This window comes from Pseudorca crassidens, chromosome 3 (genome assembly GCF_039906515.1).
Source record: "Pseudorca crassidens isolate mPseCra1 chromosome 3, mPseCra1.hap1, whole genome shotgun sequence".
NCBI classification, from domain to species: Eukaryota; Metazoa; Chordata; class Mammalia; order Artiodactyla; family Delphinidae; genus Pseudorca; species Pseudorca crassidens.
The window spans coordinates 136,585,588-136,657,676 of record NC_090298.1 but is presented as its reverse complement, the minus strand read 5'-3'; the positions used below and the strand labels follow the sequence as shown (position 1 = coordinate 136,657,676).

Here is a 72,089-nt window from a genome sequence, read left to right as displayed (position 1 = left end):
TCAGAGTAATTAGCTTTGTTTAGCTTTGTGAAGTACAAGTCTAGTTACAAGTGTTCATTAGTAGTAACAGCTAAAGAATAACCAAGATTGCTTAACTCTTTCAGGCCTGTTTATGCGGTTTTCCCAGCCTGTTCACTGTTGCTTGTTTTCCTTGTTTATCAGAAAAGTCTCATTTCTATTTTTGCTGCAACAAATTCCCCACTGCTAGTTCATTCCCTCCATATCAATGGAGGAAGGGAAACGGGCGCCCTTCTTGTCTGACTGAGGACAAAACTTCAGTTTTGCTCCATTTGACAAACACCAGCTGTCCAGCCCAGAGGCCAATCTATCTTCCATTTCAAATCCCCCCTGAGACATGAACCCCAAGAAATCTTTATTGGGAGGATGAGGGACTACGGTCTGTCTTCTGTAGCTTCATCAGGCTGGCAAGGGGCTCATAGACCCCACCTAGTCGGGGTCATGGAGCTCTTGCCCTGTTTTATAAAGGGGCCCCACAGTGACTTCTGCTGTTATTTTGGCAGGATCTGTTTTTAGAAATAGCTGGAATCTTTGCATCATCATTATCTTGATGTGAACCTGTTGTACTCTGGAGGAGACAGAATTTAACAAGTAGTTCAAAAAAAAAAAGAGGCCAAAGATTAGTAAAAGAATTATTGTAACCAGGGGCCCAAGCAAGCCTAAGAGCCACGTTTCGTTTGGTAGTAATTTTGATCCTAGTCCAGATAAAGTCAGCACTTGTGTTACCCTGTCCAAAGGAATGGAGCCATTTGGCATGGTCATGTACATTTTTTTTTTTTTTTTTTTTTTTTGCAGTACGCGGGCCTCTCACTGTTGTGGCCTCTCCCGTTGTGGAGCACAGGCTCCGGACGCGCAGGTTCAGCAGCCATGGCTCACGGGCCCAGCCGCTCCACGGCATGTGGGATCTTCCCGGACCGGGGCACGAACCCGTGTCCCCTGCATTGGCAGGTGGACTCTCAACCACTGCGCCACCAGGGAAGCCCTTGAGCGTTGTTTTAAGGTGATTTTGAGGTCAGCCATTCTCTCTGATAAGGGTCCTTTCATCCAGGTTGGAGATAGTCCTTTAAATTGTGTCTTTTCCAGTATGTCTTTTCCAGTATGTATAATCCCCTGGTTGTAAGTCATAGGGCATCCGATCTTCATCTAAAGACTACTGAGATAAGCTTTACAAACAAACTTAAGAGTTTCCTTTAATAATCTAATTAAACTTTTAGCAATATAACATAACAGCAAGGAACTATCTGGGAAGTGAGTCTTGGTAAACACAGACGTTAATTAACAAAACTAGAATTTAATATTTAGTGAAACATAATTTTTTTTCCATTGTGAGGGCATTAATCTTGTAGCCAGGGAAGGCTTTATTCTATCAAGTAAAATGAGATTTATCAGGGAGACAGAAAAAGCCAAGTGGCCATCTTGGATTTTCCATAGCCCTGACTGTTTAATTTACAGCTATTGTTTACCCATTTTAAACTTTCTGACTTAGGATAGACCGTTGCCATGCTACAAAGACATCAGGATAGCAAAAGTCTGACAATGAGGGGTTAATTTGTGTAGAAGCCAAATGAACTTTACGTGTGTCAAAATCTTCATAGATCATTGTGAAATAATACTTATTAACCAAAATAACGAGAGATTTTAAAAGCACATACAAATCACTTGAAGGCAAAGAAATTTACATAGTCTGTTATTAAAAGCAACACTCCAAGAAAACTTTGTTCTCTTAACAGAGAGAGAGAACCAAATTTCAGTCTGGTCTCAACAAACTTGGCCTGATGATTTATATAACTGTAATTGATCATATAGGCTTTTTTGCTTGCTGAAATTTTTATAAGGGGTCTCAGAGTGAACTTTTAAAAGATCTCTCAGGAAAGTCACACCAAGGGCTTGTCACAGATTTTGCTTACCAGATCTAGGTGAATTCCTCCCTTTTCAAGTTCTCCGAAATACCTTGAGGTTTCTGTACCTGTGAGATAGCTTTCCTAATTTATCTGATAAAGCTGCTGGGGACCTAAGAGTTTCCAATCTCTGGAGGGAGCAGATAGAGAGAAAAGATAAATGCTTTAATTTTACACACAGATGTAAATTACCAAATTATTGTAAATCATAAGTAGCTTGAGGAGAAGAGCTTCTTTATATCCAGTTTATCATTATGGTCTGAAAGTCAGAAACTTGTGTTTATGCAAAAGTCCTTTTTATAAATCTTCTTGAAGAGGAAGCATTTTTGCAAAGGCATCAGAGTAAAACCGTGTAAGTGTCTATAATGACAAAAGACTTAAGGCACGTTTAAAATCTGATTACAATGTAATTAACAAGGTAACTTGGTTACTGTTGAGACATATGACACTTAACGATAATAACTAGAATTATAACTGATAACATTTTACCACGACATATCAGAATTTTTTGAAATTCCATATATAATTTCTAGAATATCTGTATTAGTAACAATTACCATACAATATAACCTAAGAAGATTTATTACACATTTGACAATACTTCCCATGTACTTTTAAAATACCAAATGAACCTAATTAGTGTAATATCTCTCTTTGGGATGTTTCAGGGGCCCTTTGAAGCATCCCAAAGTTAGCTAGAGGTCAAAGAAACTCCACTACAGTTTGGTTTGGGAAGTTTTATCAAAAAAACAAAAGGGTTTAGAACACTCAGTCAGATAAGATCATATGTCACTGTGAAACAACAGTTATTCACTTAGCCAAAGTAACAGTAAAAGATTTTAAAGGTAAATATAGACCTGATCACTTAAAAGGTAAAGAATTAAAATCTGTCATCCAAGGCAGTTCAACATCTTAAGAAAACTTGTACCATGCACAAAACTCTTTTCTTGGGGTCCACTTTCCACAAACTTTTTAAATCACTTTCTGTATCCATCACTTTATTTTCCCATTCAGAAACAGCCACCTGTAAGTTAGTCCTACTTCCTTTTTCCTTAATAAAATGCAATTCCATTCCTCATACCTTTTTTAAAAATAAATTTATTTATTTTTGGCTACATTGGGTCTTCGCTGCTGCACTTGGGCTTTCTCTAGTTGTGGCGAACTGGAGGGTTGCAGTAAGCAGGCTTCTCATTGCGGTGGCTTCTCTTGTTGCAGAGCACGGGCTCTAGGTGCGCGGGCTTCAGTAGTTGTAGCTCGCTGGCTTCAGTAGTTGTAGCTCACGGGCTTCAGTAGTTGTGGATCGCGGGCTCCAGAGCGCAAGCTCAGTACTTGTGGCGCACGGGCTTAGTTGCTCCGCGGCATGTGGGATCTTCCCGAACCAGGGCTCGAACCCGTGTCACCTTCATTGGTAGCGGATTCTTAACCACTGTGCCACCAGGGAAGCCCCCTCATACCTTTTTTACTAAAAACATACATCCTACTTTCCTTAAGCAACCATGAACTATCCTTTATATCACCACTCTGTAGGTTGGTAAATATACATCCAAATAATAATTTTTGAAGAATGTGCTTTCTTATAGAAAACATCTCAGTGTGGCACCAAACACATTTTTTAATAGTTCTAAACCTTTTGTTTCTCTGTAAAAGGAAGCCAATGTTCAGTAATTACAGTTTCAGTATCTTATTTTATTTGGAAATGGACTAGTTATTTAATAAACTTCCATCCTTCAACTTAATTTAGCACAACTCTAAATGTTTTAAGTTGTCTTATATCTAGAGAGATTATTCTTAAGTAGACGTTCCTAAAGCATAATTATTCCTAAAAAGTTCACCCAAGGCTCTTATCTTATTTGCATTTTTTTGTCTTGGAAGTTTCTTCATATCGAGTTATTTTCATTGTTGACAAATTTGTAACAGATATAATAAGATCTTATTTAGTTTATATTAAACCTAGGCACAATAAAAGTATTATACTTAATGTTGCTGGCTCTAAAGACATGTCTATATTGATTAGATCAACAAACTTAAACATTAATACCAGGTATTAATTTAATATTGAATATTTCCCAGGTCACATGAACCTGAAATTTATTTAGCCTAATTTTTCTTGTATTTAGAATTGTTTACTTTTCTTTTAAGCCAATTAAATAGAGCTCATTTACAAATTAACCTCAGCAATATTATCCAAAGACAAAAACACATACTGAGACATACACATATATCCAGACAGAGAGAGCTCTCATAGTTTTCACTTGAGATTTAAAATGTCTCTTTGCCTCTTTTTTTTTTTTCTTCTTGGCTTGAAGTTCTACTAATTAACCCAAGGCTGAAGCCTCAGGTAAGTGGGCTGTGTTTGTAGCTCAAGGACATGATAAGAGTTAACTTCAAGCTTTGTCCTAGGTATATTTTTGTTCTCTCAGGGTCAGAATTTTGAAGAGAAGTAGTTTAACAAGGTAGCTTTTTCTAATTGCACATGCCAAAAGGACTAGTTTTTGAAATTTTAAGAAAAAATTTATTTTAACCAATTTTCTCTGGAGTCTAAACAATATTGTGGCCATACTGTCGAAAATCATCTTTCTCTTTCTGTGGTCATGGTTTCATAGCTAAAAGTTAAACCAGATAGTGCTCAAATTGGCTCTGATAACAGGGGCAGACTGGTTGATAAAATGTTGTCCCAGCAGGGATTTTCCCTCTGGGGAGGTGGGGTCTTAGTTTGATCAGAAGAATCTGAAGGAGTAAGGGAACTTGTAGGAGTGGGGGAAGCTTGGTTCCCCCATCCTGAGAATTGGGAGAAGTTAGAAGGGGATCATTTAGAATGTCAGGAGAGTTGGGGTTTTTTCCCTCAGGCTTTTGATTATGCAGCCACCCAGAGCAGGATTATAATAAAAGGAACATAAATTCCTGAACATAAGGGAAACTCAGTCCATTTTCCCATCCTGTGGCAATAGAGATTTAATTGTAGGAGACCCATTTTCAGGTCATTTTTCTTTGTCATTGGATCATAGCTATAGGTCGACCAGTCATTTAAAATTTTCCCCAAGCGTTCCCATGTTGGGGTGGAACCTTAGGGGAAGCGCTTCCTGTTTTGGCTCGAGCAGTTGGTAACAGACGTTAGATGTTAGCGCGCTCAAATCAAAACATAAACCTTCACCTCGTCAGCTGGAAGTCGCACATAAAACATAAACCGTAAAAGGAAACAGCAAAGGGATGCTCAAAAAGAAAAAGGAGAAACATATGGCGGAGACGCACCCAAACGTGACTTCCGAGTCCCACTCAACCTGGAGCGTTGCCCCAAAGCGGCGCCTTACATCAGAATCTCCCTTTGCAAGGAGAATTCCACATCAGAATTTTCCCTTTGCAGGGAGAATTCCACATCAGAATTTTCCCTTTGCAGGGAGAATTCCACATCAGAATTTTCCCTTTGCAGGGAGAATTCCACATAAGGATTTCCCCTTGCAGGGAAATTCCCAAATTGGAACCGAAGTTCCCGTACGGGGACAGTCAAAGGTCATGGAGTGCACTCCGGGAGACTCACCGTAGGTGCTGACAGGTGCGTCTCGACTTCCAAACGCCCTCTTTCTGATCCTCCAATATTTAGTGTGTTCTTGGAGTGGAAGTCCAGGCCGACGCGGGCATGAGAAGAGAAGGTGTCCTCAAGGCAAAAGGAGCCTCGGCAGCTGCTAGGTTAGCCTCTCCCCCATTCTACGCCGCAGCCTCGGAGTTCCACAGCCGAGTCGGCGGGCGGGGTGTGACCCGGGCACAGCCCTGTGGCAGGGAGTCCCTGGCAATCTGGACTCAGAGATATTCTCCGACCCTCTGCTCTCCGTGAAGGAGGCTGGCGTAGACAGAGATCCCCGAGCTTCCGATCAAGCCCAGCGGCCCTGTGGGGCAACCTGCCCGTGAGCAGATCCCCATGTTACCCTGTCCGAGCTCGCTCTGCTCGCTGCACGACAGGCCAATGAATCGGAGAGGAGGTGATGAGGCAAGGAATACGACTTTATGCGGAATGCCGGCAGACCGAGAAGATAGCAGAATACTGTCTCTGAAAAACCGTCTTCTCAGGGTTTGGATGCCAGTTTCTTTTATAGCACAGAGAAGGGGAGGAGATGAGGAAGTAAAGTAAAAAGGCCATAAGTTTTGCAAATATCTCCTGGATGGCCAGCCTCGGTGAGGGGATGTGTAAATTTCTTCTTTCTTGCAGCCATCCACAGGTGGGCGGGGTCAGATTGTCTTCCGGTGACCTGAACAGAGGCACTTTAGTTTAACATTCAGGCAGAGGGGCAGGGTTCCCTGAGGCCGGCCATTATGTATGATTATAATAACAAAAGCAACGAAAAGCAAAGGTTAAAGTGAAAGAAACAGATCACATAGAGTCCAATTTAGCTCTTCCTTGTTACAATTCCCCACAGTCAATGTCCAATCCACAATCTTGTGGAAAAAGGGGTGACAACGCTTTAACTGCTCAGTAAGATGGATCTTCCTGGGAGTGTTTGCCATCGGTGTCAGAGTTCCAAATGTTGAGATTTGTCTTTTGTTCCGCTTTGGAAGAGTCTACTTTACACCTGTAGACTTAAAAATATTTACAGCCTAAAAGTTGAGAGTTAACAGAAATTTTGAGGGCTTCTAGCTTAGGAGGCCACATCTCAAGTTAAGGAATTTAGCATTTTTCTATGTATGGGAAGATGCAAGAGTCTGGGCTCAATGAAATCATTCCTTTGATATATACCACAGCTATCTGGGACCTGTATCCTGTATTTTCATATCCTGAGTTTCCTCAGGACTCACCATAGGGAGTGGTTGCAGTCTGATGGCTGCTAGATGGCAGGTATTCTTCTCCTTCCTGAGTTTTCTCAGGCTTCACTGGCTCACGTTGGAGGGCTGCAATCCCTGATAATTGATCTTCTCCTCTTGGTCAGGAATTTGACCAATATTTGGGAGACATTTTATGACCAAATTTTGTCCCACAGTGCTGGGAGGCTTATCCGAGGTCAGGTGAAAATTCTTGATATGCTACTCCAGGTGCTAATTTTCGGATTAGGCCCTATTGATAATTAAAGAGTCTCTGGATCCTCTGTCTAATTATGATCCAGAAGACATTTTCCCTTGTTGCTTCTTCCCATACCTAGAATCACATTATTACAATTATTTTATGTTATAAATGTGATCTATTTCCTTAAGATGTTTAGCCATAGAAGAAGTTTTGTTGGAGGCCTGGTTACACACTAGGTACTACAAGAGGCAACAATCTTATAAAATAGACAGGATATAAGTAATGTAGCTAGTAATATTGACAAAGATATAGTGCAGCAGGGAGACACAAAGCACAAACAATTTGGAAACAAAGAACAAATTAAAACAATAATTAGCATAATATTAAGTCCACAGGAGAGCCAGCTAGAGACAACAAATTCTGGCAGGATCAAGTAGAGAGAAAAAAAAGGTTTCATCTTTGTTTACAAAGGCATACTTTATCAACTTGTAGGTCATAGCATAAGAGAAAAGGTTTTTCCGAAAAACAAAGATTAAAGCCAGTATATTTCCCAAAGTCATAAAGTTATAAATCATATTTACCAGTTCATTCAGTGCCATGTAATTAATTCCCATTGATCTGGATGAAATAATCAGGTTTCCCATTAGTCTTGTCATTTGTTACCCAGTCCAGTGATATTATCTAAAGGCTAACAGAAACTTATATTTGTTTAAAAGTTCATTTTTTATCAGCCTTCTTGAAAATCTTCATTTTGTAAAAGCATCAGGACAAAACTTAAAATAGCATAGTTAAAGATTGGAGTACAATGCAATTAGCAGGAAACTTGGGTATACCATTTTAGAATAACTAGTATTATGGTTGATAACATATCAGGATATATCAGATGTTAGGGATTCCATATAAATTTTGGAATATCTATATAAATGACATTTATCCATACACTATAACCTAAGATTCATCTCCAATCACTTGACAATGTTTTTGAAGTAGTTTAACATACCAAATAAACCTAGTTTGACATTTCTCTCTGAGATGTCTCAGAGATGTTCTTTCGAAGTATCCCATAGTCAGCTGGAGGCTAAAAAGCTTAGATTTGATATTTGGGAAGTTTGTTAAAAATATCAAAACAGTTTTAAAACACAACAGGTCACTGTGAAACAATACTTATTCATTTAACTAAAGTCACAAAACGATTAAAAGAAAACAAATACGCATCACCTAAGGGCACAGAAACTTACATAATCTGTTATCAAAAAGAGCACGTCTAACAGAGAGAAATCAAATTCCAGTCTTGTATTAGCTTACTTAAAAAAAAATCCACTTACTTAGTTAACTTCAATCTAAATTTAGTTAATCCTGACCAGGTACAAAACTTTCTCAGCAAAATGTAATTCCATTTCTCATACCATCTTAATGGAAAACACACATTCTACCATACTGAAATATTTTATTATTTTCAGTAGCTTTAATTATGTATTTAAATTAGAATCCCCTACTCTTAAAAACCTTGATTTCTAGTGACAACCAAGAGGCAAGTAATAGTTACTAAAATCTATGTCCATTGATTTTAGTGTTTTTCTAGATATGAGAAGATGCAAGAAATTGGGCTCATAAAATCTTCTCCTGAAAATATCTAACTATCTGAAGGCTTATTCTGCCGGTTTTTTCCCAGAGCACAGAGTGACTTATTCCTGATCTCCACCCTGAACTCTTTTCAGAGTGTATTGAAGGTCAGTGACTGCAGTGGCTAATGACCTAATTCTTGTAGAGGCAGATGGCAAGTGACAATTTTTAGTTGGCACCACCATGCGTTCAAATTAGAATTTTCTGTTTATCAAAAGATAGTTAAGGTAATTCAAATGCAAGACACACAATGGGAAGAGATATTTGTAGCACACTTAACTGACAAAGGACACATCCAGAATATATGAAAAGCTCCTAAAAATAAATGAGAAAAAAAGCAGAAAATCCAATTTAAAAAGAACAAGTAATTTGAACAGAAAGATATCAAAATGGCCAATAAACTTTTTTAATTATCAGGGAAATGCAAATTTAAATCACAACACAATATTACTACATCCCCAGCAGAATGGGAAACATTAAGACTGACAATATCTAGTGTTCATGAGGATGTGCAGTAGCTGGCTGGATACAAAATGTGTATTGTACAACTTCTTTGGAAAACTCTTTAGCTGTAACTACTCAAATTGAACATTTACATCCTTATGAGCCAGCAATTCCATTAAGATGTCCATAAGATTCTTTGATTTTTAATAGTTTGAGTCTGTCACCAAGGGTATGCTCATTTTTGTTTGCCCTCAGAAAGTCAGTTTGTGAATCTGAAAGAGAACTGGACTCAAATCTGGAAATGCAGTTAGAAGCTGCCTCTAAGAAGGGCCTTCAACAACAACTAGCATCCCTTCACCAGAAGTCCTCCAAAAGGTAACCTAATTAGTACTTGAGGAAGTGGGCAGACAACTAAGATAATGAGAGGCAGGCAGTTGAGTGGAGAAGATATTTGTAATACTTAAATATCTACAAAGGCTTGAATTCATGAAATATAAAGGACTCCTAGAAATCAGTAAAAAACAGACAACCCAATAGAAAGATGGGCATGAAACATGAATACACAAGAAGGATATCAAAATGGAAAAAAAAAGTAGGATATCCAAATAACCAATAAACATAGGGAAAGATGCTCAACTTGATTAGACACCAGGAAATCATAAAATAAAATCACAATGAGGTACCAATACACACCCACCAGATCCATTACAATAATAGATAGGCAACACCTTGTTTGCAATGATAAGGGAAATATAAATTGGTACAGTCACATTATAAAATTGTTTGGCAGTATTTATTAAATATTAAAGCTGACACATGTCTACCCTACTATTCAGCAATTTCACTCCTATTTCCAACAGATATGGATACCTATACTCTCCAAAACACATGCAGAAAAGTGTTTTGTAGATCTAGTCCTTTTATTTTCTAGGAGGATAGTAATTAATCCTCAGTTAACATCAATTGATATTGGGCTTTGATAAATACTAATGCATGTGGTGCATTTGTAGGCTAATCACTAGAATAAAAATGACAGAGTGAGTAACTTCTGCTTGGAAGAGAGAAAAAAGATAGAATGATTAAAAGTTATTAATCCAAAAGAATTCAAGGATGGGGCTTGCCTGGTGGCGCAGTGATTGAGAGTCTGCCTGCCAATGCAGGGGACACGGGTTCGTGCCCCGGTCCGGGAAGATCCCACATGCTGCGGAGTGCCTGGGCCCGTGAGCCATGGCCGCTGAGCCTGCGCGTCTGGAGCCTGTGCTCTGCAATGGGAGACGCCACAACAGTGAGGGGCCCGTGTACCGCAAAAAAAAAAAAAAAAAAAAAAAAGAATTCAAGGATAGAGAAAAGAGAGGGGACACAGAACAGATGGAACAAATGGAAAGCACAAAGTAATATGGCCTATTTAAATATAAACGTATCAGTACTTATGTTCAATGTAAGTGTGTAAGTGGACCAAATCTTCCAGTTAAATGACTTATTAGAGTGGAAAAAGTAAACAATATTTAATTATATGCATTTTATAAGCAAAACATCTAAAACAAGAAATAAAAGTTGAAGTTGAAAAGAGATTTGAGGGACTTCTCTGGTGGCAAAGCAGTTAAGTATCCGCCTGCCAATGCAGGGGACACGGGTTTGAGCCCTGGTCTGGGAAGATCTCACATCCCACGGAGCAACTAAGCCCGTGTGCCACAACTACAGAGCCTGTGCTCTAGAGCCCGCAAGCCACAACTACTGAGCCCGTGTGCCACAACTACTGAAGCCCACATGCCTAGAGCTCATGCTCCACAACAAGAGAAGCCACTGCAGTGAGAAGCCCGCATGCTGCAACAAAGAATAGCCACCGTTCATCACAACTAGAGAAAGCCCACATGCAACAACAAAAACCCAATGCAGTCAAAAATAAATAAATTAATTTTTTAAAAAAGAAAAGAGATTTGACTGAAACATTAACAACAACACATAAAGCTTGTGTATCTAAATGAATAGACTCGGAATACCAATTCTGGAACCAGCTGCCTTTGCTGGGTTCCCCAAAGCCAGCAGGAAGACAGCAGGAACATTGGATGTGTGCCCTGTGGCTGCAGGGGTTGCTGTGCCTAAGACCACTCTGGCCCTGACTCTGACACCAGTGTGGACTTTGAACTTTTAAGATTTCTGTCATATGCTCTTGCATTTGCCACCAGCTCTCCTAGCAGCCACTCTTCTCTACACAGTGGGGACCTATGCCCGAGTTGGAGCACAGTCTCTATAGGTGATGGCTTTGATGCTCATCAGCTGCAATTATTTGTGATTATAAAAAATAAAACCTTTAAACAACAAACAGTATCAATAACAAAAATTTCCACTAAGAGAACATTGCCTGTTCTCTGGGCAATAGAATAGGCCTTGAAGTTGCAGAGAAAAGAAATACAGACTGCTCTCCAGAATTTCAGTGTTAAGTGCAGCTGAAATCTCAGCAATAAAGGAGGTAAAATAGAGCTATCTACTTACTCTGCTTATGGCAGGTCACTGGCTTATGTGTCTTTCAGTTATTTCATATGTATTTATACAGCCCTGAAATATCTTCTATGTTTATAACAAATATTAAGTCACTTGTTTTCATAGAAACTTACAAGGAAGGTATTATTACAATCCCTATTTTCCAAAATAGAAAACTAAGGTCCAGCATGTTTTCCTCACTGGAGCAGGACTCCACAGTTGTAATTTTCAGAGCTGGGACTAGAACTTGCCACTTGGCCCTGGAGTGCATGACCTTAACCACTGTGCTATGCTACCATTCTAATTTTAATGAGAATGTGAAGGTGCTTTGATTTTTCAGCTCAGTTTATGTCTTTCACATCTCAGTTATTTATGTAATAGTTATTTTCAAGTCCTTGTCTACTAATTCTTTTATAAGTATCACTTATGGGTTTGTTTCTATTGACTGGTATCTCTCCTTGTCATGAATTGGACTTCTTGCATACCTTGTAATTTGGGCCTGGAGGCTAGACATCATTAATTTTATGTTGGTGGTTGGTAGACTGTATATATGTGTGTGTGTGTGTGTGTGTGTGTGTGTGTGTGTGTGTGTGTGTGTGTATTTGTATTAGTCAGGGTTTTCCAGAGGACCTATTATATGTAATATACATATATCCCATTGTTTCTGTAACCAATATTATATTATATATAAAAGGAGATTTGTTATAGGAATTGGCTCACACAGTTTTGGAGGCCAAGAAGTCTCATGATCTACTGTCTGCAAGCTGGAGAACCAGAAAAGCTGGTGGTATAATGCAGTCCAAGTCCAAAGGCCTGGGAAGCAGGAGCTTGGATGTTCAAGGGCAGGAGAAGATGAATGTCCCAGGTCAAGGAGGGAGAAAGAAAATTCACACTTCCTCCACATTTTTTGGTGATATTTCGGCCCTCAACAGATTGAATGATGCTCGCCCACATTGGTGAGGGTGGATCTTCTTCACTGAGTCTACCATACAAATGCTAATCTCTTCTGGAAGCATCCTCACAGAGACACCCAGAAATAATGTTTGACCAGCTATCTGCGCATCACTTCATCCAAACAAGTTGACACATAAAATTAACCATCACAGAATTATTTTAAATATTTTTAGACTTTTTAAAATGATGCAGTTGCTTTAAAGAGCTTGGTCTTTTGAGGATACTATAAAAGCTTTGTAAGGCAGGACCAGGATAGGCTAATGTGGCTTTGCTAGTGGGGCAATACATTTCTAAGGACTCTATAGCATGACCCACCAGGTAGGAGGTTTTACATTCTGACTTCTGCGGACACAGAATGACCCACTTGAGTGACCCCGGGGATTGTTCAGCTTGCTCCCCTATCCATGGTTCTTATCCAGCCTGGATAGTTTCCTCATGTGCATATACTCATTAGTGCCTGTGCAAAGAGTTCAGCAAACACCCATGAAGATCTCCAGAGTTCTCTCTGTGTGCAGGAACCTTCTCTTTATACTGTGGCCCTAGATTTATAGCTGCCTTTCCCTCCTCAAAATTTTATCCCTGTTTCCTTAACTTAATTCACTCTCTGCCTGGATCTCCTCATCACTGTATCCTGGAAGCTCTGCAGGCTCTGAGCTGGGGCAGCTTTGGGCCTCCCCTCACTTGCTACCTGCCTCTAGACCACTGTCCTGCACTCTTCTCATCCAGTGTCTGAAATATTTCCTTTACATAGTTCATCTGGCTTTTTACTCATTTGATGTTGGAAGGAAGTCTGGATCTTATTATTTCATTAAAGGCAGAAGGGGAGGCTCTGAAAGGATTTTGAAATAAATTCTTGATTATTAACTTGGGACTGAGAATCTTTGTTACTTTTTTTAAAAAAATAAATTTATTTATTTATTTTTGGCTGCACTGGGTCTTTGTTGCTGCATGCAGGATTTCTTTAGTTGTGGCAAGTGGGGGCTACTCTTTGTTGGGGTGCGTGGGCTTCTCATTGCTGTGGCTTCTCTTGTTGCAGAGCATGGGCTCTGAGCATGGGCTCAGTAGTTGTGGTTCGAGGGCTCTAGAGCACAGGCTCAGTAGTTGTGGTACATGGGCTCAGTTGCTTCATGGCATGTGGGATCTTCCCGGACCAGGGCTCGAACCCGTGTCCCCTGCACTGGCAGGTGGATTCTTAAACACTGCGCCACCAGGGAAGTCCTGTTACTTTTATATAATGTAATTCTAGCTTCTTAGTGTTAAGAATGTTAGATTTTTATTTTCAATAGTGTGATTTTCCATATTTTAACAGATTCACAAGCAAGGATTGTGAATTAATAGTGATTACCTCATGTTAAAATATCTTCATTTTTAAAAATTAGGTGATGACTGAAATATTAAAAATTTTAAGTCATTAAGAAAGAAAAGAAACTCAGGGACAAGAGAAGCTTTCTGGTTACAACATTCTATCAGTCACTTTTCTTTCTCTCTAAACTTTCTGTCTCAGCCTCAGGGCCTGCACCAGCTCTAAATTCCCCTCCCAGGCCCACAGGGGCATCTCTGAGGCTGACAGGGCCTGTGGCTTCCTGTACCTACAGCTCCATCTTTGTCTACAGAGTGGTAAGCAGAGGGTAATCAAGGCCCCTTCTGAGGATAGATTACATTCCTGAAACAAAGGATGAGCCCTTTCAGGCAGTGAAATACTTAGTCAAAGTCCTTGTGTTCTGTGAGTTTTCAGATTTCGTTATTCATTAGTGAACTTGAACAATACCCAGGCACACAGATGCTTCCTGACAAGCCCTTGAGTACAGGGATTGGACATTACTTTTCCCAATGATGCTGGGTTCTGACCTTCTTGTTAATGTTTTATCCTCTCCCGCTGACAGACACAAAGGCATGTGTGGGCCTTGTCAGTGTAGGGGGAGGGTCTCTGAAAACCACTCGAATATACAGAGTGAGTCATGCCAAGGTGCATCCACATTTCTCTGTCCCTTCCTGGCCAGTCCTTGCTGTAAGAATGGGGAGTCCTTTGGAAGTTTCATCTTGAGTCAAGGAAGAAGAATCATGTACAGCAAAGACAACTGCCCAGAGTCTCAAGCCCAGGGCCACAAAGAAGAACTGGAAACAATGTCCCCAGATTAGTTTGTAAGACTTGAATATTCAAGAGGCCAAGTGAACACTGGCCCGTCATTATGGAGAAGCCCTACAGCAGAACCTGGGCCAGATTGGGAGGAACATATCCCCTCAGGTGTATGTCTCTTCTATATTCCACTTCATGATCCTTAGGTGACCAACATGGGCTGGCCTAGCTCATCACACTGCCCGGAGCAGAGTAGAGAATTATGAGACCAGCCTCTGCCCATGGTCCTGTCTTCACAAGACTGGAAAGGACTTCACACACTGAGCTTGCCCTGCCTCTCTCTCCTAGCTGCTCCTCAACAACTGAGGCCCAAAGCAACAATGCTGAGGGAATCATCTGGGGATATTGTGTAGAATGTTCATGGCCCCTGAGAAAGGCAGGTTCAGAGGCAGAGAGCCAAGGAGTAGGTCTGGGCCACCTAACCCAGCCCTGATGGTGTTTGTTCCAGCCAGCTCTTTCCTGTGCACATGGCCACCTCCCACTTCCCAGGACCAGCTCCAGGCTTGGTCCATCCACATTTCTGAGGGTCAGAGCTCTGGATCTGCCCCCTCAAAAGTGAACTATATTGAGACACTCGAGTACTGTTATGGGTTCTGTGAACCTTGGGTCCTGTCTGGTAATCTCGACACCCATTTCCTGGTCTTCTGTTGACAGACCTCAGGCCCAGCAGCAGTGGTAAACTCCATCTGATTCTGAACCAGATCCTGGTCTTAAAGACAGGACTTAAAGTCACGTAAATCTGGATCCCAATTCTGTTTGAGAGACAAGTGTTGCATCCATTGAATTGTGTAATATCAGAAGGTTAACACTGTGAGTGGGGTGTGTGTGTGTGTGTGTATGTGTGTGTGTGTGGGGGTAGAGTTTGCTAAAATAATCCAGCCAGTCATTAACAGTATAAATATGAACATAAAAGTAATGATCTACAGGTATTAGAAATACTCCAAAAATACAACAAAAGATATTCCAAAATACAACAAAAGATATGAGACACACAAAAAAATAGAAAAGCATGGCCCATACGCTGGAAAATAAGCAGGTACCAGAAATTGCCTGTGAACAGATGTCAGATGAAACAGAAAAATACTTCAAAATAGCTGAAAAAGTACAATTGAGATGAAAAACTTGCTACAGTGTCTCAATAGATTTGAACTAGTAGAAGAAAGAATTAGCAAACTTGAATGTAGATAATAAAAATTATGTAATCTGAAAAAGAGAGAGAAGAGAGAATGAAGAAAAATGCAAGGAGACTCACATAAATGTTGGCCATGGTTAAGTACACCAATGAATGCATAATGGGAGTATCAGAAGGATAGGAGAGAAGGGAGCAGAAAATTATTTTGAGGAAACAATAACTGAAAAATAACACAAATTTATTTAAAAAACACAATAACCTACACATTCAGGAAACTCAACAAACTCCAAGTAAAATAAATGCAAAGAGAGCCACAATTATATACATCACACTAAAAATACTGAAAGCCAAAACAAAAACATAATCTTGAAGACAGCAAGAGAATAACCCCTTGTCACTTATAAGGGAAACCTAATAAGAATAACAGCTAACTTCTTATCAGAAACAATGGAGTCTAGAAAGCAGTGGGATATTCAAAAAGCTAAAGGAAAAAAAAAACAACCTGTCAACCAAGAATCATATATTCAGCAAAGCTGTCTTTTAAAAAATGATGACAAAATAAAGACATCCCCAGATAAACAAAAACAAAAATTTGTTTCTACCAGACCCACCTAGCAAGAAACTTAAAACTTAAAACAAAACTTAAAAGGAAATTCTTCAGATTGTAGTTCAAATCCAAATGAAAAAAACAAAGCACTGGAAAAGGTAATTATGTAATTCTAATAGATAATATATATACATATTTCTTATTTGTCTCAACTGATTTTAAAAAGTAGTTGAATAAAACAGTAATCATGTAATGTATTGTCAAGCCTAACATTTAGAAAGGTATTATATTTGTCAATTATAGTACAAAAAAGGTGGGTGGAAACAAAGCTGTATTGGGATAAGAAGATAATTCCAGATGGTAATCCACAGGAACAAATGATGAGAACCAGAAATGATAAATAATGAGGTTAATATAACAAAAGCTACAAACATTTACTTGTACTCCTTTCTTTTCTCAGCTTCTTAAAAGTCAAAACATTACATAAGATAATCATTATAACAATGTACTGTTGGGTTTGTTATATTTATAGATGTAATATGTATAACAATAATACTGCAAAAGGGGGGGAAGAGAATATAATTATATAGAAGTAATGTTTCTATACATCACTGGAATTAAGTTAAAATAAATTTGAAGCTTATTTTGATAAGTTAAGATGTGTAAGGTAAGCCCTAGAGGAAGCATGAAGGAAACAACTTTAAAAATTATAATGAAAAAATCATAGAAATTAAAATGCTATTATGGAAAATATCCACTTTAATGTAAAAGACAGCAGTGTAAGAGGAACAGAGGAACAAAAAATACCTGAGACACAGAAATCCAAAAGTAAAATGTAGTTTGTACATAAAATATTTTACATATGAGTAGATTACACAAAACATAATAAAAAGGCAGAGATCATCAGTCTAGATAAAAAAACAAGATCTATCTATATACTACCCATAGGAGACAAATGTTAGATTCAAAGATACAAAAAGATTAAAAGTAAAAGGATGCAAAATATATTTCATGCAAAGAATAAAGATAATTGCTGGAGTGGCTATACTAAAACCAGACAAGGTAAACTTCAAAACAATAAAGTTAGTAGAGATGAAGAGGACATTTATAGTGATAAAAGAGCCAATCCACTGAGAAGATAAAATAATTCAAGGTGCGTGAATCATTTTTAACCCCTCAGCTGTGTGAGTGTTCTATTGTACTATATCCTTGTCTGCACTTGGTATTATCAGTTTTTAACATTTAAGGCATTCTGGTGTGTGCGTGGTGGTGTCTCATTGTGGTTTTAATTTGCATTTCTCAAAACTTGCCTCCTTAGCAAAGTAGGCACTGTATCAGTCTCATAATTTTCATTTCTCCAATAACTATTTTTGAATAGCTTTTCATGTACTTAATTGACATTTATGTATCTTCTTTGGTAAAGGGTTCAAATAGTTTTTTAGGGGTTATTTGCCTTCTTATTTAACTGTGAATGTTCTTTATATATTCTGTGTTAAAGCCCTTAATCAGAGAAAAAGAAAATATAATAATTCAAAACATATATGAACCTAATAACAGAGCACGAGGCTCAGAGACCTCAGGGACAACATTAAGCACACCAACATCCGAATTATAGGCATCCAGAGGGAGAAGAAAAAAGAAATGGTCTCAGAAAATATGTGAAGAGATTACAGTTGAAAATTTCCCCAACATGGGAAAGGAAAGTGTCAACCAAGTCCAAGAAGTGCAGAGTCCCATACAGGATAAACCCAAGGAGAAACATGCCAAGACATAAATTAATCAAACTAACAAAAATTAAAATCAAAGAAAAAGATATTAAAAGCAGCAAGGGAAAAGCAACAAATAACATGAAAAGGAATCCACATAAAATTAACAGCTGATCTTTCAGCAGAAACTCTACATGCCAGAAGGGAGTGGCAAGATATATTTAAATGATGAAGGGGAAAACCTACAACCAAGACTACTCTACCCAGCAGGATCTCATTCAGATTCAATGCAGAAATCAAAAGGTTTGCAGACAAGCAAAAGTTAAGAGAATTCAGTAACACCAAACCAGCTTTACAATGAAGGTTAAAGGAATTTCTCTAGGCAGGAAACATAAGAGAAGGAAAAGACTTACAAAAACAAACCCAAAACAATTAAGAAAATGGTAATAGGAGCATATATATCAATAACTACCTGAAATGTAAATGGATTGAATGCCCCAACCAAAAGACACAGACTGGCTGAATGGATACAAAAACAAGACCCATATATATGCTGTCTACAAGAGACTCACTTCAGACCTAGGGACACATACCAACTGAAAGTGAGGGGATGGAAAAAGATATTCCATGAAAATGGAGATCAAAAGAAAGCTGGAGTAGTTATATCTTCTTCTTCAATCCAAGAAGAAGATATAACAATTGTAAATATCTATGCACCCAACACAGGAGCGCTTCAATACATAAGGCAAATGCTAACAGCCATGAAAGGGAAAATCAACAGTAACACAATAATAGTAGGTGACGTTAACATCCCACTTACACCAATGGAAAGATCATCCAAACAAAAAATAAATAAGGAAACACAAGCTTTAAATGACACATTAGGCCAGATGGACTTAATTGATATTTATAAGACAGTCCATCCAAAAACAACTGAATACACTTTCTTCTCAAGTGCACACGGAACATTTTCCAGGACAGATCAAATCTTCTGTCACAAATCAAACCTTGGTAAATTTAAGACAATTAAAATCGTATCAAGCATCTTTCCTGACAACAACTCTATGAGACTAGATATTGATTACAGGAAAAAAACTATAAAAAATACAAACACACGGAGGCTAAACAATATGCTACTAAACAAGCAAGAAACCATAGAAGAAATCAAAGAGGAAATCAAAACATACCTAGAAACAAATGACAATGAAAACACGACGACCCAAAACCTATGGGATGCAGCAAAAGCAGTTTTAAGAGGGAAGTTTATAGCAATACAATCCTGCCTCAAGACACAAGAAAAATTTCAAATAAACAACCTAACCTTACATCTAAAGCAATTACAGAAAGAAGAACAAAAAAAAACCCCAAAGTTAGCAGAAGGAAAGAAATCATAAAGATCAGATCAGAAATAAATGAAAAAGAAATGAAGGAAACAATTGTAAAGATCAAAAAAACTAAAAGCTGATTCTTTGAGAAGATAAACAAAATTGATAAACTATTAGCCAGATTCATCAAGAAAAAAAGGGAGAAGACTCAAATCAATAGAATTAGAAATGAAAAAGAAGTAACAACTGACACTGCAGAAATACAAAGGATCATGAGAGATTACTACAAGCAACTATATGCCAATAAAACATACAACCTCGAAGAAATGGACAAATTCTTAGAAAAGCACAATCTTCTGAGACTGGACCAGGAAGAAATAGAAAATATAAACAGACTAATCACAAGCACTGAAATTGAAACTGTGATTAAAAATCTTCCAGCAAAAAAAAGCCTAGAACCAGATGGCTTCATGGGCGAAATTCTATCAAACATTTAGAGAAGAGCTAACACCTATCTTTCTCAAACTTTTCCAAAATATAGCAGAGGGAGGAACACTCCCAAACTCATTCTACAAGGCCACCATCACCCTGATATCAAAAGGAGAAAAAGATGTCACAGAAAAAGAAAACTACAGGCCAATATCACTGATGAACATAGATGCAAATATCTTCAACAAAACACTAGCAAACAGAATCCAACAGCACATTAAAAGGATCATACACCATGATCAAGTGGGGTTAATCCAAGAAATGCAAGGATTCTTCAATATGTGCAAATCAATCAATGTGATAAACCATATTAACAAATTGAAGGAGAAAAACCATATGATCATCTCAATAGATGCAAAAAAAGCTTTCGACAAAATTCAACACCCATTTATGATAAAAACCCTGCAGAAAGTAGGCACAGAGGGAACTTTCCTCAACATAATAAAGGCCATATATGACAAACCCACAGCCAACATCATTCTCAATGGTGAAAAACTGAAACGATTTCCTCTAAGATCATGAACAAGACAAGGTTGTCCACTCTCACCAGTATTATTCAACATAATTTTGTAAGTTTTAGCCACAGCAATCAGAGAAGGAAAAGAAATAAAGGGAATCCAAACTGGAAAAGAAGAAGTAAACCTTTCACTGTTTGCAGATAACATGATACTATACACTGAACAGCCTAAAGATGCCACCTGGAAACTGCTAGAGCTAATCAATGAATTTGGTAAAGTAGCAGGATACAAAATTAATGTACAGAAATCTCTTGCATTCCTATACACTAACAACAAAAATCAGAAAGAGAAATTAAGGAAACACTCTCATTTACCACTGCAATAAAAAGAATAAAATACCTAGGAATAAACCAACTTAAGGAGGCAAAAGAACTGTATGCAGAAAACTATAAGGCACTGATGAAAGAAATCAAAGACGATATAAACAGATGGAAAGATATACCATGTTCTTGCATTGGAATAATCAACATTGTGAAAATGACTATGCTACCCAAAGCAAGCTACAGATTCAGTGCAATCCCTATCAAATTACCAATGGCATTTTTCAAAGAACTAGAACAAAGAATTTTACAATTTGTATGGAAACACAAAAGACCCCGAATAGCCAAAGCAATCTTGAGAAAGTAAAACGGAGCTTGAGGAATCATGCTCCCTGACTTCAGACTATACTACAAAGCTACAGTAATCAAGACAGTATGGTACTGGCACAAAAACAGAAATATACATCAATGGAACAGGATAGAAAACCCAGAGATAAACCCACGCACATATGGTCACCTTATCTTTGACAAAGGAAGCAAGAATACACAATGGAGAAAAGACAGCCTCTTCAATAAGTGGTGCTGGGAAAACTGGATAGCTACATGTAAAAGAATGAAATTAGAACAGTTCCTAACACCATACACAAAAATAAACTTAAAATGGATTAAAGACCTAAATGTAAGGCTAGACATTACAAAATTCTTAGAGGAAAACATAGGCACAACACTATATGACATAAATCACAGCAAGATCTTTTTTGACCCACCTCCTAGAGTGATGGAAGTAAAATCAAAAATAAACAAATGGAACCTTATGAAACTTAAAAGCTTTTGCACAGCAAAGGAAACCATAAAGGAGACGAAAAGGCAACCCTCAGAAATGGGAGCAAATATTGGCAAACCAAGAAACTGACAAAGGATTAATCTCCAAAATATACAAGGAGCTCATGCAGCTCAATATAAAAAACACAAACAACCCAGTCCAAAAATCGGCAGAAGACCTAAAGAGACATTTCTCCAAAGAAGACATACAGATTCCCAACAAACACAGGAAAAGATGCTCAACATCACTAATCATTAGAGAAATGCATATCAAAGCCACAATGAGTTATCACCTCACACAAGAGTAGCCATCATCAAAATATCTACAAACAATAAATGCTGGAGAAGGTGTGGAGAAATGGGAACCCTCCTGCACTGTTGGTGGGAATATAAATTGATATAGCCAATATGGAGAACAGTATGGAGGTTCCTTAAAAAACTAAAAATAGAACTACCATAATACTATGGTAGTTCTGATGGTGCATTATCTATGGTATAAAAATAGAACTACCATGAGCGGCCATAGCTCACAGGCCCAGCTGCTCTGCGGCATGTGGGATTTTCCCGGACCGGGGCACGAACCCATGTCCCCTGCATCGGCAGCTGGACTCTCAACCACTGTGTCACCAGGGAAGCCCTGTTTCAAACATTTTTGAAATTGCTCATCAAAGTATTTTTATGATGGCTGCTATAAAAATCTTTGTTATATTATTTTAACATCTCTGTCACCTAATTCTTGATGTTTACTAATTGTCTTTTTCATTCAAGTGATCTTCCTGGTTCTTGGTATGATGAAAGTCTTTTGTTGAATCCTGGAAAACTTGGGTATTATGTTATGAAACTCCAGATCTTATTTGAATCTTTTGCTTCAGCTGACTTGCTTTGATACTGCTACAGCAAATATGGCATTATGAAATTCCACCTCATAATGGCCATGTGGGGTAGAAGCTCAGCTTTCCTATTTGGCCTCCCTAGACACCCAAGGAGTTAAGGGATTCCTTTTTATTCCTTGATGAGGGTGGGATTTCTAGTTCCTCACTAAGCCTTCACTGATATCACTCTGGCTGAGACAGATAAGAGTGCCTTGTTTGCTCCCTAGTTGGCCTCCTATGGCACTATGGGGTGGGAGTGTGGCCTCATCACTGTTGGGCAGTGGTAAAAATTCTGTCCCTACACTAGGCCCCCTCTGATACCACCCCAGCAGGGAGAGGATGTGATGCTCTTAGTACTGAGTGGAAGGGAGGGTGGTGTCCCAGTTCCCCATGTAGTGTCCACTATTATTGCTGGGAAGAGAGGTTGTTTATTACCACCGGGCATGAATGAATGTCCTAGCTCTTGGCACTACACACACCAGCAAAGTTTTATGGCCCCTCTTTACAGCCTTATAAGGGTGGAAGTCTAGGCTCTCCATTCAGCCTTTGCTGGTGTGTGTAGTGATGGGACCAGTTTTTTCCGTGTTGTTTGGCTGGAGTAGAGTGTTATTACCTAAGAGTTTTCTGTCTTGCTAGGGCACCCTGTTCCTGGTCCTTTGGCTAATGAAAGTAGGCTTTGTTGGGGTTTTGTAAATTTTTTTGTGTCTATGTCTCTTGCTGTTTCTGGGTTCCTGCTTCTTCAGCTCTACACTTGGGATATATGAGGCAAAAAGAACTACCGTTATCACCGGTCCTGAGGTTCCTAGCTGGCCTATATGCTTCTCTCCATTCTTCAGAATCTTCTTAAGATTGTTTTAAATATAATATACAGGGGTTTAAAATGTACTTAGTGGGCAAATAGCAAAAAGTATATATCTGCCTACTCCATCTTCCTAGAACAATTTGATTTTTAGATTGAAAATTTTAGTTTGTAATCTATAACTTGATTATTTTATCCAACAATATATGCTAATATTGTTACTAATGATGTTTCTACCCCCAAAATACATAAGATGAACATTTAAAAATTTGTGTTAATCTATACCATTAGGAACCATGGAAAAACACAGTGGAATTTCTAGGGTTGAAAAGGCCAGGGACTATGTAACTTGAACCAGAATGGGGGCAGGAAAACACACGTCTCTTGACTTTTTGTCCAATGCTCTCATTGAAAGTTCTCTCTCTCAAAGAAAACAACAAAAAAAAACTTAAAAATAGTTCTTGAAAGTTGTATTCCTTAAACAACTGTTTTTATAACCTGAAGCATACTGACTTACAATACTAACTGAAATTATATGTTCTCATTTTGAAAGCATAACTGCACCTTAATTAAAAAGAAAATAACACTGTCAGCTTGAAGAATTTTAGCATCTGTGGTATGTCAGTTTGTGCAGGACAATTGTCAAGCACTAAGAGCAGAGCTAACCTCTGGTTTTGTTTTTGTTTTTTTATCTTCTCACTAAACATTTCTCACAGACTGTCCCAAACTAATATTCTCAAGAATCCATCCTTCAGCCAGTTTCTCAAGCCAGAAACTTTGAAACTTCTGTCCCATCAGTCTTCCTAAAACAGGTTTCAAATTGGCCATTTGCTCCTCAGAAATATACTGATTTAATATCTGAGGATCATATCCAAATTCCTGTACTCTCAGATAGCATTTAAAGTTTCTAATAACCTAACTCTAGTTTTCATTTCCAATATTATTTTTTCTTTTATCCTACCAGGAATCCTCCACATCAGCAAGGCTTGTTTACCTGCTGGTCTCTACAGATGCTACATACACTCTCCTTCTGAGCCTTTTGCTCCTGTGGTACTCTTGTCCTTGCCATCCCCTTCCTCTCTCTAGGTATTATGATTCCATTCATCCTTCAGATTTGGATGATAAAAAAATTTGCTCTGAGTTCTTAAACACATATTGGTCACTTCATCAAGCTTCTACTTATTAAGGAAGAAACCTGATCTTATAAACACATACAACGTAGATGATGATGTATCATGACCAGGTAGAATTTATTTCAGGAACACATCGGTTAGCATAAAAATTCAGTCCATATAATCACCTATTAAAAGTGTGAAGAGAGAAATTATGATTATTTCACTAAATGTAGAAAATAAATATGACAAAATACTACTCCCATTTATGATAAAAACTCACAGCACACTGGGAATACAGGGGTATGTTTCTATTTTGATAACAGATATCCATAGACAAATTAAAGGTAGCATCATTAAATGGTGAAAAATGAATGCCATCATTCATATTCAACATTGTACTGGCTTGTATATAGTACTATAATGTAAGAAGAAAATTTTAAATGTATTACAACTAGAAGAGAAAAATAAAATGGTCATTATTTACAGATGATCATTGTGTTTGCAGAAAATTCCAAAGAATCTACAAGCTATTAGAAAAAGTCAATTTAGCAAGGTTATTGGCTATACGGTCAATATATAAAAATCTATTTGTTTCTATGTACTAGTAACAAATAATTGGAAAATGAAGTTTAAAAAATACTACTTACAAGAGTACAGTGAGGACATCATGTCCTCTTATGCTTCCTTTCCATTGCACAAACCTTTCCCCTATGTGAATGTCTTTCCATCTATCTCCACACACTTGTTGAACTCCTATAATCCTTTCCAGTCTCTGTTCAGACTTATCACTCTTTTAAAGCATTCTTTCTTATCCTAAGTACTTTTTAAACTTTAATTTACCAGCAAATTCTTTTCTTAAAAAAAAAACACAAAAAGTAACACAGATATCAAACATATAGAATAAAAGTGGAGCTTTCTTACTGAAACATGAGTATAGAGTGAACTCAGAGCCATGACTTCCTAAAAAGTCTCCAGAACACAGATTGAAACTCATTAACATTTTTAAGCACCCAAAGATCCAAAAATTGCTACTATAGTCAACATCTTAAAAAAGTGAAATCCTTCTCCGGCTTTACAGAAAATAAGGTCGATAGAAATTCCTTCACCTTCAAATTAAACAGAAACTTATCTGCATTCCTATCTTTCTGTAGGCTACCTTTCTCTCCAGCCTAAGGTAAATTCTTCCACCTATGCTCTAATTCTTTCAGAATCTCTCAGAAAATATGTTCCACACAATGATCTCATTAGTTCATCTTCAACATGTGTATACATTGCCTCAATTATTAACACAGAAATGCTCCCTAAGTAATTTTGTCCCTTCTAAATGCAACCCTCTTTTCTTCCCTTCATTTAAACTTCTTGAAACATAGTGTAAAACAGCCCACTAGTTCTCATCTTCTAACCTAGAATAATGTGGCTTCTGTTCACCCTAATTAACAGAAATTGCTCTTGCCAAGGTCTCCAACATTCTAGCTACCAATTCCAATTTACTCTGTTATGTGATCTGTGGCACCTGACACTACAGAGATTCAGTTCTCCTTTGGGCTCAGTAACATCACTCTTCTGGCTTTTCTCCTACCTCTAGGGCCATTACATTTCATCTTAGTTAAATTCCTTTTCCTCTACCAACTCCTTATTTACTGATATTTTTTGTGGGGTTTATCCATGATCCCTGCTTCTCATTCTAATCTGTACACTCTGCTGGCCAAGTTCACATAGTGTGGTTTTGACTACCAACTGTGTATTTTAATTACTCTGAATTCTAGTCTTCTGGCTCTAGTCTTCTAGGTTTGTCTGTTCAGCTGTCTTCAACCTCCTAAATTCAGTCTCTACACCTTACTGCCAGAACAATTTCCCTTATATAAAATCTTTCATTGGTTCTAGAAATTTCAGAATCAAATTCAAGTTCTTTAGGATGGCAGTAAGACCTTCAGTTCTGCCTTCTTCTCAAGCTTCAACCTGTCATTCTCACAACTTAACAGATGTTCTACAAACATGTCATGCTGTCACCCACCTTTACCTTTGCTTATGTGGCTCCCTCCCCTTGAAGCACTCATCTCACTCTCTGGAGAATTCCCATTATTCTTCCAAAATTGGGCTCAGGAATCACTGTCCCTGCTCCTTTGGGGCTCCCTTCGTTAGGTCCATTCCTTCTTTCCGCATCCTGCACAAATCTCTACAGTATTTGTGTTCTGTAACATAGTATCATTGTATCATCTATTTCTCTGTGAAAACTACTCTAACACATGGTAATTTACTTACTTTGTTACCTCTTCAACCCCCTCCTTTCGCCCCTCAATTCATGACTTCTTGAAGGCCTGTTCTTTTCTCCTGAACAATTTCCAGTGCCTGGGATAATACCTGGCTCAGGGGTTAAAGAAACATTTACTGAGTAAACTGGCTTTTAAATGGTTTAGAATTCTTTCCCTTCTTTTATTTTCCTTTGGAGTCTGAGATTTTTAAAAATTAGAAAACCTCAAGTGGGGAAAACATGCTTTTATTTCATGAAGTTGATCCCTTTTTAAGACTTTGCTACAGGTGATAGGTTCTTAGGAATTCTTCTGCAGTGAACTAAAAAAATAGCTTTAACTTTAAAGTGATTACCTAATCAAAGTATATTTTTCCTACTTAAATTAGCATGCTGTATAGAACATAGCAAGTACAGTTATAGAATAAATATGACTTCAGTACAACAAAGAAAAATAATTCTAAAAACAAAATTAGAAATTGCATAAAAATTTGGGAAACAGGTGTAGTTTGGAAGTAACTAGAAAAATAAAGGAGGAAGAGAACAGAGGGTTTTGTTTTTGTTTTGCCTCTTTTTTGATGAAAACCATGTACAAAGTTTGACAACAGTTTAAGAAAAGGCAAGTTCCAGACTGAGGTAGTTTGCAGTTTATTTTTATCTATTATTTGGTCCTTGGCTCTATAAATGCATATATTTTAAGATTTTGTTTGCTATTAAAATGTTAGTTGTAATAAATATGCTATTAGCTTATACAGTTGGTTTCTAATGAGAAATCCAGCACCCCTGCACCCAAATTTTTCTGTTTATATGTTGCATAAAGTGTATAACGCTGTATAAGAGAAAAACCTTACCTTTTATCTTACAAATGGCCAAAATCAATATTTGGTGATTTGTCTCAGGATATTTAAAAAAGTGACTGACAGGTATGAAAGTGTCCCACGTATTTATTACACAGTTAAGGTTTATCCTTAGACTTTAATAACTGTGAGGACTAAATTAAAATAGAAATTTTATCATATTCATTATTTACTAAATCATTCTCTAGTATGTATACAGTTGTCCCTCAGTATCTATGGGGGACTGTTTCCAGGACCCCCCCCAACAGATACCAAAATCTGAGGATGATCAATTCGCTTATATAAAATGGTGTAGAATTTACATATAACCTATGCACATCCTCTCTAAATCATCTCTAAATTACTTGTAATACCTAATACAATGCAAATGCTATGAAAATAGTTGCCGGTGTGTGGTAAATTTAAATTTTTGGAACTTACTGGAATTTTTTTTCTGAATATTTAAAATTTGCAGTTATTTGAATCAGTGGATGTGGAGCCCAGAGATAAGCAAGGCCAACTGTATTCTAATAAGCTTTGGTTTAAGGATTTCACACATGCAAATCCACTTTGAAGGAGTTCTCTTCAATGTGAATTTTATAATGGTTAGTAAGAGACGACCTCTGGCTGAAGAGTTTCCCACATGCATTACATTCATAGGGTTTCTCTCCAGTATGAATTCTTTGATGCGCAATAAGTGATGAGCTCTGCCTAAAAGTTTTCCCACAGGTACTACATGCAAAGGGTTTTTCTCCTGTATGAATTCTTTGATGTTGAATAAGAGCTGCACTTTGGCCAAAGGATATCCCACATTCCAGACATTGATACGGTTTCTCTCCTGTATGAATTCTCTGGTGATTACTAAGGGATGAGTTACACCTGAATGTTTTCCCACACTCATTACATTTATAGGGTCTTTCTCCAGTATGCATTCTCTGATGTTGAATGAGAGCTGAACTTTGTCTGAAGGCTTTCCCACACACTTTACACTTACATGGTTTCTCTCCAGTATGAATTCGCTCATGAATAATGAGTGTCGAGTGGGAACTTAAGGCTTTACCACATTCATTACAATTATACAGTTTCTCTCCCGTATGAATTATTCGGTGTCTATTAAGTCGTGAAATAGAAGTGAAACCTTTTCCACATTCATTACATCTATAAGGCTTTTCTCCAGTGTGAATTCTTTCATGTTGAATAAGAGATGCACTCTGACTGAATGCTCTCCCACATTCACTACATTTAAAAGGTTTCTCTCCTGTGTGAATTCTCTGATGATAACGAAGAGATGAACTAGACTTAAAGGTATTGCCACATTCATTACATAAATAGGACTTCTTTCTGAGATGAATTCTCTGACATCCAGAAGGGGATGTGCTACAACTGGATGCCTTCCTTCCTGGGTTATATTTGTGGGGATTTTCTCGAGCGTGGATTTTTTGATGTATAAAAAGGGTAGACCTTTTGCTGAAGGATTTACCACATTCTTTACATCTATAGGATTTTTCCACAGTATGGGTTCTTAGGTGTTTACAAAGGGATGCACTATGGCTGAAGGCTTTTCCACATTCTTTACATATATAGGGTTTCTCTCCAGTATGAGTTCTTTGATGTTGAATAAGAGCTGAACTTTGGCTGAAGGCTTTCAAACATTCTTTACATTTAAATAATTTCTCTCCAGTATGGTTTTTCTGATGTTTACGAAGGGATGAATTGTGAATGAAGGCTTTTTCACAAATGTTACATTTATAGCGTTTTTCTGCTGTCTTGATTTTTGGTTGGTTAAGTAAATTTGAATCCTGCCTGAAGCTATTTCTTTGTATTTCATATTTTGAGGGTGTTTTTTCTCTAGCAGTCTTTTGTTGCTTAACAAACACTGATTTCAGGCTGAAATTCTGGCCAAAGTCATTATTTTTATGGCTTCTTTCTACAGTGAGGATCTTTGTATGGGTGACTGAAATTATTTGTAAACTTTCATTTTTGTCCTTCTGTTTCTTTATTCTGTCTTCATATAAGCAGGATTTTTCTGATATGAAGTTCCAGGGTTCATTTTTTTTGAGTCTTTTCCTTACTGGCCCCCAAAATGATGAGTCTTGAGTTTGAGTTGACTTTGTGGTTTTAGGACTGCTCTTACATCCTGAAGAAAACAAAAAAAGAAAGAAATTGCCAATGATCCACATGATTAGCTGAGACTAAATGTGTAGAAGGACTAAATATTAATGATATCTAAATAAGGCATTGCTTTCTGGCTAAAAGAAACTAGCAAGAGGAAAAAATAGGAAAGTAACAGTGTTACCGTATAAAATAATAATGGATGAGAGCTGGAGTACTAGAGTGAATAAAACAAAGATGCTCATTTAAAGAAGGTGAGAGTATACACATTACCAGGAGAATGGAGAGAAGGCATCAGAGGAGGAGTATGAATTGGGAAATGCAGTCTAGTATCCAAAGCCTATGACAGACTCATACATTATCTCCATGACATCACTCTCATTTCTGTAATTATTTCTAATCTTGAATGTCTTCCCTACTTTTCCTACATGTCAAACTTCTCTGTAGCCTTCAGATTCAGTTCCAGTGTTAAGCTCCTCTTTGCACCCTTTCCTGACTCTGAGCTCCAAAAATCTATTCCCCTTATTATACCACTTAACCACAGTATATTATAATATGTACCTAAGGGAAAAAATTATGAGTATAGAGATAATGAGAAAGCCTTAAAAAAATTCAGCACCACTGATAATAAAAATATTCAAGAAAAACAGGAATTGAGGGATGCTTCCTCAACAAGATAAATACATATACTTCAGTCCTAAAGCCAGTATCTTATTTAATGAAGAAACTCTAGAGACATTTCCACTATGATCAAGAACAAGGCAAGGATGCCCATTACTTTCACTTCTGTTCAACATTGTACTAGATGTATCAACCAATACAAGTACACAAGCAAAATCAATTAGAGGCATAAGCATGAGTAAAGAGGAAATAAAACTATCTCTATTTGCTGATGATATAATACTATAGCTGAAATTAAACCTCAGAGAATCAATGATAAACCTTGATCAGTGACATACCAAGATATAAAATTAACACACTAAAATCAATAATCTTCATTTATACAAAGATTTAGGGAAATGAATTCACAAGAAATATGAAAAACTTATATGGGAAAAAATTTTAAAGTCTTTAAAAATTTTTTTTAAGATTTTTTTTTATTGTTGTTGTGGACCATTTTTAAAGTCTTTATTGAGTTTGTTACAATATTGCTTCTGTTTTATGTTTTGGTCTTTTGGCCCCGAGGTATGTGGGATCTTAGCTCCCTGACCAGGGATCAAACATGCACCCCCTGCATTGGAAGGTGAAGTCTTAACCACTGGACTGCCAGGGAAGTCCCTAGAACAGTCTTGAATAACATTAAAGTCACCTGAAAAACCTCTCCTATTCTTGGATAAAACACTTCAATGTTATAAAAATATAAGGATTAAGAAATATATATATAAAGATATTTTAAATCCTGCTGTAATTAACAACATAACTTTACAACTTAAGGAACTAGAAAAAAAACCAAACTAAACCCAAAGCTAGCAAAAGGAAGAAATAATAAAGACAAGAACTTAGATACATAAAACAGAAAATAGAAAAACCGTAGAGAAAAAAATCAACAAATGCAAAATCAGTTATTTGAAAAGATCTACAAAATTGACAAACCTTTAGTGAGACTGACTAAAAATAAAAGAGAAGACACAAAGTACTAAAATCAGAAATGCAAGTTGGCAACATTACCACGGAGTCAAAAGAAATAAAAAGGATTATAAGGAAAAACCATGGATAACTGTATGACAAAAAATTGTATAGCCTAGATGATATGGACAAATTCCTAGAAACACAAAACTTACCCAAACTGAATTATGAAGTAGAAAATCTGAACAGACATATAACTAGTAAAACAATTGAACCAGTAATCAAAGCCTCCCAATAGTAAAAATGCTCTGTACCAGATAGTTTTATTGTCTATCAAATATTAAAGATGAACTAACACCACTCCTTCTGAAACTCTTCCAAAAAACTAAAGAGGAGGCAATATTTCCTAACTTATTCTATGGGGCCAGCATTGCCCTGATAATAAAGCCAGACAAAAACCCTATAAGAATAGAAAACTAAAGATCAATATTCCTTGTGAATATTGATTTTAAAATCCTCAATAAAGTACTAGGCAAAGAGAATTCAGAATATTAGAATGATTATACACTGTGAGATTTATCCTTGGAACGCAAGAATGGTTCAACATATGAAAACCAATTAAAGCAACACATCACATTAACAGAAAGAAGACACAAAATCACATGATCATCTCAAGTGATGTAGAAAAAAGCATCTGACAAAATTCAAAATTCAACACCTTTTCATGATTAAAAAAACCCCAAAACACTTAATAAACTGGGACTGGAAGGAAAATATCCCAACACAATAAAGACCATCCTTAAAGAACCCATAGTTAACATCATACTCAATGGTTAAAGACTATAATCTTTTCCTCTGAGATCAGGAACAAGATAAGGATGCCCACTTTTATCACTTCAACCCAACACAGTATTGGAATTTCTAGCCAGAGCAATCAGGCAAGAAAAATAAATAAAAGATATCTAAATTGGAAAGGAAAAAGTAAAATGATCTCAGTCACAGATGACATGATCTTTCTTAAAAATTTATTTTTTTGAAGTATAGTTGATTTACAATGTTGGGTTAATTTCTGTTGTACAGCAAAGTGATTTGAGTTACACATACATACATTCTTTTCATATTCTTTTCCATTATTTATGGTTTATCACAGGATATTGAATATAGTTCCCTGTGCTATATGGTAGGATCTTGTTTATCCATTATATATATAATAGTCTGCAACAGATGACAACAGATGATCTTATATGTAGAAAATGTAAAGGTTCCACAAAAAAATTGTTAGAATACACAAATTCAGCAAAGTAACAGGATAAAAAATCAACACAAAAACAGTTGTGTTTTTATCCTCTAACAATGAACAAGCCAAAACAGAAATACAGAAAAGGATTTCATTTACAATAGCATCAAAAAGAATAAACTACTTAGGAATTAACTCAAAGGAGGTAAAAGATTTGTACACTGAAAACTACAAACACTGCAGAAAGTAAAGAAGACATAGGTAAATGGAAAAACATCAGGTATTTACAGACTGTAAGATTTAATACTCATAAGATGGCAATACTACCTAAAGTGATCTAGAAATTAAATGCAAGCCCTTCAAAATTCCAATGTCGTTTTTTTTGCAGAAATAGTAAAACATCTTAAAATTTATATGGAATCTCAAGGGACCCTGAAAAGCCAAAATAATCTTGAAAAGAACAAATTTGGAGTACTCATACTTCCTGATTTCAAAACTTATACAAAGTTACAATAATCGAAGCATTGTGGTACTGGCATAAAGATGAACATATAGATCAATAGAATAGAATAGGAAGTCTAGAAATAAACCTTCACATATATGGGCAAATGAATTTTGCCCATAAAAAGGTGCCAAGGCTATTCAATGGGGAAAAGACAGTCTTTTCAACAAATAGTGCTGGGAAAGCTGGATATCCACTTGCAAAAAAAATGAAGCTGGACCCTTTACCTAACACCATACACAAAAATTAACTCAAAATGAATACATGACTTAAATGTAAGATCTAAAACTATAAAATTCTTAGACAAAAACATAGGGTAAAAGCTTCATGACCTAGGATTTAGCAATGATTTCTGGGATAGGATACCAAAAGCACAGGAAACAAAAGAAAAAAATAGACAAATAACTGGATTTCATCAAAATTAAAAGCTTCTGGGGGAATTCCCTGGCAGTCCAGTGGTTATGACTCAGCACTCTCACTGCCAGGGCCAGGGTTTTATCCCTGGTCAGGGAACTAAGATCCTGCAAGCCAAGCAGTGTGGCCAAAAAAAAAAGAAAAATTAAAAATAAATAAAAGCTTTGGTACATCAAAGAACACTATCAGCAGAATAAAAAGGCAACCTACAGAACAGGAAAAAATATTTTCTAATTATGTATCTGATAAAGGGTTAATATCCAGAATATATAAAGAATACCTACAACTCAACAATAAGAAAACAAACAATCCAATTCAAAAATAAGCAAAGAACTTGAATAGACATATCTCTATAGAAGACATACCAATGGCCAATAAGCACATGAAAAGATGTTCAACATGTCAGGAAATAAAAATTCAAACCACAATATTCCACTTCACGTCTGTTAATATGGCTAATATATATGTGTGTGTGTGTATTTTATATACATGTGTGTATGTGTGAGTGTATACACACAGAAAATAACAAATGTTGGCAAGGATGTGGAGAAACTGGAACCCTTGTGCACTGCTGTTGGGAATGTAAAATAATATAGCCACAGTGGACAACAGTATGGCAGTTCTTCAAAAAGTTAAGCAGAGAATTACCATGGGATTCAGTAATTCCATTCCTACAGATATACCCAAAAGAATTGAAAGCAAAGACTCAAAGAGATATTTGTATACCCATGCTCATAATAGCATTATTCACGGTAGCCAAAAGGTGGAAACAACCCAAATGTCCATTGACAGATGAATGGATAAACAAGAAGTAGTATATACATATAATGGATTATTATTCAGCTTTACAGAGAAATGAAATTGTGATAGATGCTACAACATGGATGAACCTTGAAGACATCATGCAGCATGATATAAGCCAGACACAAAATGACAAGTGTTATATGATTCCAATTCTGAGGATTCTAGAACAGTCAAATACAGAGACAGAAAGTAGAATAGTGATTACCAGAGGCTGGGGAGAAAAGCAGATGGAGAATTATTATTTAATGGGTAGAGAGTTCAGTAAGGGATTATAAAAAACTTCTCCAGATGGATAATGATAATGGTTACAACACTGTGAATGTACTTAATGGCATCAAAGTGTATACTTACAAATAGTTAAAATGGTAAATATTACATTATTTTTATTTTACCACAATAAAAAAAATAATTAGGGGACAATAAAATGTTTTGTTGAGAATTTGGGTAAACTGGAACCTACATACATAGCTGGTGGGGATGTAAAATAGTAAATACAACTGCTCTGGGAAACAGTTTGGTAGTTACTTAAAAAGTTAAACATAGCCTAAACATATGACTCAGTAATTTCATCCTAAGTATACACCCATGAGAAATGAAACATATGTCAAAATAAAAACTTTTACACAAATGGTCATAGCAGCATTATTTGTAATAACCAAAAATGGAAACTCAAATGTCCATCAACAGATGAATGGATAAACAAAAGGTGATATATCCATACAATGGAATATCAGTCATCCATAAAGAGGAATGAGGTACTGATACATATTACAACATGAATGAATCTTGAAAATATGCTAAGTAAAAGAAGCCAGATAGAAAGAGCTACATATTATATGATTCCACTTACATGAAATGTCCAGAATAGTCAAATCCACAAAGACAGAAAGTAGATTAGGAGTTCCCAGGGGTTAGGAGGATGCAGGAATGTGGAGTGATTGCTAATTGGTACAGGATTTCTTTCTGGGGTAATGAAAATGTTCTAAAATTAGTGGCAATAGTTGAAGATCTTTGTGAACATACTTAAAACCATTAAATTGTACACTTTAAAAGTATGAATTTTATAGTATGTGAATTATACCTCAACACAGTTGTTTAAAAGAGAGAGAGAGAAAAAGCAACAATTCCCAGCATCATAGCCCTGTATGCTCCTGATCCTCACTTCCCCAGGTAAAAGGCTCTGTGATGAGCAATGGTAGACTGAAAAAAAATGCCAGAGAAAGGAAGAACTCTAGCAAAGAGCCTGAAGAAGAGCTGAAGTGACCACCAGAAAGATTAATCCCACTTTGAATTGAAAAATATGAAAAAAATAACCAAGAAGATCGGAACAGGAGCACAGGAAACATAAAGTACAGCTTAATTTAAATTCCCAGCTCACAACACTAGAAAAACTAAGTAAATGGAAAGAAAGCCATGGAAGAAAAAAGTAAGGATAAAAACAGGAATTAATAATGAAGAGAACAGATATCTCTATTCAAATCTATGAAAACCTATATGAAACAGATAATTCTCTAGAGAAATGCAGGTTACCAAAATTGACCCCATTACAATTAGAAAGCTGGGACAGACCAACTATCATTGAAAAAATTAAGTTATTAAAGAGCAATCCTATAAAAAAGCACTGGAGAATTCTACCAAATCTTGAAGGACCAGATAGTCCCAAGGCTCTATAAATTATGCCAGTGCATTTAAAAGAAAGGAAAAGTTCCTAGTTCCTTTTATGAAGGAAATATAATATGAAAACAAACCAGATAATAATACAAAGAAAGAAAACTACATAACAGTATCAGTTATCAATATCAGTGCAAACATTCTAAGAAAATTATCTTTAGCAAACAGATTCCAACACTGCATTATTCCAGGAATGCAAGCAAAGTTGCTTCAATATTAGTATATCCATTAATATCATATAGTTTCCTCTTCTACCTTGTGGGTTATGACCAGAAATCATCTCCTACTCACTATAAATTCCTCAATATGACACTCAAATTACAATTTTTGTTTTACTAATCTTCTTTAAACACAGTTTTTTAATCTTTTTGAACAATGTCAAATACTCTTAGTTGATATACACACATTTTTTAAACTCATATTAGAAATTGTATTATAGAATAGTTGGGTTGTGGGGAGGTTTCAGGACCAATCCAAGCAGGGAAACAGGTAGGCATTATTGAGGTAGTGTATGGAAGTGTCAAAATATAAGATGAAGCCAAAAGTTGTGAGCTAGGAAAAGCCAGTATGTGCCTCAAGCAAGAGGCAATAATGAATTGCATGCAATACTGAAAAGTCAAGAGTCAGTAATATGGACAGCCAAGGACAGAAGGAGGTAAAGGAGGGCTAACATGGTAATAGTAAAAAACTGAATTCAACTAAAATTTTATTAAGGCCATAATTCAACGATTTCAGCTAGAATATTTATATGGTTCACTGAACTATAAAAGATAGCACAGGGTTTCCCTGGTGGTGCAGTGGTTGAGAGTCCGCCTGCCGATGCAGCGGACACGGGTTCGTGCCCCGGTCCAGGAAGATCCCGCATGCTGCGGAGCTGCTGGGCCCGTAAGCCATGGCCGTTGAGCCTGCATGTCCGGAGCCTGTGCTCCACAACGGGAGAGGCCACAACAGTGAGAGGCCCGTGTACCGCAAAAAAAAAAAAAAAAAAGATAGCACAGTTATAGTTTACAAAAAGTCAAATTTCAATAGGTAAGTTTTAAAGTAATGTTGGAACTAAAATGGAAAATAAAATATCCTGTAAATAAATCTCTGGCTCTGTTTTCTAAAGGAGCTCTAAACAATATCATCCCACCAGTACATGTGTGTTACAGTCTTCAAGATTTTGATCTCTAACACTAAAATGAGTGAGGACTCCTTAGAAGGATGGCTATTTCCTTTATGGCCTATGAGAGGTACAAAATATGTCTGAGATTTCTTTGTATGGGCTCTGGAAGGTGGTACACAGTGAGTGTGGGACATACTGATATTAATAGAAAGCAAGGATGCTAACAAAATTTATAAGGTTAGTAAGATACGCATTAAATTCATTAGCATGTTTGCCTATCGTGGTGTGGGGTGAGATAGGGAATAGGGAAGAGAATGGAGTAGAAATATAAGAATGAAAAAATGGGCCTTGTAGACATGAGTGTAAAAAATGTGCTACTAAACAGAGTATGGCTAACTCAATCCTCTGCCCTTGAGATTCAAAAACATATATACACAAACATATACGTGTGTGAGTGTGTGTGTCTAAGGGCTGTGTCAAGGGACATAGGACCTGCTTTAAAAGAGTTCCTGATGACTAAGTCAACAAGCTGTATCAAAAATACTACATCATAAAAAGCCATGAGTTCATAATGATAATAGAAAGAAAAAAATATAATTCTTAATTTAAAAAAAGAACTATAACTAGATTAATATTTTTGAGAAAATTATTGTTCAGTTTTAAATATGTTATCAAGATTGACAGATGACTACCCACACATAAAGACTTGTATATTCATCATTAATAAAAAGTTTGAAGGAAAAAAAAAGCTTCAAAAATCTAAAAGGAATAGTGTCAAGGACGCTCACTTTATATGCCAAATTATAAAGGTGTAGACTATTACAAAGCATTAAAAAACCATATCAAGACGTTCCATTCAGATAAGAGGCCCTATCAGTCGGCTTGGATGAAAAAAGGTCATGATCTGCAAGATAGGATGACAATCTTGTAAGCCTAGCTACAAGGTGCTGTATCAGTTCTACTCATCCCAACTACACCATCAAGTGCTAACACCAGAGTCCTAAATTCATGCAAAGAAGAGCCTTGGACCATGCCCCTGAAGCAAAGAAGAGCCTTGGACCATGGACCTCCTAAGTGTTCTTTATGACCAGCTTAGGGTTTTCTTCCTTTTATTTTGGTTTTAGCAAGGCCTACAAATCTATCTCCTGAAATGCAGATCAAACATTGGTCTATCTTAGACCAAGCCTGAGTTACCTCATGAACAAGTCAGAAATTTATAGATACCAAAATGATCTTGCTTATCTCTCCTCTGCCAGGGGGCAGAAAGTCTAACAAATGACAAACAGTTGTCATCTGTGCATGGTTACCACCCTGACTAGTTTCTGTCATTAGGTCTAGATTCTCTCTCCTTGGCTCTTAAGACTCTGAGATTCTATCTTCAACCTTCTTCTTTCCCTAGTTGATTTTATCCACTCTAAATCCCGCTGCATGAATGACTATCCCAACTTTCCTCAAAATACTTTAAGTGGTATTTCTAACTGCCTACCAGCATTTCCATTTTAGTATTTTTCTTATACTTCAAATTCAGTCTGTCCAAATCTGAACCTGGCACATGCTTTTTCAAACCTTTTTACTATTTTCCCTCGTTCAGAATGACATCATAACCTTACAGTTGCTCTGCCATAAGTTCTTAATCCCATCTCAAAACTTTCTGCCCCCCCCATTCCAAGCCTAGTCACCAAATGCTCTTAATTAAATTCCATCACTGAAATGTCTCTAACAGCCATCCCTAAAGTATGCCTAGGTTGAGGGTCTCATTACCCTATAATGGTTACTGCTACTGACTCTCACTATGTTCCTTTGATCCCAGTTCCTACCCATCCAGTATTATTTTCCACTGTTTTTATCCTTAGAGAACTCATCTTGTGTATTAGTTTCCTATGGCTGCTGTAACAGAGTATCACAAACTTGGTGGCTTAAAACAACGCATTTTATTCTCTTACTGTCTAGAGGTCAAAAGTCTGAAATCAGTTTCACTGGGCTGAAACCAAGGTGTTAGTAGAGCTCAAGGAGAGAATCCACTCCCTTTCTTTTTCCAACCACTAGAGCTGCGTTCTTTGGCTCATGGTCTCTTCCTCCACCTTGAAAGCCAACAGCATAGCATCTTATTTCTCTTTGCTTCCATCATTATACTACCTCCGCTTTCTTGTCAAATTTCCTTCTGCCTCTCTCATAAAAAGTCAACTGTGATTACACTTGGGCACCCCTAGATAATCCAGGATAACTTCACCATCTCAAAATCCCTAATTCAATCACATTAAGGTAACTTAAGGCGATATTAAGGTAACATCACAGGGACTTCCCTGGTGGCGCAGTCATTAAGAATCCACCTGCCAATGCAGGGGACACGGGTTCGAGCCCTGGTCCGGGAAGATCCCAAATGCCGCGGAGCAACTAAGCCCGTGCACCGCAACTAGTGAGCCTGTGCTCTGGAGCCCGTGAGCCTCAACTACTGAGGCCCACGCTCCTGGAGCCCATGCTCCGCAACAAGAGAAACCACCACAATGAGAAACCCATGCACCCCATCGAAGAGTAGCCCCTGCTCACCACAACTAGAGAAAGCCTTCGTGCAGCAAAGAAGACCCAACACAGCCAAAAATAAATAAATTAAAAAAACAAAACAAAACAAAAGGTAACACCACAGGGTCCCAGGTATCTTTAGGGGCCATTATTCAGCCTATCACATTCTGTTATTTAAAAGACACTGATTACTCTTTATTTTATTCATTCAACAAATATTTACTGTGTTGCTACAATGTGCCAGACTCTATTCTAGGCACTGGTGCTCTGTAAGACACCAGAGATCTAGTAATGAAAAGAAATAATTCCTTTCCTCCAGGAGCCTAATTTAACATTAGAAACGAATAATTCAACATGCAGTCACAACACAATGTGATCATTTCTACAACAAAAACAAAAGATAGAAACAGAAGCAAAATGTGAGCTTTGAATAGTATCCAAACTATCCTTAGATAGTGGAGGATGTAGGCAGGAAAGAGGTACAGGCAGTGGTTACAGTTTTCTAGGATTTTAGGGGATTGGCAGTTTGCTAGTGAAAACTTAAAAATTGAATGTTCCCTTTTGCCAAAAGGGAAAGATATGTGCCGCCACCCCTGCCCTTTTTCTTAGAATATTCTTTGAGAAAATTTGTATTTGTAAATACTTCCTCTATGCCTTTGATATGTATGTAAACTTGTAAAGCCTTTGTCAGCATTACAAACCAGGAATGTTTTTCTTGAGAGCCTGGGAGCCATCTCTTTGAAATGTAAACATCAAGAAAGATAGTGATTCTATCTCCCTGTCATTGTGGAAGTTTACCTAGTGCCGAACTCCAAACTGTTACCACCTGCTCATCATACTATACCAGTTTTCTTTTCACTAGCACAGATAGCCCAACTGCCAGGTGAATTTAGGATAAATATGAAAGAATGTATAGCTAACTGTGTTGTCAGTCCCCTTAAATGAGGACAAATTACAATTAACCTCGAGAACATGTATATAATTGCTCAGCTACATTACAAAAACAGAAAGAAAGCTTCCCTGGTGGCGCAGTGGTTGAGAGTCTGCCTGCCGATGCGGGGGGCACGGGTTCGTGCCCCGGTCCGGGAAGTTCCCACGTGCCGCGGAGCGGCTGGGCCCATGAGCCATGGCCGCTGAGCCTGTGCGTCCGGAGCCTGTGCTCCGCAATGGGAGAGGCCACAACAGTGAGAGGGCCGAGTACTGCAAAAAAAACCAGAAAGAAACCCCACCCTCTTTTAATCTCATCAGCAGGTTACCTATGATGCATGCGGAAATTTGGTTTAATGTTTATTCAATAGTAACTGTTTTCTGTCTTTTGGAGAGGTTTTTCTGAGTTGGCAGGAGATAAAAAAAAACTTTCCCCAATACTACATGAAGGAATACGGGTGAGGGTTGAAGGCAGAATATTTTTTTTACCCCAAATGGCTTTTTGGCCTTATTTCCTGAAGTATTTCCCTGATTTATCCAATAATCAGTCAGATTCAGTGTCATATCTCAATAAAAATGTGACTTTAATTGGTACTCTCACGGGGCTTTCTTGAGAACCAGAGGATTGAAAGACTTAAAATTGGTATGCTGGGAATTACACATAACAGTATAATTATAGATGGGTGCACATTTTGTGAACATCCTGTGTCTTACTGAAAAAAGGAGTGCTGGTCTAGACAATTTGTTTTTTGTAACTCCAATTTTTAAAACTTTTTATTATGGAAAAATTTCAATATATACAAAAACAGAGAGAATTGTACAATGCAACAACAACCACCAACACTTCATATATAAGCTCTTACTCCTCCTCCATCAGACTGGCTAAAGCAAATCCTAAACATCATATCATTTCATCTAATAATGTTTCCAAATGCATTTCTCAAGGATAAGATCTTAAAAAAAAACACAAAAAAAGCAAAACATCTCACAGCCAATGAACTTAACACTACTCACTAGTAGCATCTTATATACATGGAAGTGTTTGAACTTCCCTAATTGCTTCATAAATTTTTTCAATTAGGAAACAATCAAGGTTCACCCACTGTATTTGGTTGGTATGACTCTTAAATCTCTTAGTCACTATGTTATAAATGTAATCTGCTGAAGTGAAGGTCATTCGGCCTCCCAGAAAAATATCTTAACCTGATAAAGAGCATCTGCAGCAACCTAGAGCTAACAGTATACTTGATGGTGAAAGGCTAAATGCTTTACACTTAAGATTGGGAACAAGGCAAGAATGTCTGTTCTCACCACTCTTAATCAGTATAGTACTGAAAGTCTACTTAGTACAATATGGTAAGAAAAGGAAATAAAAATCATACAAATCAGAAAGGAAGAAATGAAACTATCCCTATCTTGAGATGATAGTACATTAAAAAAATCCCTAGGAATCTACAAAACATTTCCTAGAACTATTAGGAGTTTAGGAAGGTCACAGGATATAAGGATAAACATACAAAAATCAATATTATTTCCATATACTATGGACATGTGGACACTGAAATTATATTTATAATACCATTTATAATTACTCAAAAAATACTTAGGTGTAAATGTAACAAAATATGTACAGGACTTGTATTCTGTGAACTACAAAACACTGATGAAAGAAATTAAGTAAGAGCTAAATAGGGAATTCCCTGGTGGTCCAGTGGTTAGGACTCAGCGCTTTCACTGCTGAGGGCCTGAGGGCCCAGGTTCAATCCCTGGTCGGGGAACTAAGATCCCACAAGCTGCACATTGTGGCCAAAAACAAAAACAAAAAAGAGCTAAATACATGGTAAGATACACCATATTGATGGATTGGAAGATTCAGCATAGTAAAGATCTCAACTGTCTCCAAGTTTGGTTTACTGCAATATCTCAGCAAGATTTTTTCGTAGATATAAATGAGATTATTCTAAAATTTATATGGAAAAGCAAAGAAACTAGAATAGTTAAAGCAACTTTGAAAAAGAATAAAGAAATAATCAACCCATCCAATATTAAAGCCTATATATAGCTACAGTAATCAACACTGTGTGATGTGGGTGGAGGGATAAACACACAGATCAGTGAAACAGAACACCTAGAAACAGACTCACAAATGGGCTCAACAGCTTTTTGACAAAGGTGTAAAAGAACTGAGTGGAGGAAGATAGCTTATTCAACAAATAATGCTGGGACAACTGACTGTCCATAAGCAAAAAAAAAGAATCTTGACCGAATCCTACATCTAATACAAAAATTAGATGCAAAAGAATCACAGAAATAAATGTACAGTGTAAAACTACAGCATTTTTAGAAAAAACACAGAAGAAAATCTATAAGATCTGAGGATAGGCAAAGAGTTCTTAGACTTGACAACGAAAGGACAATCCATAAAAGGAAACACTGATGAACCAGACCTCTCAAAATTAAACCTTTGTTCCTCAGAGACACAATTAAGAGGATGAAAGGAAACTAAAGACTAGGAAAAAATATTTGCAAACCACATATCCATCAAATGACTACCATCTAGAATATATAAAAAACTCTCAAATCTCAACAGCAAAAAACCAAACAATTAGAAAATGGACAAAAGACACGAACAGACATTTCATCAAAGAAGATATACAGATGGCAAAAAAGCACATGGAAATAACATCATTAGAACTTAGGAAGATGCAAATTAAAATCACAGTGTATATCACCATATACCTATCAGAATGGCTAAAATAAAAGTATTGACAACACAAAATGTTGGCAAGGATGCACAGAAACTGAATCACTCATATGCTGCTGCGTTGCTGGTGGAATGTAAATTGGTACAGCCACTCTGGAACACAATTTAGCTGTCTTTCAAACTAAACATGCAACTACAACATGACCCAGTAATTGCACTCCTCCACATTTATCACAGAGAAATAAAAACTTACTTTTGCACAAAAACCTGTACACAAATGTTTATAGCAATGTTACTTGTAATTGTCAGAAACTGGAGACAATCCATATGTCCTTCAACAGTGAATGGTTATGTAACTGTGGTATATGTGTTTTACAAAAAACTATTCAGCAATCAAAAGGAATGAAATATTGATAAGTAACAAGGAAATACTGACAAGGAACTACTTGAATAAATTTCCAGAGAATTATGCTAAGTGAAAAAAAAAACAGTCCTAAAAGGTTGCATACTGTATGACTCCATTTAAATAACATTCCTGAAATGACAAAATTATAGAAATGGACTAGTGGTTACAAAGGGTTAAGAATAAGAGGAGGTGAGGAACAGGGACAAGGAACAAGATGAAAGTGGGTGTCTAAAAATGAGTAACAGGAAGGATCCTTATGGTGGCAGAAGGAATTCTTCCATATCTTTGCTGTATCAACATCAATATCTTGTTTGCAGTCTTGAACTATAGTTTTGGAACTGGGTAAAGGACCAATGGGATCTCTCTGTACTACTTCTTATGTGAATCTAAAATTATCTTAAAATCAAAAAAAATTTTTTAAAAGTAAAATTCCCTCTAAAGTAAAAAATCAAATTGGTATCATTCCTCCAAATCTGATCTCCTACTACCACTATCTCAGGAATTATATCATTATCCATCCCTGAACAAGTCACAAACCAAGCAACCATCCTTGACAACTCAATCTCCTTTATCTTCCATATCCAATTCATCTTTAAGTCCTGCTGCATTTATCTCCTGAATGTCTCTGAAACTGGTTCTCTTCTTTCTGTGTCCATCACCACTAACCTAGCCAAGTCATTCATGCATTCATTAACTGGAAGCCAACTCTGACCGAGCACTATTTTAGGTACTGGAGAAATGGGTACAAATGAAACAGACAACCCAGCACAAGAGAGTTTATAATTCAGAGGAAGAGCAGATTATAAATAAATATGTACTATTTTGCAGTGATAAGTACTCTGAGCGAAAATAACACATGGTGAGGGCATAAAGACTGTGGAAGAATGCTGGAGAGGGTGTGGAGAAAAGGGAACCCTCTTACACTGTTGGTGGGAATGTAAATTGGTGCAGTCACAATGGAAAACAGTATGGAGGTTCCTCAAAAACTAAAAATAGAGTTGCCATATGATCCAGTAATCCCACTCCTGGGCATATATCCAGAAAAAACTATAATTTGAAAACATACATGCACCCCTAGTGCCCACTCTTGCCATTAATATTCAACATAGTTTTGGAACTCCTAGACATGGCAATTAGAGAAGAAAAAGAAATAAAAGGAATCCAAATTGGAAAAGAAAAAGTAAAACTGTCACTATTTGCAGATGACATGATACTATACATAGAAAATCCTAAAGATGCCACCAGAAAACAGCTAGAGCTAATCAATAGATTTAGTAAAGCTGCAGTATACAAAATTAATACACAAATCTCTTGCATTCCTATACACTAACAATGAAAGATCAGAAATAGAAATTAAGGAAACAATTACATTTAGCATTGCAACAGAAAGAATAAAATACCGAGAAATAAACCTACCTAAGGAGACATAAGACCTATATGCAGGAAACTATAAGATACTGATGAAAGAAATCAAAGACTACACAAACAGATGGAGAGATATACCACGTTCTTGGATTGGAAGAATCAACATTGTGAAAATGACTATACTACCCAAAGCAATCTACAGATTCAGTGCAATCCCTATCAAATTACCAATGGCATTTTTCACAGAATTAGAACCAAAAATTTTACAATTTGTATGGAAACACGAAAGACCCCGAATAGCTAAAGTGATCTTGAGAAAGAAAAAGGGAGCTGGAGGAATCAGGCTCCCTGATTTCAGACTATACTACAAAGCTACAGTAATCAAGACAGTATGGTACTGGCACAAAAAAAGAAATATACATCAATGGAACAGGATAGAAAACCCAGAGATAAACCCCCACACATACGGTCACCTAATCTATGACAAAGGAAGCAACAATATACAATGGAGAAAAGACAGCCTCTTCAATAACTGGTGCTAGGAAAACTGGACAGCTACACGTAAAAGAAGAAAATTAGAATACTCCCTAACACCATACACAAAAATAAACTCAAAATGGATTAAAGACCTAAATGTAAGGCCAGACACTATAAAATTCCTTGAGGAAAACAAAGGCAGAACACTCTTTGATATAAGTCATAGCAAGATCTTTTTTAACCCACCTCCTAGAGTTATGAAAAGAAAAACAAAAGTAAAAAATGGGACCTAATTAAACTTAAAAGCTTTTGACAGCAAAGGAAACCATAACAAAACGAAAACCCTCAGAATGGGAGAAAATATTTGCAAATGAAGCAACTGACAAAGGATTAATCTCCAAAATATACAAACAGCTCATGCAGCTCAATATCAAAAAAAAAAAATTAAAAATTAAAAAATGGGCGGAAAACCTAAATAGACATTTCTCCAAAGACATATAGATGGCCAAAAAACACATGATAAGATGCTCAACATCACTAATTATTAGAGAAATGCAAATCAAAACTACAATGAGGGGCTTCCCTGGTGGCGCAGTGGTTGAGAGTCCGCCTTCCGATGCAGGGGACACGGGTTTGTGCCCCAGTCTGGGAAGATCCCACATGCTGCAGAGCGGCTAGGCCCGTGAGCCATGGCCGCTGAGTCTGCACGTCCAGAGCCTGTGCTCCGCAACGGGAGAGGCCACAACAGTGAGAGGGCCGCGTACCGCAAAAAAAAAAAAAAACTACAATGAGGTATCACCTCATAGTGGTCAGAATGGCCCATCATCAAAAAAATCTAGAAACAATAAATGCTGGAGAGGGTGTGGACAACAGGGAACCCTCTTGCACTGTTGGTGGGAATGTAAATTGATGCAGCCACTATGGAGAACAGTATGGAGGTTCCTTAAAAAACTAAAAATAGAACTACTATATGACCCAGCAATCCCACTGCTGTGCATATACCCAGAGAAAACCATAATTCAAAAAGACACAGGCACTCCAATGTTCACTGCAGCACTATTTACAATAGCCAGCACATGGAAGCAACATAAATGTCCATCAACAGAGGAATGGATATAGAAGATATGGTACATATATACAATGGAATATTACTCAGCCATAAACAGGAGTGAAATTGGGTCATTTATAGAGACTTAGATGGATGTAGGGACTGTCATACAGAGTGAAATAAGCCAGAAAGAGAAAAACAAATATCGTATATTAACACATATATATGGAATCTAGAAAGATGGTATAGATGATCTTATTTGCAAAGCAAAAATAGAGACACAGACATAGAGAAGAAACATATGCATACTGAGGGGGAAGGGGGAGTGGGATGAATTGGGAGATTGGGATTGACATATATACACTATTGAGACTATGTATAAAATAGATAACTAATGAGAACCTACTGTATAGCACAGGGAACTCTACTCAATGCTCTGTGGTGACCTAAATTGGAAGAAATCCAAAAGAGACGGGATATATGTATACGTACAGCTGATTCACTCTGTTACACAGTAGAAACTAACACAACATTGTAAAGCAACTATACTCCAATAAAAATTTAAAAAAAAAGTAGACAGCTAGCCCTCCCCTCCACAAAAAAAGGAGTCAAGCCACTGAACTGTAAAGGAAATGAACAAAATTAAAACTATAAGTGAAATGGAGATTACATCACTAAAATTCATGTCCACATTTATTTTTTAGCTCTCTGAGAATGGAGACCTTCTTATAACATTTAAGTCTGTTGCTTGGATTTTACACATTTAACTTGCATGCATGTTTTAAAGAATGCATTAAGTATAAAAATGTTGTGTTTCCTTTGTCAAAAAAAAAAAAAAAGAAAGCAAGAGGCGATACATGCACCCCTATGTTCACAGCAGCACTATTTACAATAGCCAAGACAAGGAAACAACCTAAATGTCCATCAACAGATGAATGGATAAAGAAGATGTGGTATATATACAGAATGGAATACTACTCAGCCATAAAAATGAATGAAATAATGCCATTTGCAGCAACACGAATGGATCTAGAGATTATACTAAGTAAAGTAAGCCAGAAAGAGAAAGACAAATACCATATGATATCACTTACATGTGGAATCTGAAATATGACGCAAATGAACTTATCTATGAAACAGAAACAGATTTGCAGATATAGAGAACAGACTTGTGGTTGTCAAGGGGGAAGGGGGTGGGGGAGGGTTAAATTAGGAGTTTGGGATTAGCAGATGCAAACTATTATATATAGAATGGATAAACAACAAGGTCCTACTGTATATAGTACAGGGGACTATAATCAATATCCTGTGATAAACCATAATGGAAAATAATATGAAAAAGAATACATATATGTATAACTGAATCACTTTGCTGTACAGCAGAAATTAACATAACATTGTAAATCAACTATACTTCAATAAAATTTAAAAAAAAAAGAATGTGGAGGACAGAGGGCCACGTTCAGATGTGCTGTGTCTAATAGACAAAGTGCCATCTGAACAGAAACCTGTGCAACTCAAGGAAGTCAGTCATGTGGGCTTGTGGCTCAGGAAGAATGGTCCAGGAGAGGAAAAAACAAGTGCAGAGGCCCTGAGGTGGCCTGTCTGAAGAACTACAAGGAGACCAGGGGATTAGAGTTCTTGAATGAAGGGCAGAGAGGAAGGAGGTGAAGGTGAAAAGGTAGCCAAGACCAGACCACGAAGGCCACACTAGGGGCTTTGGATTGTGTTCTATGTGATAGAAGCTACTAAAGGTTTTGAGCATGGGAGTGAGATAACCTGATCTACCTTTTAAATAGACCATTCTGGCAGCTACAAGGACAACAGATGTTGGTGGCAGGGGATGAGAACAAGACTAAATCAAACATATTAAACAGGACTACAGAGCATTTGGGCTCAACTTTCACCTTGTAAATTAACTCTTTAAAACCACTGCATGTTATGTTAAAACCACTGCTGCTCTAACCCCTACAGCACCTTTCTGCAAATTAAAAAAATTTGCAGATGCAGCCTCATCAAATCTTGGTGGGTGGAAGGCAGCCCACAAGGGACCCCTCAGCCAACCACCCTGCCAGGTTCAGTCTGCCCTGAATTCTAGCATAAATATAACAAAGAAAGAGAAAAAGACAAACACTTTTTCATTGGAGGTAATTTACTTAATCATCCCTGAATTTTTAAATTTTTGATTTTAAGAATATTTTCACATTGGGTGTCAACCAAACTCATGAGACGTTCAAGTTGATTTAATCACATTATCCATATTATATATATATGTATATATGTATACATATATATATATACATATAAAATATTCCAGAAAAATGATTAGACTTTGGGTTCATTTCTTTTCTCATTTTTTTTTTTTTTTGTGGTATGCAGGCCTCTCACTGTTGTGGCCTCTCCCGTTGCGGAGCACAGGCTCCCGACGCGCAGGCTCAGCGGCCATGGCTCACGGGCCCAGCCGCTCCGCGGCATGTGGGATCTTTCCGGACAGGGGCATGAACCCGTGTCCCCTGCATCGGCAGGCAGACTCTCAACCACTGCGCCACCAGGGAAGCCCTGGGTTCATTTCTTAAGGAAGAGACTCAGATGAGTCTCTTTGAGCCATTTCCTCCCATTTCTCAATATAAAACATACAGAGCCAGGGGTGACACAGTTTGTTTTTTCTGTTCGTTTTATTTTTCCTAGTTGTAAATAGTTTTGATGTGAAAATAATATTTTAAAAGCACATTTGGAGGCAATTAGAGGTTCTAGGAGTCCTATCCTGGAAGCATAAGCTTTTCCGTCACCGGCTGTTCAAAGGGTCGGTTTTTGGTTCTAGTCTAGAGTTAATGATCAAGGTGCTTCCAAGAACATCCAGATCCTTCACCTGAGCTCAGAGAACTGAGCTCCCCTTGGAAGGGAAACTGTTCTGAGGGGACTTTGGTCCAGGCAGATGGGAGACTCGCCAGGGTTGCAGGAGAGACACAACCACAGGCCAGCACTCCCAGGACGCTCCATCTGACTGTCACCTTTGACCAAAGAGAGGAGGTTCATCCCATCAAGAGAAACGCACACACTGGTTGGCTCTGATGTCCTTACTTCCTCCAGACACCCAGAGTTTTCCTTCAGGGACAGCTTCCCAAACCTGAGAAGGACTTGACATCACCACTAGGTGTCTTCAGGGTCTCTCTGGACAGCTTTCGACTCCAGTCATACTTTCTATTCAGTTTAATCCAACTAACACTTCACTCAGGAAGGGGGACTCCTCATGGATCAGAGGCTCCCGAGGCGAATGGAAAGTGAACAATTCTTCCTTCTCTTCCTTTGATCTTCCAAGCCATACTCAGTCCACACCTGACGCTCCTCCTAAACTCTCCACTGGTTCCCTGCTGCCTGCGTTCTCTGTTTACTTTGTGGTGGTCTCCAGCAGTTCCCACAAAATTAGAATATTTCTCCCAAATGACAGTTAAAAGATATAAGGAGAGATAAGTGTGGTTCCCACCTCAAAAGATCTCACCTTATACGGGGAAGAATGAGCTCTACTAAAGGTGTGGGCGCTTTAGGGATCGAGACAGCCTGTCCCACAGCCCTTCTGCTGGGCCCCCACTGTGAGGGGTCATCACTGACTCGTCTGGACCCAACAGCAACCTCAGACAAGTCCTACCACGTCTATGCCAGGTGGCTCCACATTGGTTGCAGGCTGATCCTTGCAGAATATAAACCTGGGCCCGTGGCCAGGGTACTTCAACTCCTCAGAGGCTGTGCCTGGCTCTCAGGTCCCGGCCCCCTCTCCCCGCTCCCGTCTCTACACGCCGGCTTCCTTTGTCTGGACTCTCGGACATGCTCTTCCTGTGCCTGAACGCTTCTCACAACGTGGGATCCGGCCCTTCCTCGGGAAGCCTTGCCCACAGCACCCCTCCTGTTCCACGTTCTCGCAGCACCTGGGGCTCTTCTCCCGAGGTCCTCACCGGAGTCTGTCATTCCACAGCCCTGTGTGCACTTAGCCTCCCCCTCCACTGAGCTCCGCCAGGGCAGGACCTGCGTCCTTCTGTCCAAGGTTGCACTGCTGTTTATCACGGGACAGGAAAGCAGTGGGCGAGGGTTAGAACCTGGCTCCCCCAGAGCCCTGGCCTCCCCAATTCAACAGCTCTCAGTCCTCAACTTCCATGACAGCCGAATCTGCCAGTTTTCTCCTCTGGTGACTTCTTCTCAGGCTCAGCCACAGATTCTTCCTTCTTAACTCACCTTATAAACACTGAGGTTTCCTGGGACTCTGTCCTCTCCTCCGTTCCCTCGTCTGCTCAGCTCAAGGTTTCAAATGCTACCTTCTCACTGACGGCTCCCTGACCTCCCTGTTGAGTTCCAACCCTGTATACCTTCTATAGCTGTCCACTGGCGACCTCTACCCATATTTCACTCACATCTCAAATGAAACCCATGCCACACCGAACTCGTCCTGAACCCTTAACAAAGGGACCTCTCCTTTTTCCTTTTTTTTAAAAAAATGTTATATTTATTTATTTATTTATTTTTGGCTGCATTGGGTCTTTGTTGCTGCGCATGGGCTTTCTCTAGCTGTGTCAAGTCGGGGCTACTCTTTGTTGCAGTGCGCAGGCTTCTCATTGTGGTGGCTTCTCTTGTTGTGAAGCTTGGGCTCTAGGCACGCCGGCTTCAGTAACTGTGACGCGTAGGCTCAGTAGTTGTGGCGCACAGGCTTAGCTGTTCTGTGGGATGTGGGATCTTCCCAGACCAGGGATCAAACCCATGTCCCCTGCATTGGCAGGCAGATTCTTAACCAGTGCGCCACCAGGGAAGTCTCTCTCTCCTCTTTCCTGAACCCACTGCAAGTGCCTTCCTGCAGGTAACGTCTTGCCTGCATTACACAATAATCTCCAGAAGGTTCCCACCTCTAGTTTTTCCTCACTTCAAATCTAAGACCAACAGTGTTTCCAAAGTGACCATTCTTATTAAATTGAAATTGCATAATAAGGACTTTATGAATATATTCTCTGTGAAAATTTTAATAACATTACATGTAAATAAAGTCCCCTTTCATCAATACTCATTCTCGATCCTAATCCAAATGTAACTAGTTACCACCTTAGGTGTCCCGCGACCTTTCTCTCAGCACTTACATGCATATTATGCATACAGACAAACACCCACGTAATTTTCTTTACACATAAATGGCGACATGTCATAATCATGCACTGTAACTAGCTTTAGTCCTTCACGTGCCTTGGAGCTCCACCCACACCAGTGCTTCTTGTTTCTGACTGTGGTGCTGTGTGCCAGTGTAGGGACCCACCTCAGCTTCTTTAGCTATGCCTTTACTGAAGGACATTTAAAGTGTTTCAGACTCTGACCATTTTTTCTAAAATATCAAGGACCATGTAATTCTTCTGCTTAAAATCCTTGAATTATTTCCAGTCACCCACGGACAGTTCCCCTCTCTAAGAACTGTACCAAAGCACTTCAGAGTGTGGCCCCCATCTGGCTTTCTGATCTCATTTCCTTCCTCATCTCTTTCTTTTCCCACAACCCTGGGCTTCAGTCAGAACGAATTATCTGCAGTTCCTTAAATGGACTAAGTTTGCTCAGTGAATACATGAAAATGCAGCCCTCCTCCGAAACAAGAGGAAAGAATAAAGATCCTGAGAGATTTACCTGTGAAGTGATTATCAGACATGACGCAGAAGTTTGTGACCCTTCTCCAAAACTTCTTGAGGACTGAAAACTTGGAGAAATTTCCCTGACCAACATCTCTGAGTTGCACATGCACTCATTTACCAGACTGCTGCCTGCAGAGATTCCCCACCCACTCACCTACAGAGGAGCCTCCAGGGCTTTCTTTCTCTACCTTCCAGGGATCTTCTCCTTGCTGCAACAGGGAGATCACCTCAGGTTTGGAAAATAGGAGTCCTGCTCATAGAAGAAAAAACAAAAAAATAAAAACAACAACAAACTTGGTTTTGACACGAAGAGGTATCTGAGATCTGAGTGGAAACTTACAGGATGATATAAAGAGCTCCTTAGGGTGCTCAAGTTCTGCCCCCATGATGTGAGGGGTGTGTTAGGGAAAAAGCAAGGGACTTGTAAAACATAACAATGTAATAATTAGTTGCATGTTAGGAAAATACATAAACATGTACCCTTGAAATAGGGTACCATTAGCTTTCTATAAAAGAGGAAATATATGAGATGTACAGACTAAATTCATATTTATAAACAGGTATCTATGGAGAAGATACCAGGTAGACTGTTTAAAATGAGAAAACACTATCTGGTTCCCTTTCAAATATGGATTATACAGTGTTCATCTAGCTGGAAAAGTGAACGGGAAAGGCAAGTGGTGGGTCAAAGAAGAGGGATGAAAGATGCTCTCTGCTTAGAGATGAGCAGACACATCATAGAACAATCATAGTGGGAAATGCCTGAACTATGAGGGAATTTCTAATGTGCAGCTCTGTAGACTGTCCCATCCGTGGGGCATGAGGCATCCATGCCTATTAGCAGGAAAAAGTTTTTCAGATTTATTTGTGGAGATCCAATTTGTACAGTGCTAAGGCAAAACTCAGCTAAAGTTTTGATGATCCATGGCTTTTACCCAGGGAATCAGATGCTGAGTTATCCCAATTTCTAAACAGAGGAAATTTCCTTACCCAATGACACCAAGTTGCTATAGTTCTCCAGCATCACATCTTGGTACAAGTTTCTCTGTGAAGGAGCCAGCTTTCTCCACTCATCCCGCGTAAAGAGCACAGCCACATCTTCAAACGTCACTGACAGCTGTAGAGACAGGCATCCCAGCTCACCCAAGACCACCCATCACACAGGGTGAAGAGGGCGGCAGTGGGAAGTAGACAGGCTACCATGAAATGCTTCTATATTATTCTAGGTTCTTAAGGTTTCAAGTCACTGGTTTAATGAACACTTGACCTGTGACAAATACATACTGAGTACCATGAAGTATGAACCAGGCCCTGTGTTAACCACACAGAGATGTGTGGAGGTATTAAGACCATTAGTGGGAGTGTTAATTAGAATAATCTTTCTAATAGCAATTTGGTAATACATATTAAGAGCTTTAAAATGTGCATACTTTTTAACTCTCCAATTACTATATTTGTTTGATAACGAACAGTGCAAAAAAATGCACACAAAAGGACATTTATTATGGTGTTAGTTAACAGCAGAGAAACAGAAACTCCTACAACCTAAATAATCACTGACAGAGGCTTGGTTAAATAATTTAAGGCACTATCTGTGTGCTCTCTGCAGCCTGAGGACAGTAATAATGGAAATTAAAACAGCTATCATTAACTGAATGCTTTCTTCAGGACAAGTACTATTCTTAGAGCTTTATATTAATCTTTAGTGTAAATCTTTATTTTACCTTCACAACAACGCTAGGAAGAAGGTACTATTATTGTCCTCATTTTACACAAGAGAAGTCACAGAGAGGATAAGAAATTTGTCTAAAGTCACACAATTGGTCAGTGGTAGTGCTGGGATTCCAATTCCAGGTGGATGTCTAAGGCTCCATTCTTAACCGCTCTGTAAAACTGCCTCTCAAAACCTACCAAATAGTTAATAAATAAATGAAATAATCCATAAAATGTACTTAAAACCATACATGGCTCATATTAAAGGTTCAGATCTTACCTATTATCATGTCAATATGAAGTACTATGAATCATTAAAATTGATGGTGTAAGTCAGTATTTTTGACTTAAAAAGGCATTCATAATAATGTTAAGTATAAAAAGCAAGTTACATATCAGTATGTATAGTTTGGTCCCATTTTTGATAAAAAATTATATATGTACATAGCAAGTGATGCTGAGAGATGCATAACAAATGGCTGACAGCGATCATCTCCAGATGGTGGGATTAAGGGTGATTTTACTTTTTTTTTGCATATACGGAAAAAATATATAGACAAATACATGTAATACACACATCTATGCACATATGTACATTTACAAGCATATATACATATACCCATATATATATATGCGTGCATGTTTTATTCTCTATAAAGTTTTTTGCCATGATCATGCAATATTTTTATAGTAAGAAAAGGCATTAAATTATTGGCACATTGAGAGGAATACAAGAAATGATCTCTGCTCTCAAAGAACTTACAATCTAACTGGCAGACAAGGAAAGTGCATGAATTTGAACACTAAAAGGAAAATGTGTAGCTGGATAGGACCATACACCATATCTGCTAATCCTCATTTTAGAGACGAGGAACACAAGATCCAGGACAGTCAAGATTCCAGGTCACATACTTTATTAATGGCAGAGACAGGATGATAACTAAAGTTTTCTTCCAACACAGCACTCGGTATACTCTCTCTCTTATCTTAAACATCCTATTACTGAGTTTTACACACAATTCCACACAGCAGGTGAGGTTAGGGAGAAATGTCACATAGGACTCACACACAGGGACAGAGAAAATTCTGGGCAAGAGAGCAGCTTGGCTCTGTTGGAATGGAATGTGAAAGCCTTAGAAAAAAGCAGTCCAAATATGCAAAGGCAGGTCCTAGCCGTAGCCTCAGAAGATCAACCACCATGACATTTCGTGGGTCCAAATGATATACAACATCGCACTGCAGAGAGCTCTGGTAACACAGGGGCTGGGCCTGCCATGTGTTCTGAGAGATGCACCAGAGGAATGGCTGGACAATAACCAGCATGAACTCAGAGGCCAGACATACCTGGGTTTGATTTCAGGTCACTTGACTTCTTTAAGCCTCAGTTTCCTCATGTGTAAAATGGGGGTAATAACTGCTGCGCTGTTATGAGAGTGAGAACAAAGGTAAAGCCCTCGGGATATTCCCCCAGCAACATTAACTATTATTGTTAGATGAAAATGAGTACAGAATGAACAGTATTTTCTGGGTCCTAAAAACACTGTACAGTTAATTTTTATCTATCAAGAGTAATAGTATCATGTACTAGAATAATATTGTTCAGCTACCACAACCACCACATATTCAACATCAACTATGTGCCCGGCCCTTACTGAAACACTTGCCATGCTGCAATTCCTCTCATCTACCCTATGAGGTACGCATGGTTGTTATTCCCATTCTACAGGTGAGGAAACTGAGGCACAGAGAGATGCAATTGCCTAAGGCCCATAAATGGTAACAGAAGATATGGGTTCAAACTTGGCTGTCTGGCTTGAGAGCCCCACTTCTAACTGTACACCCTGTATACCTTGCTTCTTCACTACTGATATCCCACAGCACCCTCCCTGCCACTTCCTGAGGAGTCTTCTCTCAGCTCTTAAAGTCAAGAGACCTCTCCATCTGTGTCCCCACCAAAATGGCTATCCTTTGTTCACACACCGCCTCACCTGGATGGGGTCCCACCCTCATTCCCACAGAATAAAGATGACAATGGCAGGTCAAGATCAGTTTTCAAGAGAGTGATAGAAGCAAGGCACATGATCCAGAAAGTTAAGAGGGAGAAAAAACTAAAAACTCTGGACTGGGAAAAGCCTGGGTAAGGTATCATGAAGATTCTCGGGGTGGAAAGAAAAAGAAAAGCATCCTGGCCAAGGGTAGGGAGGGGGACATGACTGAGCAAAGGAGGCAGGCCAGAAAGGAACTCTGCCAAGTACGCATGTTTATTGTTCTGACCCCAAGTGGTATAAGATATGTGGCATCTTACCTGTCAATTCAGTAATCATACAGTGAATTGAGATTAATGAATAAAAGAGTGTCTATCAGAAAAAAAAAAAAAGAGACACAACACATGGATTGGGGGGTTGGAGGCAAGCAATCCCTATGCAATCCACCATCTACCAGGATGGACCAACTCTTCAAAGGGAGAAGGACATGGGCTCCAAAACCTGGCGAAGACTGTACTGGGGACAGAACTTCAGTTTGAGGGTTAAAAAACAAACCTATTTGTCCGTAAGACTTGAGATGGTAATGCACTCACCTGAGACCTTGTTTCCCTCTGTTCAGTAGCCATGTCCTCTTTCTGGGCAGTTTCCCCTTAGGATGGGAGAAGTCTCCAGAAGCCAAATCTGAGAGAAGAAAATGGGAGCCAGGAGGAAGGCCCTTCTGCTTTGCACCCCTCAGAATCAGCAGCTCTGAAACCTTTACACCACCTGAGAATGATGCCATGTGCCCTCAGGAAGGAAGTCAGGAGCTAGGAGTAGAGAGGACCAGAGAGAAGGGCTGGGTCCTGGTCCAGGCCCAGCTCTTTCCCTGGCTCAGAGGAAAAGGTCCTAGGACTCCATCAGCAGTAGCAGCAACTCCCTGAGCCTCACCGCGTGCCAGGCACTACCTATCAATACATCATCGAGTCCCACAGCACAGTTGGCACTGTCAGCACCCCATTTTATAGATCAGGACACTGAGGGCAGAGTGGGAGCAACTTGCCCCAGTCCACACAGCCAGGGAGGGTGGCACCAGGATTCCAAGCACCGTGGGCTCCAGAGCACCTGCTCTAACCTCCCTGCGTGCATGTGACAACTTTTCTCCACCTCAAGCCTTCCCACCCAATTCCTCCCCCTCCTATCAAGGAAACAATTTCCAGATTTCTAGAGAAAGCTGCTTCGGAAAGGGAAAACATCAGCTCTCCTATGGCGGGGAGAGGGCTACTGTCTTGAGGAAAGGGCACAGAAAACCAAAGACCTGGGTTCCAGTCCTGGCTCTGCCACTGGGGGAAGCCGGCGACTCACTTCTCGCGCAAAACAAGCCTGTCACTCGGAAGTGCAGGAGTGATGGTAAGGGGAGGAAATTTCTCACGTTCACTGCCAGCCCGAAACAAATTCAAATGCCGTAAGGCGCTGGGCAGGTAGCGCACTGGGAATGGGTCGGGAGGAAGCAGAAGGGTGGCTGGGTCCAGCCAATGGGGACGAAGTGCCCGACCTGTCTCGTTCAGGGGTACTGTGGGATGGCTGGTGGCGGCAGGCGGACAGAGCCGGGGTGCCCGGCCCTCGGCCCGCCAGCGCCCACAAAGGCCCGGCTCGCGCCTCCTGGGCCTTTGTCCCATACCCCGGCGCCGCATCCTCCCGAAGTCCGGTCCTCCCTCCCGCATCCTGCCGAGCCTCCGCCGCTCACCTCACCCAGGCCTCGGGTGTTCCGCGGGCCGCAGGCAGGAAGCTCCGGAACTGCCACGGCCTAACAGCAACTACGGGTCGGGACTCCCCGGGGTGCTGTCTGGGCCGACCCCAGCCCAGAACGCCGCTCACGCCAGCAACAAACGCCCAACTCCCTGTGCAGGTCCGGAGCCGGGTAGTGAGGTGGAGGCGGAGGAACGGTCGCTAACCCCCTGAGAAACGTAGTCCACGCGAGAACCCAAGGATTCTGGGAAGTGTAGTTCTCCGCGCTTGCTGCGTGGAGAGGCCCGGCTGAGCCTGTCATGGGCCCGGCTGAGCCTGTCATGTGCCCGGGTACTCATTCTGGGCTAGTGGCCGCGCTCCGTGAGTTGCCGGCTCCTGGGTTCCCGGTTCTTCCGAGAGGAAACGGAGTTTCGCCGAGGACAGTGTATTGTAGCTCTGCATCTGCGTAAATGATAGTAAGGCAAGTAGACAACCTTCAAAAAACAAACCTATTTCCTCTTCAGTCTTTCAAAAAGTATATTGAGCACCTGCTACGCGCCAAGCCCTATTGTAAAGGATTTGAAATACCTCAGTGAGCAAAACAGAGATCATTGCTCTGGAGAACTTTTTTGGGGGGTGGGGGTGGGGAAGGAGGGAGGGAGCAGACAGTAAGCCATGAACATAATTATATAGCATTTTAGAAAATAAGCATTAACGCATTAACAGAAAAAGCGAAAGGAAAGCAGGGTTGGAAGTGTCTGGGGTAGGTACGGAGGCAAGTTGCAGCACGGATTAGGGTCACGAATACTGCTCTTTGTTAACATATTAGGAAACAATCTCGGTAAGGTAGAATGAGTATCCTTCCATAAGTTTTTGTTCAACTGTCTTAGCTATAATCAACTCATATGAATAATCATCATCGTGTCAACTTGTAAATAAAAATGCTGAGGCTTTGACTGGATTCTTTGAATCCATAAATCAACCTGAGGAAAATTAATATCTAACAATATGGACTTTAACAATCCATTAACATGGTACAGCAATCTTTTTATTTAAGTCTCCATATATTTTCTCCATAGCAGTATTACATATTTTTTGAGTTTTATTTGAGTATGTTTCATACTTTTTGAAGCTATTGTAAGTGGTATCTCTTTTTGAATTTCATTTGTAAAGTACCGGTTTTGTGTATAGCTTAGTGCCTGAAGTCTTATAAATTCCAATAATGAATTTATTGTGTTTTCGATTTTCTATGTAATATACTATGTGAATGACAGTTTTGTTTCTTTTGCAAAACTTTTGCTTCTTTTATATTTTATTTCTTTTAATCGCCATATTGAGTGGGCTGTGATTTCTAGTACAATGTTAATATAAAGTCAAAGTAGAGGCACGTCAGAAAAATGGCTTAGCAGGGAACTCCAAGCCCACAGCCCCCCTTGGAAACATAAACAGCAACTAGAAACTGGCTAAAATAACCATATGAAAGCTCTGGAAAACAGTAAAATATCTACAGCAAAAAAACCCCGAAAACTCAATCAAGGAAAAAACCACATTTGAAATCATGGTAATACTGTGATGTTTTTACTTGCCCTTGCCCCATCCCTTCCTCAGTGTAGCAAAATCTTGGTCTGGAGTGGCCAAAGCTAAGTTCCCAATTCCTTGCTCCAACAGAGAGGGAACAGAGGAGCTTTTATTTGTAAAGTTCTACCCTGTCTGAGGGCTGCCAGAAGTACTGGGCTCTATCTTGTCGATCTCGGAACTCAGATGGGGAGAAGCAGTAGGCACTGCTCCTAAAAGTTGTGGGTGGACTACAGTCCCACAGACACCTGGGGCAAGACAGTGAGGGTAGAAACATAAGATAGACCATCTAAAACCCTGAGGAGAGGCTATGGTTAAGCTTTGGGAAATCAAGACTTAAAAGCAGCTGAAAAACCAACATAAGGCCCAACCACAAAAGACGTAAGGAGCTCTTAAGTTTTCACCTCCATCTGATCCCTAGGCTGAGAACAAGCCAGCTAATTAGTAAAGGACAGCTCTAGCAGAGAACCAGTCTGCAAAGACTGGGAGAGGTGACTAGTTTCTCGTTTTGTTCTGTTTTTTAAGAAAAGACAAAAAAGTACTAAAGAGCAGTTTTAGGTTCACAGCAAAATTGAGAGGAAGGTATAGCGATTTCTCATTTATTCTCTACCCCAGCACATCATAGCCTCCCCCATTATCAACAATCACTCACCACAGTGGCACATTTGTTACAATTGATGAACCTACACTGACATATCCCAGTTACCCAAAATCCATAGTTTAGAGCTCACCCTTGGTGTTGTACATTCTATAGGTTTGAAAAAATGTATAATGAATGACATGTCTGCCATTACAGGGTAGTTTCACTGCCTTAAATCCTCTGTGCTCTGCCTATTCATCCCTCCCTGTTCCCTAACTGGCAACCACTGATATTTTTACTGTCTCCATAGTTTTGCCTTTTTCAGAATGTCATATAGTTGGTATCATAAAGTATGCAGCCTTTTCAGATTGGCTTCTTTCACTCTGTAATATGCATTTAAGTTTCCTCTGCGTCTTTTCATGGCTTGATAGCTCGTTTCTTTTTAGAGCGGAATAATATTCCATTGTCTGAATGTACCACATTTTATTTATCTGTTCACCTACTGAAGGACATCTAGGTTGCTTCCAAATTTGGGCAATTATGAATAAAGCTGCTATAAACAGCCATGTGCAAGTTTTTGTGTGGACATAGCTTTCAACTCTTTTGAGCATGACTTCTGAATCATATGATAAGAATATGTTTAGTTTTGTAAGAAACTGCCAAACTCTTTTCCAAAGCGGCTGTACCATTTTGCATTCCCTTCAGCAAAGTATGAGACTTCCTGTTGCTCCACATCCTCCACAGCATTTGTCAGTGTTCTGGATTTTAGCCATTCTAATAGGCATGTAGAGGTATCTCATTGTTGTTTTAATTTGCATTTCCCTAATGACATACAATGTAGGGTATATGACGATCTTTTCATATGCTTATTTGCCATATATCTTCTTTAGTGAGGTGTCCATAAAGGTCTTTGGCCCATTTTTTAATCTGGTTGTTTGTTTTCTTATTGAGTTTTAAGTGTTCTTTGTATATTTTGGATAACATCTGACAGGTCCTTTATCAGATATATTCTTTTGCAGATATTTTCTCCCAGTCTATGGCTTGTCTTCTCATTATGTTGACAGTACCTTTCACAGAGAAGACATTTTTAATTTTAATGAAGTCCAACTTAACAATTATTTCTTTCATCAATCATGTTTTTGGTATTGTATCTAAAGTCATTACCATACCAAAGGTCATCTAGATTTTCTCCTATGTTATCTTTTAAAGTTTTACATTTTGTGCTTTACATTTAGTTCTTTGGTCCATTTTGAGTTGATTTTTGTGAAGGGTGTAAGGTCGGTGTCTAGAGTCATGTTTTTTGCATGTGGATGTCCAGTTGTTCCAGCACTGTTTGTTGAAGAGACTATCATTGCTCCATTGTATTGCCCTTGCACCTTGTCAAATATCTATTGGCTATAGTTATGTGGGATTTCTATTGTGTTTCACTGATCTATTCTTTCACCAAGATCGTGCTATCTTGATTACTGTAGCTCTATACAGGCATATCTTGTTTTATTGTGCTTTGCTTTATGGCACTTTGCAGATATTACATTTTTTACAAATTGAAGGTTTGTGGCATTGTGCCTGGAGCAAGTCTGTCGGCGGCATTTTTCCAACAGCATTTGCTCACTTTGTGTCTCTGTGTCACATTTTGGTAATTCCCACAATATTTCAATTCATTATGAATTCACAGTCATATTCATTACGATTATATTTGTTATGGAGATCTCCAATCAGTGATATTTAATGTTACTATTGCAAAAAGATTGACTTATTGGAGGCCCAGATGGGTTAGCATTTTTTAGCAATAAAGTATTTTTTAAACCTAAAAATAGAACTACCATATGACCCAGCAATCCCACTACTGGGCATATACCCTGAGAAAACCATAATTCAAAAAGAGTCATGTACCACAATGTTCATTGCAGCACTATTTACAATAGCCAGGACATGGAAGCATCCTAAGTGTCCATCGACAGATGAATGGATAAAGAAGATGTGGCACATGTATACAATGGAATATTACTCAGCCATAAAAAGAAACAAAACTGAATTATTTGTAATGATGTGGATGGACGTAGAGTCTGTCATACAGAGTGAAGTAAGTCAGAAAGAGAAAAACAAACACCAGTTGCTAACGCATATATATGGAATCTAAAAAACCGGTACTGGTGAACCTAGTGGCAGGGCAGAAATAAAGACACAGACGTAGAGAATGGACTTGAGGACACAGTGGGGGAAGGGGAAGCTGGGACGAAGTGAGAGAGTAGCATTGACATAATACACTACCAAATGTAAAATGGATGGCTAGTGGGAAGCTGCTGCATAGCACAAGAAGATCAGCTCGATGCTTTGTGACGACCTAGAGGGATGGGATAGGGAGGGTGGGAGGGAGGCTCAAGAGGGAGGGGATATGGGGATATATGTATACTTATAGCTGATTCACTTTGTTGTACAGCAGAAACTAACACAATATTGTAAAGCAATTATACTCCAATAAAGATATTAAAAACTATTTTTTAGTTAAGGTATGTACATTGTTCTTTTAGACATAATGCTGTTGCACACTTAATAGACTACAGTATAGTGTAAACATAACTTTTATATGCACTGGGAAACAAAAAAATTCATGTGACTTTATTTTGATATTCAGTTTATTGCTGTGGTCTGAAACCAAACCTGCAATATCTCTGAGATATGCCTGTAGTAAGTCTTGACGTCAGGTAGCATTAGTCTTGCAACTTTGTTCTTCTCCTTCAGTATTGTGTTAGCTATTCTGGATCTTACGCCTTTCCATTAAACTTCATACTCAGCTTGTCAATATGCACAAAATAATTTGCAGGCATTTTGATTGGGATTGCACTGAATCTATAGATCGATTTGGGAAGAGCTGACATCTTGACAGTACTGATCCTTCCTATCCATGAAAAAGAAATATTTCTCCATTTATTTAGTTCTTCCCTGATTTTGTTCATCAGAGTTTAATAGTTTTCTTCACATAGATCTTACACATATTTTGTTAGATTTATACCTTAGTATTTCATGTTGGGGGGTGTCAGTATAATGGTATTATATTTTTGATCTCAAATTCTACATGTTCATTGGTGGTATAGAGGAAAGCAATTGATTTTTGTATATTAACCATGCATTCTGCAACCTTGCTATAGTTGCTTATTCTAGGAGTTTTTTGCATTTTCTACATAGATGATCATGTCATTGTTGGAGGAGGTCATCAAGAAGATGTGACTGCTAGTTGACCCAGGCAATCAGAGGCTCCTTAACCTCTCCCCCGTCCTTGGAATTTATGTTCCACCTACTATTTCCATACCAGTAGCCATTTTGAGGATGCAGCCTTGAGAGAGTAATGTGTTGTTGAGACCATCTGGACTGGATGTGTGACGAATCCCGTTAAAGCCTCTTTATAAACTTTTAAGATTCTGGCGGGAGGATGCAAAGATCTACTTGTCTTGCAACTGACGAAGATAGGCCTCATATGTAAGTTCCGTTGTTTATTAAAACTGCCACCTACTAGCCTGGAGTGGTCTGCCTCTTTCTTCAGTCTCTCCTTGCCCTCTGTGTATGGGGGCCAGTTTAAAATTTCAACCAGTGAAGTCCTGACTTTGCAAATGAACAGTCATCTGTGAACAAATATAGTTTTTTTCCCTTCCTAATCTGCATGCCTTTTATTTCCTTTTCATGTCTTATTGTATTAGGTAGAACTTCCAGTATGATGTTGAAAAGCAATGGTGAGAGGAGACATCCTTGTCTTGTTCCTGATCTTAATGGAAAGCTCTGAGTTTCTGACCATTAAGTGAGTTAGCTATAGGGTTTTTATGATAGTTTTTATCATGAGTGGATATTGTTTTTTGTCAAATGGTTTTTCTGCATCTATTGATATGCTCATGTGATTTTCTTCTTTAGCTTGTTAATATGATGTATTACGTTAATTGATTTTCAAGTGTTGAGCCAACCAACCTTGTATACCTGGGATAAATCCCACTTGGTACTGGTGTGTAATTCTTTTCATACATTGTTGTATTTGATTTGCTAATATTTTGTTGAGGATTTTGCCTGGTATGAGGATATTCGTGAGAGACATTGGTCTTGGGTTCTTTTTATCCTGTATTTTCTTTGTCAAGTTTTGGTATTGGGGTAATGGTAGCCTCATAAAATGAGTTACCATTTTATGAGAATTAGAAGTATACCCTTCTAATTCTATATTGTGAAAGATATTGTAGAGAATTGGTATAGTTTCTCCTTAAATATGGTAGAACCCATCTGGGCCTGGTGCTTTTCATTCTAAAGGGTTATTAATTATTGACTCAATTTCTTTAATATAGGCATATTCAGATTGTCTATTTCTTCTTGCATGGATTTTGGCAGATTGTGACTTTCAAAAAGAGTTAGTCCATTTTATCTAGATTATCAAATTAGTTGGCATATAGTTGTTCATAGTATTCCTTTATTATACTTTCAATGTGTTCTGTAGTGATGTCCCCTATTTCATATCTCATATTAGTAATTCATGTCCTAGCTCTTTTTTTCTTAGTTGGCACAGCTGGAGACTTTTTGATATTGATCTTCTCAAAGAACCAGCTATTGGTTTCATTGATTTTAACTATTGATTTCCTGTTTTCAACTTCATTCTGCTTTTTTATGATTTCTTTTCTTTTGCTTACTTTGGATTTAATTTGCTCTTCTTTTTCTAGTTTCCTAAGGTGGAAGCTTGGATTATTAATTTTAGATCTTTCATCTCCTCATAGATGTATTCAGTGCTATAAATTTCTCTCTAAGCACTGCCTTCCTTATACCCCACAGATTTTGATAAGTTGTGTTTTCATTTTCATTTCATTCAAAATATTTAAGAATTTCTCTTGAGATTTCTTCTTTGACCCATGTGATATATAAAAGTGTATCATTTAATCTCCAAGAACTTGGGAGATTTTTTCAGCTATCTTCTGTTACTCATTTCTAGTTTAATTCCATTGTGATCTGAGAGCAGACATTGGTGTTATTTTAAATTTATTAAGTGTGTTTTATCGCCCAGAATGTGGTCTATCTTGGTGAATGTTCCAGGTTAGTTTGAGAAAAAAGTATATTCTGCTGTTGTTGGATGAAGTGTTCTGTAGATGTCCATTATATCCAGTTGATCCATGGTGTTACTGAGTTCAGATATATCCTTACTGATTTTCTGCCTGCTGTATCTGTCCATTTCTGATAGAGGAGTGTGGAAGTCTCCAATTATGATAGTTGATTCATCTACTTCTTGAAGTTTGATCAATTTTTACCTCATGTAGTTTGATGATACATTGTTATGTGCATTCATGTTAAGGATTGTTATGTCTTCTTGGAGAATTAACCCCTTTATCATTATGTAATTCCCTTTCTTTATCCCTGATAATGTTCCTCACTTTGACATTTCCTCTGTCTGAAATTAATAGTTACTCCAACTTTCTTTTGATTAGTGTTAACATATTATGTTTTTCTCCATTTATTTACTTTTACTTTGTGTGTCTTTATATTTAAAATGAAAACAACATGTCTTACAGACAACATACAGTTGAATCATGTTTTTGATCATGTTTGATCCATCTGACAATCTCTGTCTTGGTGCATTTAGACCACTAACATTCAAATTGATGTAGATTAATATTATCATATTTGTTACTGTTTTCTATTTGTTGCTTATGTTCTTTGTTCCTGTTTTTGTCTTCCACCCTCTTTCTGCCTTTGAGATTTTAATTGAGTGTTTTATTTATTTAAAAGTTTTTCTTTTAATTTTACATACTGTTTACTGTTTTTTTTTAAAGTTTTAATTTTTTCAATTGAAGTATAGTGGATTTACAATGTTGTGTTAGTTTCTGGTGTGCAGCAAAGTGATTTGGTTATTTATATATATATATTCTTTTCATATTCTTTTCTATTATGGTCTATTACTGGATATTGAATATAGTTCCCTGGTCTATACAGTAGGACCTTGTTGTTTATCTATTTTATATATAGTAGTTTGTATCTGCTAATCCCAAACTCCTAATTTATACTTCCCCCACCCCATTTCCCCTTTGGTAACCATAAGTTTTTTTTCTATGTCTGTGAGTCTGTTTCTGTTTCATAAATCAGCTCATTTGTGTCATATTTTAGGTTCCATGTGTAAGTGATAATCATATGGTATTTGTCTTTCTCTTTATGACTTACTTGACTTAGTATTATAATCTCTAGGTCCATCCATGTTGTGGTAAATGGCATTATTTCATTCTTTTTTATGGTTAACTAGTATTCCATTGTGTATATATACCACATCTTCTTTATCCATTCATCTGTTAATGAATGTTTAGGTTGTTTCCTTGTCTTGGCTATTGGAAATAGTGCTGATATGAACATTGGGGTACATGTATCTTTTGGAATTATAGTTTTCTCCAGATATGTGCCCAGGAGTGGGATTGCTAGATCATATGGCAACTCTATTTTCAGTCCATTTTCTCCACACCCTCTCCAGCATTTGTTATTTGTAGACTTTTTAATGATGGCCATTCTGACTGGTGTGAGGTGATGCCTCATTGTACTTTTGATTTGCATTTCTCTAATAATTAGTGATGTTGAGCATCTTTTCATGAGCCTATTGGTCATCTGTATATCTTGTTTGGAGAAATATCTGTTTAGGTCTTTTGCCCATTTTTTGATTGGGTTGTTTGTTTTTGCTGTTGTTGTTATTGAGATGTATGAGCTGTTTGCATATTTTGGAAATTAAGCCCTTGTTGGTTGCATTGTTTGCTAATATTTTCTCCCATTCCGTAGGTTGTCTTTTCATTTTGTTTATGATTTCCTTTGCTGTGTAAAAGCTTGTAAGTTTGATTAGGTCCCATTTGTTTATTTTTTATTTTATTTCTATTGCCTTGGGAGACTGACCCAAGAAACTATTTGTACTATTTATGTCAGAGAATGTTTTGCCTGTGTTCTCATCTAGGAGTTTTATGGTGTCATGTCTTATATTTAAGTCTTTAAGCCATTTTGAATTTATTTTTGTGTATGGTGTTAGGGAGTGTTCTACCTTCATTGATTTACATGTGGCTCTCCAGCTTTCCCAGCACCACTTGCTGAAGAGACTTTTCTCCTTTTATATTTTTGCCTCCTTTGTCGAAGATTAATTGACCATAGGTGTGTGGGTAATTGAGCATTATATATGGTTTCATTTTCTCGTTTCATAGCATTTCAGTAATACTTCTTTTTTTTTTTTTTTTTTTTGTGCCGTATGCGGGCCTCTCACTGTTGCAGCCTCTCCCATTGCGGAGCACAGGCTCCAGATGCGCAGGCTCAGCAGCCATGGCTCATGGGCCCAGCCGCTCTGCGGCATGTGGGATCTTCCCAGACTGGGGCACGAACCTGTGTTCCCTGCATCGGCAGGCGGACTCTCAACCACTGCGCCACCAGGGAAGCCCCGTAATACTTCTTTTATTATTTTCTTTAGTGGTTGCCCTGGAGTTTGCAATGTACATTTACAACTAATACATGTCCACTTTCAAATAACACTGTACCACTTCATATGTTGTGTGAGTACCTTATAACAATAGCAAAATAATTCTAATTCCTCCCTCCTGTTCCATGTATCATTGCTGTCATTCATTTCACTTATATATAAGCATACAGAAGCATCTATCTGTCTTTTTATCTACCTATCTATATTATGTACACAAGCATACAAAATCAAATACATTGTTAATATTATTGTTTTGAAAAAGCTGTTATCTATTAGATCAATTAAGAATTAAAAAAACAAAAGTTTTAGTTTTATCTTTGCTTAATCCTTCTTCAATGCTTTTCCTTTCTTTATGTAGATCTGAGGTTTTGACTTATATTATTTTCCTTCTCTCTAAAGAAGTTCTTTTAACATTTCTTGAAAGACAGGTGTCCTGACAGCAAATTCTCTTAGTTTTGTTTGTCTGATAAAGTCTTTATTTCTCTTTCACTTCTTAAGGATAGTTTGCAGGGCACAGAATTCTAGGTTGGTGGGTTTTTTCCTCAACATTCTAAATATTTCGCTCTTCTCTCTTTTTGCCTGCATGGTTTCTGAAAATATGCTGTATGTATTCTTTGTTCCTCTAGGTAAGGTGTTTTTTCACCATAAAAGTTGCAGGGGCTCAGCTCTATTTGTAAAAGCTGGTTGATGTGAAAGCTTCTTCCCACAGAAGGGTAAAGACTGTTTCCCATAGAGAAAATGTATTTGTCTTACAGAGTGGTAAGACAAAAGTTTATACAGTTTGTACTTTCATGGTACGGAACACGTCCATAGGATTTGGAGTAGCTAGGGCCATGTTTGAGACACCTGAAAACCAACATTTTGAAACATGGCATCAAAAGTGGTGAGATGGTCTGAGATTGTAGGCAAGATAAGAGTGAAATCTTTGCCGATTCCATGCCAAGGCCTGCTTAACCCTTAGTAAGAGTATTTGTTTTAAAAGACGGATGCAAAAATTTTTAGGGCACAGTGCTTTTTCAGGATGTGGAATGTTCATCAAGTGAGTGAAGTGGGAAGTGATTTATTTCACAGTTGTCTATCACCACTGTTTCCAGGCTACTTTGAGTCTCTGCAAAACAGGTGTGAGAATGTAATCAATGGCCTTGTCAAGCTGCAAACCAAGAAGAGGCTCCTGAGCAACCGGAAGCCTTTTGGATCAGGCTACCAGCACAGAGTTTTTCCAGCAGTGTTTTCCCATCAAGGAGAGTTCTACCTTGTATGTGATAGAGGCAGACGTGTGTCCCTGGAACTTGTAAATCTAGCAACTGTAATTGCTAAGTGAGGTTGCGCTCAGTTTAGAAGGTGGCTTCTAAAGCTGCAAGATGCTCAGTGGTCCTAGGCGGAATGAGAGTGAAATCCTTGCAGACTGCGTGCCTAGGCTTGTTTCACCTGTAGTAAAAGCATTTGTTTTCACAAGATAGATGCAAGAATTTTTAGGGACAGTGGTCTTTTGGTGTATGGAAGGTAACCGAAGTCACTGAAGAAGGTAGTGATTTATTTCACAGACTTACAAGATGAGTGTTTTTTACAGACCACTTTGAGTCTTCCTCAAAACAGGTTTACTACCTGAGAATATAAGCAATGGCATCCTCAACCTGCATCCGATGAAGAGTTTCCCATGGTAACTATAATACTTCTTTTTGAGATATCCTTTAAAACTGTGCTCAGCTCTGAGTGTAAAGCACGTAAGTGTGAAGTAAGGAAAGTCCTGTTTCCCACAGAGATAATGTACATATCATACAGAGTAAAAGGAGCTGCTAGAGGCTCTGTGTTCAGAGGCAAAATGAGAGTGAAATTCTTCCAGACTTCATATGAGGGCTTGTTTCCTCCATAGTAAAAGTATGTGTTTTTCACAAGTTAGACGAAAGAATTTTTAGGCACAGTGTTCTTTCATTGTTCATAACTGACCTCGAGTGACTGAAGCAGGTAGTGTTTTATTTCACAGATAAGAATGCACTGTGTTTTTTTTATTGAGTGGAAGTTATATTTGTTTATGATGCATGAAGTATTTTGTTAAGAGATCTGTAATACTTCTCTTTGGAGAGGTACTTTAAAGCTGCTCTCAGCTCTCTGTGTAAACCCCAATAGGTGTGAAGTCCTTTCACACTGTGGAATTGTCCAGATTTCCATAAGAAAATGTACTTGTCATACACGTATGAGGACTAAGTTTTATACATATTTTTCTTCCAGTGTATGGAATTTTTACCCATGATTTGGAGTAGCTAGTGAAATGTTTCAGAGACTGACAAACCAATCCTTTGTATAGTTGCATGGAAAGCTGAGAGAAGCTCTGTGTTCAGAGGCGAAATGAGAGTGAAATTCTTGCAGATTACATGTCAAGGCTTCTTCCCCCTTCAAAAAAACTGTGTGATTTTCACAAGGTGGACTAAGGAATTTTTGGCACACTGTTCTTACACTGTATGGAACTTACTGCAAGTGACTGAAGACGGTGGTAATTTAATTCTCAGACATATATAACAAGTGTTTTCCAGGGCACTTTGAGTCTTTCCTCAAAACAGGTTACTAACTGAGAATATAATCACTGGCCTTGTCAACCCACATGCAATGAAGAGTCTCCCATCACAACCAGAACTGCTTTGCACCAGGCTACCATACCAGTACAAAGTTTCTCCAACAGTGTTGTTTCCATGAAGGAAAATTATACCTTGTATGTGATACGGGCAGAGGTGTGTTCCCTGAACGTGTAAATTGGCAACTGTAATTGCTAAGTGAGGTTGAGCTCAACTAAGTGTGCTCAATGCAATTGAAAGGTCAGGCCTTTCAGATGGCATAAACATGATTCTCACAGAAGGAATGTAGCCAATTGTTTCTGTTAAACTTCTATGCGCTGTGGGTTTTTTTTTTTAAGAGAGTAGAAGATGTATTTGAAGTGTGATGCATGAATTGTATTGTTTAAGAGATGTAATACAGGTCTTTCGAGGGGTCATTTAAAGCTGCATTCAGCTTTGTTTTTATGCCAGTAGCTGTGAAGGCCTTTCCCACGTAAGGAAAAGGACTGTTTCCCATAGAGAAAATATACGTGTCCTACAGTGTAGAAGGATGAAGTTTTATACACATTGATCTTTCAGTGTATGGAACATGTACCCAGGATTTGGAGTGAAATGTTTGAGAGACCTCAAACCACCCCTATGAAAAGTGGCATCAAAAACTGCAAGAAGCTCAGGGTTCAGAGGCAAAATGAGAGTGAAATCCTTGCAGACTGCATGCCAAGCCTTGTTTCTCTCATTGTAAAATATGTGTTTTTCACAAGATAGGTGAAAGAACTTTTAGGCACAGTGCCCTTTCAGTGTTTGCACCTTACCTCAAGTGCCCGAATCAGGTAGTGTTTTATTTCACAGCTGTCTTTAACACTATGGTTTTACAGGCTACCTTGAGTCTGTCCTCACAACAGGCTACTAAATGAGAATGTGATCAAGGGCCTCGTCAACCCTAATACAATGAAGAGTCTCCAGTTGCGACCAGAAGCATTTTGTGCCAGGCTATCAATACAGAGTTTCTCCAACAGTGTTCTTTCTCTAAAGTAAAATTATACCTTGTATGTGATAGAGGCAGAGATGTGTTCCCTAAACCTGTAAATCTAGCAAATGTAGTTGCTAAGTGAGGTTGAGCTCAACTAAGTGTGCTCAATGCGATTGGAAGGTAAAGCCTTTCTTCAGAAGCCATAGTTAAACATGATTCTCATGGAAGGAATGTAGCCAACCGGTTTTTTACCATAAGAAAGAAATCCTATGCACTCCGTTCTTTCATTGTGTGGAAGATATATATGAATTGTCATGCATGAAGTATATTGTTTAAGAGATCTGTAATACTGGTCTTTGGAGAGGTACTTTAAAGCTGTGGCAATTGGTGTGAAGGTCTTTCACACTGTGGAACAGGCCTGGTTTCTATATAGAAAATATATGTATCATACAGAGTAGAAGGACAAGGTTTTATACAGATTGTTCTTTCAGTGTTTGGAAATTGTTCTCAGGATTTGGAGTAGCTAGTTAAATGTTTGAGAGACCTGTAAACCAACCCTTTGAAAATTGGCATCAAAAGCTGCGAGATGCTCCATGTTCAGAGGCCAAATGAGAGTGAGACTGTATACCAAGGCCTCTTTCCCCCATAGTAAAAGTATGTGTTTTTCACAAGATAGAGGAAAGAACTCTTAGGCACAGTGTTCTTTCAGTGTTGGGAACTGACCCCAAGTGACTGAAGTAGGTAGTGTTTTATTTCATAGCTGTCTAACACTATTGTTTTACAGGTAATTTGAGCCTTTTCTCAATACAGGTTACTAACTGAGAATATAATCAATGGCCTTGTCAACATGCATACAAGGAAGAGCCTCCCATCACAACCAGAAGAACTTTGTACCTGGCTACCAGTATAAAATTTCTCTGACAGTGTTCTTTTCATGAAGGAACGTTATACCTTGTATGTGATAGAGGCAGAGATGTGTTCCCTAAACTTGTAAATCTAGCAACTTTATTTGCTAAGTCCTGTTGACCTCAACTAAGTGTGCTCAATATGATTGGAAGGTAAAGGCTTTCAGAGGGCAGAATTAAACGTGATTCTCACAGAAGGAATGTAGCCAATGTTTCTTACCATAGGAAGGAACTTCTGTGCATTGCATTCTTTTATTGAGTGGAAGATGTTTTTGAAGTGTGACATATGAATTATATTGTTTAAGAGATCTATAATACTGCTCTTTTGAGATGTACTTTAAAGTTTTGCTCAACTCTATGTGTATACGTCAATAGGTGTGATAACCTACAGTGGAAGAGAATGTAAAAAAATATGTGTGTGTGTAACTGAATCACTTTGCTGTACACCTGAAACTAACACAATATTGTAAATCAACTATATTTCAATAACTATTAAGCTAATAATAAAAACTAAAAAAATATAAAAGGATTAATAGTCAATACCTGTCCTTCTCAAACTATTCTTAAAAAATTGGAAAGAACATTTCCAAACTCATTCTATGAGGCCAACATTACGCTGATATCAAAACCCAAAACACTTCAAAAAAAGAAAATTACAGGTCAAACATAAATATAAAAATCCTCGACAAAATATTAACGATCTGAATTCAACAATATATTAAATGGATCTTACATCATGATTAAGTGGGATTTATTTCAGGATGCAAGGAAGGTGCAGTATCCTCAAATCAATCAATGTGATACACCACATTAGCACCCTGAAGCATGAAAATCATATCATCATCTAAATAGAAGCAGAAAACTATTTGATAAAGTTCAATATCCATTTATGGTAAAACCTATCAACAAAATGTGTATAGAGGGAA

General features: G+C 38.2%; 1 protein-coding gene across 4 annotated transcripts; it reads right to left on the bottom strand.

Moving 5' to 3' along the window:
- Positions 1 to 27,302: 27,302 nt before the first annotated feature.
- Positions 27,303 to 57,372, bottom strand: LOC137221986 (zinc finger protein 354B). 4 transcript variants are annotated; one of them, XM_067732541.1, is made up of 6 exons: positions 57,148 to 57,372; positions 56,018 to 56,230; positions 54,784 to 54,861; positions 52,717 to 52,843; positions 51,881 to 51,976; positions 27,303 to 29,351 (listed from the first exon to the last, which is right to left on the bottom strand). In XM_067732541.1, exons 4-6 carry the CDS (start codon positions 52,748 to 52,750, stop codon positions 27,766 to 27,768), a joined length of 1,716 nt encoding a protein of 571 aa, XP_067588642.1. In that variant the 5' UTR covers positions 52,751 to 52,843; positions 54,784 to 54,861; positions 56,018 to 56,230; positions 57,148 to 57,372; the 3' UTR covers positions 27,303 to 27,765. The 4 variants fall into 4 exon arrangements, with proteins under 4 accessions (XP_067588642.1, XP_067588639.1, XP_067588641.1 ...); XM_067732538.1 differs by lacking the exon at positions 54,784 to 54,861; XM_067732540.1 differs by lacking the exon at positions 54,784 to 54,861 and having other exon boundaries at positions 56,018 to 56,105.
- Positions 57,373 to 72,089: the final 14,717 nt, after the last annotated feature.

Excerpts from the sequence above, each read along its gene's own strand:
- LOC137221986 (XM_067732538.1), bottom strand. The coding sequence starts at position 56,050 with ATGGCTACTGAACAGAGGGAAACAAGGTCTCAG. Across the intron at positions 52,844-56,017 it reads AGAGGGAAACAAGGTCTCAG|CTGTCAGTGACGTTTGAAGA; the intron begins GTGAGTGCATTA and ends CTGTCTCTACAG. Across the intron at positions 29,352-51,880 it reads CCCTGGAGGCTCCTCTGTAG|GATGTAAGAGCAGTCCTAAA; the intron begins GTGAGTGGGTGG and ends TGTTTTCTTCAG.